Raw genomic sequence first — 72,089 nt, forward strand, 5'->3', positions numbered from 1 at the left:
CGGCCTTTGAAGATCTGGTGAGTTTACGGTCAGAAATGGGTTTACGGTCTATGAAGATTGACCATAAACTCAAGAACAGTGATGCTGTTTTCGATGAAAACACGTTTTAGATGCTCTTAAACAACCTCCAGGAGTGTTTTCTGATGATTTTTAGAGAGAAAAGAGGGTGTTACGGAGTTTACGGCCAGAGGTTCTAGAGAGAGAATGAGAGAGTTTCCGGTCAGAAATGTTCAAATGAGGGTGGGGGTCTCATATTTATAGGGGTTTTGTGGTCGGTGGGTGGGGTCCACCCGACGCTGGCCGTAAACAGGTTTACGGCCGTGAACTCCAGTCAGGCCGTGAACATGATGATTTTCGAGGATATTTTGAGTTTCGCGCGGTTTTTGGTTCCGACTTACATATATAAGTTTAATTATATAATACCAGATGATTTTCTAAATCAAAGGTTCGACGGAAGATTAATAAAATTCAAATTTTATTAACGGAAATTGCATAATGGAAACATAAAAAGTTTCGGGTTGTCACATTGGTGCACATCCTTCTAACCATGGCGAAAGTCATGGGCATTCGCAAGAGTGCACTTATAAGGATTTTTCTAATGCCAAACCCAGAACCTCTAATGGGACTGGGGGAGTTATGACACTAAGGCAGTGGATAGAGAAGACATAAGCAATTTTCGAAATTTGCTCCTGTCCGGAGGGTAGCAAAGTTAAATTTGCTGCCTGTACTTTTTCAGATAGGGCCCTAACGTGGTGGAATGGCCACATTAAGTTACTTACTCTGCTAGTGGCTAACTCTATCAGCTGGGAGAGCCTAAAAGCCATGTTAATGCGGGAATACTATCCGTGAGGGGAAATACAGAAACTGGAGCAAGAACTGTGGGCCCTTACAATGGTTGGTTCCGACATAACAACCTATACCAGTAGGTTCTGTGATCTGGCAATTCTTTGTCCGGATATCGTTCCTATGGAGAGCAAAAAGATTGAGAGATATATTTGGGGTATGTCGCCCCAAATTCAGTCAAGTGTTTTAGCTTCGAAGCCTATTACTTTTGACAGTGCCAAAGAGCTGGCACAATCTCTTATCGACCACGGAAATCGTCAAAATTATGTGGTTTCTGCTCCAGAACAACCCAAGGAGAACAACAACAACAGCAAGAAGAAGGGTTAGAACAAGAGGAAGGGCAAATCTCCTCTGGAACCTGCAAAGAAGTAACAAGTAGTGGCAGTCCATGCTACTACTGTACCTGCTACCATATCCGCTACTGTACCTGCTGCTGTCCCTAATAACCTTGCACCACCTAAGCCCTATGCTGGTACCCTCCCTAAATGAAACAAGTGCAATTTTCACCACAACGGAAATTGCCAAGAAATGCAGTGCCGTAACTGCAACAGGAAAGGGCATACTGCCCGATTCTGTAGAATACCACCCCAACCACTTAACCAAGTACCTGCCGCTAGAGTAGGCCGAGCGTGCTACCAATGCGGTGATTATAGGATTATATTATAAATTTCGGGAAAGACCTTCCATCAAGCAGCTAAAATCTGAACTTATGTAGTTGGTGAGGGTCATACAACCCTAGGGATTGACCCAGACAATGTGATTGGCGGTAATGAGAACCGTGTCAATGAGAGAGCGAACGATCGGGGCGTTGGCTATTCCGATCATCAACAACACCAATGGATTTTGCAAGCAATATGAAGCCTATGCAAACCCAAGGAGCTATGGAAACCCACGATAGGAAAGCTGGAGGAGGCATGAGGGATAGCCATGGACATTCGAAAGACTTACGAATGCTAAACTTGCTGCTAAAAGGGAAAAAAGGTTATGCTTAAACTACGACGCAAGTTCGCAGGGGGCAATTGTTACCCTAGCGGGTCCTATAAATAGCCTAGTGGGAGAATAAGATGAAGAAGAGGACCAGGAAGAACCGTCTGATACATAGAGATGTAAAAGAGTCAAGCCGAATTGAGGTTCACAATAATCAATCCATGCTCGTTTAAAGCTACTAAAGCTCAAGCTTGAGCTCGTAGAACATATATGAAGCTTGGGATCGGCTCTTTAAGGCTCATTAAGACTCGTTTGTCTGTAAAGCTCGTTAAAGGTCGGGATCAACTTGTTATTTTTCATATTTTATTAATATATAAGTATTATATAAAAATATATAAAATAAAAACATATTATACAAAACTCGTTTAAGCTCGCGAGCTCAAACGAGCTTATAAGTGCAGGCTCAAGATCAGGCTTGTTTGTTAAATGAGATTTATTCTAGGCTTGAGCTCAGGTTCATTAAGGCTCGACTCGTTTCGAGTTTCTAACGATCCAATCCCGGGTAGCTTGCTAGTAGCTCGACTCAATTACATCGTTAAATACAAGCTACGATCATGCTCACTTGGATGCGGTGGAAGTCACATTAAACTCGGTTATATTGTTAACGCCCCTATACATTATGAAAATACACGAAAACGTGGGCGGTCTCGATGTGGTGGTACTAATTGACAGTTGGGCAACTCATAACTTCGTGTCACAATGCTTGATGAGATGTTAAAGGCTATTAGTGTTAGGTAACAGTGTTAGGAGTAATGTTTGGTAATGGAATGGTGTCAGGAAGCAAGGGCATTTATAAAAAAATGATTCTCGCATTACATGAACTACTGTTCGTAGATGATTTCCTGCCACTAGAGTTACGCATCACCAATGTCATAATGTCATACCGGGTATTAAATGGCTGTGAAAACGAGGGATATGATTGTTAATTGGAAAGATCTTACCATGACATTGTGGAAAGGGAACAGAGTGTAAAGAGTGTTACACCGATGGGAGACCTGAGCTTGTCTAAGACTCCGGTCTCTTTCAAATCATTCTTCAGGTCGTTATTATAAGAACAATATGAGTTTATTGTACAGCCGAACCAATGTCATACCAGGTATTAAATGGCTGCGAAAACAAGGGATATGATTGTCAATTGGAAAGAACAAAGAGTGTTGCACCGATGGGAGATCTGAGCTTGTCTAAGACTCCGGTCTCTTTCAAATCATTCTTCAGGTCGTTATTATAAGAACACTATGAGTTTATTGTACAGCCAAACCGGTTAGCGCCTCTAGGTCACTGAACCGAGTAAGGTTTTCGAGGTAGCCAAGGCCCTGATCACATAACTAAAGAACGTGTTTAATCTACCAGCCGGACCACCGCCCTATCGTAGTAATGAACACACCATCATATTACAAGAAGGAACGATCCCAATAAGCATACAACCTTATTACTACCCCCAATGCGCAAAAGGACGAATTCAAGAGATTACTACATGCAATCACTACAAGAAATAAGAGTATTACCGGCGACAGATGTCGCCGCTAAAGATCCAACATGTCGCCGCTAAAGGGTCGTCGCTGTTGGCTCGTCGCTGATGCTCTATTGGTCGCCGCTAAAGTTGCGTCGCCGCTAATGCTCTCCGTCGCCACTAAAGGCGTCGCTGCTATTAATATGTATTTCTATTCATACAAATACATATATACATACATAATACACATACAAAATTCACATATACATACAAAAATACATACATATACATACGAAAATACATGTACATACATAATACACATACATATACATAAAAATACATATATACATAGGATTGTACATACAAAAACACATACACATACATAAAATACATTCAAAATACACATATACATACCAATACATATACAAATACACATCCATATCTACAAACACAAAATACACATATAAATACACATCAATGCTAGAAATTTAGTAAGGAGAAGTGAAAAGGAAAAGGAAAAGGAGAAAAATGGAGCAAAGATGGGTGAAATTGCGAAGTTCTTTGTGAAATTCCGATGAGGTCGACGACAATGGAGAGCAAGAAGGGAGAACACAGAAAAATGGAGCAGAGAGGGGTTTTCTTGTCGACGGCATTTAGCGGCGACGCGCACTCTTTAGCGGCGACACATGGGAGGGAAAACAACGCGGGTTTTCTACTTCGTTGGATCATCTCTTAAATAGACGGATGGGATTGAAATGACGCGGATCGCCAAAATAAGCCTTTAGCGGCGACGCGCACTCTTTAGCGGCGACACATGGGAGGGAAAACAACGCGGGGTTTTCTACTTCGTTGGATCATCTCTTAAATAGACGGATGGGATTGAAATGACGCGGATCGCCAAAATAAGCCTTTAGCGGCGACGCACACTCTTTAGCGGCGACACACCCGAGGGAAAACAACGCGGGATTTCTTATGTCATCCTAGTCGTAGGATCATCTCCTAAGTCGACGGATGCGATTGAAATGACGCGGATCGCCAAAATAAGCCTTTAGCGACGACGTCTTTAGCGACGACAAGGACTTTTAGCGGCGACAAAAAACGCATTTGTTTTTTGTCGCCGCTAAAAGTCCTCGTCGCCGCTAAAGGCATCGCTGCTATTGCCGGTTATTCTTGTAGTGAATGCTGGAAGTGGGTATGATTCAACCTAGAACCGGTCCTAATTCCATCCCGGTACTATTGATTAGGAAGAAGGATGGTAGCCGAAGTTTTTGTGTGGATTATCAGGCCCTAAACAAAGCAATCGTACTTAGATAATGTTTGGATACATGTATTCGACGAATTACTAAATGGGTTGCACATGGGCACTATCATTTCGAAAGTCGATTTAAAAACCAGATATCATCAAATTCACATGAAAAAGAGGACGCACCCAAAATTGCTTTCTGTACCTACGAGGGACACTACGAATTCTTGGTAATGCCATTTGGGCTAACCAACACACAACACACAAACCACTTTCTAATCCTTGATGAATAATGTATTTGGACCATATTTACAAAAGTTCATTCTAGTATTTTTTGATAATATACTAGTATATAATCAAACCATGGAAGAACATTGAGAACACCTCGAAATCATTTTACATCGTTAAAAGAAACGTCACTTGTCGGCCAATAAAAAGAAGTGTTCACTCAAATAAGATCATAGTATAAGATCAAGGATCTAGGGCATATATTGTTTCAAGGGAGCCGGTGGATGTTGACCCGACCGAGGTCACAACGATGTTAGAGTGGTCAGCTCCCAAATCGTTGCATGTGTTTTGGGATTTTTTTTGACTGACTGGGTACTACAGAAACTTTGTACAAGGTTGAGTGGCCAGTAAAGTAACTGTAACTAACCGAGCAACTGAAGAAAGATAATTTTCATTGGATTAGGAGGCAACATGCAATTTTCTACAACTCCAAACAACAATGACTTAAGTACCGCTCTTGGTAATACTGTATTTTACCCAAGAAATTCATTGTGGAAACAGATGCATCATGCCTTGAGTTGGGGGCAGTCCTCATGCAAGGAGGAAGACCACTGGCCTAATACAGTTAGGTCCTTGGTACCAACTGTTGGCACAAGCCAGTTTATGAAAGAGAACTAATAGCTATAGTATTTGTGGAAAAGTTGCCTCCAAAATTAGCAAGTGGCAAATAGTTCAGGGGTTATTTCCGTAACTTATCATTTACTATTCATAGTTTGACTATGAATAGTAATCTAATATGAAATTGAAAATGAAATTGGACGGAATGGAGGCGCAGCAGTTTTTTGGACGGCATTTTTGTTTTCACATTAGATTTATATTCTCCTCTTTGGCTATAAATAGCCAGAGAGACTTAACCCACAAAATTAACCCAACAATCAAATATATATATATATATATATATATATATATATATATATATAGTAAAACTTTACATATATATATATATATACTGATACACCACCATATATTTTAGCCCTCTCACTCTATTTGTAATCTCTTTCATAATCCCTGTAAACACTGCAAATTATAGTGAATTGTTTCTCGGCTTCCTCCGCCCGTGGTTTTTTCCCGATTTGGGTTTCCACGTAAATTCCTGTGTCTCTATTCTATTTATTTTATTCGTATTTCGTTGTGATTATTACGCTTTGATAATTTTTGATCCCATTCCGCATTGAGCTAATATTATTTAAGTCTATTCGGATCCTTCGTATTTCACAACAATTGGTATCAGAGCATCCGGGTTGTAATATTAGCTCATTGGGATCATTTTATCAAGTAATTAATCATGTCTTCGGTAAAATACGATATTCCACTACTGGATCGTAACACACGATTTCCGTTGTGGCAAGTAAAGATGAGAGACATTCTCATTCAGATGGATTTACACAAGGCGCTATTGGGTTTCAATAAGATGCCCGATACATGGACCGAAGAAGAAAAGGAGATGAAAGATCTGAAGGCTTTATCCCAGATTCGTTTGCACTTGTCAAACGATGTTTTGCAAGATGTTCTAAAAGAAACGTCAGCGGCTTCTTTATGGCTAAAGTTGGAGCAACTGTTGATGACCAAGAGCTTACCAAACAAGTTGCATTTGAAGCAACGGTTGTTCAATCTCAAGATGATTGAAGGAGGCTCTTTAACTGAACATATATCCACATTTAAAGAGTTAGTAAATAACTTAGAGAATATGGATGTTCAGTATGAAGATGAAGACTTGCTTTATTCTTACTGTCGTCGTTGCCAGAATCCTATAGCCATTTTCGTGATACTATTATCTATAGCCGTGACACTTTAGTTTTAGATGAAGTCTATACAGCTTTGGATTCCAAAGAGAAGATGAAGCATATTACTGGTGGTGGTTCAAGTGATGCTAAAGCCGAAGGTTTGAATGCCAAAGGAAGACCAACAGAGAGAAGTAGAACTTCTCAATCTTCCAACAGAACCAGATCCAAATCAAAAGGCAAACGAAAGTTTTGCAACTATTGTCACAAGAAGGGACATGTGCTTGAAGAATGCTTCAAGTTGAAGAATAAAGAAAAAGAGAAGACGGCAGCAAATGGTAAACAAGCTAGCACTTCGGGTGAAGCCGATGTAGCTGAGGTGGAAGGTATTGGAGAACTTTTGACAGTTTATTCAGATAAACTGGATTCCACTGGTGATTGGATACTCGACTCTGGTTGTACTTTTCATATGTGTCACAACAAAAGTTGGGTTTACACATTTGAAAAGGTTAACCAGGGCTATGTGTTGATGGGTAACAATACTACATGTCCAGTTCTTGGACATGGTTCAGTCAGGATCCGTATGTTTGACGGAGTTATTCGAACCATGGGGGATGTTAAATATGTTCCTGACCTCAGAAGAAACTTGTTATCTCTCAGTTCCTTTGACAAAAGGGGATACGAGTTTGCTGGTAAAGGTGGAGTTCTCAGGGTATTCAAAGACGGCTCCGACAAACTGAGAGCCAAACGAAAAACCTCAGATCTTTACTTTCTTGACGGTCAAACAATTTCGAGTGATGCTGCTGTTGTTTCAAAGTCTCTTTCTGATCCAGATCAGTCCCGTCTTTGGCACCTTCGACTCGGCCATATGAGTTTTCAAGGCATGTCAGAATTGAGTCGAAGAGGCTTACTTGGTCAACAAAAGATTGTTGATTTGGATTTCTGTGAAGACTGTGTATATGGTAAGGCAAAACGAGTGAGGTTTGCAAGTGACATCCATACAACGAAAGGACCACTTGATTATGTTCACTCGGATTTGTGGGGACCGGCTCGAGTTGCTTCAAAAGGTGGAGCTATTTATATGCTCACTATTATTGATGATTTCTCCAGGAAGGTATGGTCTTTCTTCTTAAAACATAAAGGAGACGTTTTCTATACCTTCAGAAATTGGAAAGTTCAGGTTGAAAAGCAATCAGGTCTGGTGGTAAAGTATCTTCGTACGGATAATGGACTTGAGTTTTGCTCAGAAGAGTTTAATGTCTATTGTCAAAAGGAAGGCATTACTCGACATCGCACAGTAGTCCATTCACCTCAACAAAATGGTGTAGCTGAAAGGATGAATCGCACCATTATGGAGAAGGTCCGGTGTATGCTTTCTAATTCCAAATTGCCAAAGTCTTTTTGGGCGGAGGCTGCTTCGACTGCTTGCTATGTTATCAACCGATCACCGTCACGAGCAATCGAGAAGAAAACTCCGTTTGAGTTATGGTCCGGTAAACCTGCCAATTATTCAGATTTAAAACCATTCGGATGTCCAGCATATGCACGAGTTGACAATGGGAAGCTAGAACCAAGAGCAATCAAATGCGTTTTTCTTGGGTACAATCAAGGTGTAAAGGGTTACAAGTTATGGAGCTTTGATTTGAAGAAAATTATCATCTCAAGAGATGTTACTTTTGATGAGTCTGCTATGATTCAACCAGTTGCTGACTCTTCTAAAAGAACAGATGCATCAAATGTATCATCCGAAGCAAATAAAGAGTATGCTCAAATGGAGGTGGAGCTTCCTACTTCACCTACCACTAATCAGAGTACAAATCAGCATCAAGATTCTTCTTCGTCGGATGAGCATGTTGTTGGTGAAGATTCAACACCTTCACAACCACAAGCTACTACTCCAAGCATTGCAAGAGATAGACCGAGAAGACAGATTATTCCTCCGAAGAGGTATGCTGAATCTGATTTGGTTGCCTATGCTTTTATTGTTGCTGATAATATTGAGTACGCAACGGAGCCTGCGAATTATGACGAGGCTATCAAATCTGAAGACTCAAATGATTGGATGCTCGCTATGCAAAATGAGATGGAATCCTTGCAGCGAAACAGTACTTGGAATTTAGTTCCTATTCCGAAAAGGAAGAGACCAGTTAAATGCAAGTGGGTCTATAAGCTCAAGGAACCTGTCAACCCAAATGATAAACCAAGATACAAAGCTCGGTTAGTAGCTAAAGGCTACAGTCAGATTCCTGGTATTGATTACACTGACATTTATTCCCCAGTTGTCAAACATACTTCCATTCGTGTATTGTTGGGGTTGGTTGCTTCTAACGATTTTGAGTTAGAACAACTTGATGTCACTACGGCTTTCCTAAATGGTGAGCTTGAGGAAGAGATTTTTATGCAACAATCTGAAGGTTTTGTAGTTCCTGGAAAGGAGAACTACGTATGCAAGTTGAACAAATCTCTTTATGGCCTCAAGCAGTCTCCTAGACAATGGTACAAGAGGTTCGATTCTTTCATGACCAGTCACAAATTCAGCAGGTTCACCTATGATAGCTGCGTTTATTTCAAGAAAGGTGACAATGGTTCAAAGATCTACTTACTCTTGTACGTGGATGACATGTTGATTGCAGCAAAAGATATGAAGGAGATTCAGAAGTTAAAAGACCAGTTGAAAGCTGAATTTGAAATGAAGGACTTAGGAGCTGCCAAAAAGATTTTAGGTATGGAAATTATTCGTGACAGGAAGTCTAGGATCTTGCATCTTTCTCAGAAAAGTTATATTGAGAAAGTCCTAAGACGCTTCAATATGCACGAAGCAAAGTCTGTCAACACACCTTTTGCAGCTCATTTCAAGCTATCATCCGCTTTGAGTCCTACTAATGAGACTGATATGGCTTACATGACACGTGTTCTATACTCTAGTGCTGTTGGATCTTTAATGTATGCTATGATCTGCACACGCCCTGATTTGGCTTATGCTGTTAGCATGGTTAGTAGATACATGGCGAACCCGGGGAAAGAACACTGGAAAGCAGTACAGTGGATTTTTCGTTATTTACGAGGTACGTCTTCCATGTGTTTACGTTTTGGCAAATCTAACACTGGGGTGTTCGGATATGTTGATTCAGATTATGGAAAAGATTTGGATAAACGAAGATCAATTACAGGGTATGTGTTTACACTAAATGGTTGTGCTGTTAGTTGGAAAGCCCAGTTACAGTCTACAGTTGCCCTGTCTTCTACCGAGGCAGAGTACATGGCGATTACAGAAGCAGTTAAGGAAGATATCTGGTTGAAGGGGTTATTCGGAGAACTCGATGATAGAATAAAGGTGACCACAGTTTTCTGTGACAACCAGAGTGCTATCTTCTTGAGTAAAGATCAAATGTTTCATGACCGAACAAAGCATATTGATATTCGTTATCATTTTGTGAGGGATATCATTGAAAAAGGTGATTGTGTTGTGGACAAGATTCATACAGATTATAATCCCGTTGATATGTTCACTAAAAGTCTTCCTATAGCCAATTTCAAATTATGTTTGGACATGGTGGGTGTTTCTGATCGCAGTTGAGCCTGAAGGCTCGTGGTGGAGGAACTATTATTTATTTTTCCGGAAACAATTTTTCTCTATACAAAATTGCAGTTTTTTATGGAAGTTTTAGAGTTTGATGAGCTAAAGGTTTTGACTAATCGTAAAACATGACTTGCTTAATTTTGATGTCAAGGTGGAGATTATGGAAAAGTTGCCTCCAAAATTAGCAAGTGGCAAATAGTTCAGGGGTTATTTCCGTAACTTATCATTTACTATTCATAGTTTGACTATGAATAGTAATCTAATATGAAATTGAAAATGAAATTGGACGGAATGGAGGCGCAGCAGTTTTTTGGACGGCATTTTTGTTTTCACATTAGATTTATATTCTCCTCTTTGGCTATAAATAGCCAGAGAGACTTAACCCACAAAATTAACCCAACAATCAAATATATATATATATAGTAAAACTTTACATATATATATATATATATATATATATATATATATATATATATATATATATATATACTGATACACCACCATATATTTTAGCCCTCTCACTCTATTTGTAATCTCTTTCATAATCCCTGTAAACACTGCAAATTATAGTGAATTGTTTCTCGGCTTCCTCCGCCCGTGGTTTTTTCCCGATTTGGGTTTCCACGTAAATTCCTGTGTCTCTATTCTATTTATTTTATTCGTATTTCGTTGTGATTATTACGCTTTGATAATTTTTGATCCCATTCCGCATTGAGCTAATATTATTTAAGTCTATTCGGATCCTTCGTATTTCACAACAGTATTCACCATTCAAAAGTGGCATCCAAACTTGGTGGGAAAGTGTTTCATAGTTCAGGCAAACCAACGAAGATTTTAATGTATACTAGAACAACAAATCGTTACCGAGGGACATCAAAAGTGGATGTCCAAAACTGTTGGGATATAATATTAAAATTCAATATAGGCCCAAAAAAAAAAAAACACAACTGATATACATTCATGAAAGGGGACATCATCAACCTTGGGTACCGTTTCAGTACCGTGGGTAGTCTAATGGAATGAGGTTTTGTAAGAGCTGTCCTGGGCTCCAGAATTGTGGATAATAAGGCGGCAAGTTCGAGAAGGTACTTCCGCACCACCGAGTTTCTGTGATGAAGGTGACCGACTCCTGTATCAAAGTTGTTTAGTACTGCCTCGATCATTATCTTGGTTTCCTTGTCTATTTCATGAGTTAATGCGAGTGCAATTGAAGGACATTCAGGAGTACAAAAAGCTTACCAACAAATGGCAAAGGAAGTATATTGGGAGGGTATGTGTAAAGGCATAGCAAGAATGATGGCGGAGCGTGACGTGTGTCATCACCATAAATATTTGACAATGGCATCGGGAGGATTGTTGCAACCCTTAGAATTACCAAACAAAAGTGTGGGTGGATGTGACAATAGATTTTAAGACCGGGTTGCCAAGGTCGGAGGGATACAATGTCATTTTTGTCGTAGTGGACCGCTTGAGTAAGTATGTGCACTTTGTTCCATTGGACAAGTCTATAAGCATCACCAATAATATGAGAATTAATTAACGGGAGATTGATATTTTTATCGTCTAAGTAGGGTTGATATTTTATTGAAATTGTTAGTACTTATCTTTTATTTAAATGTTAGATTTGGATTAGGTTTGTTGGGAAACTGATATTTATAGGTTCCTGCATTATTTTGATGAATAATTAGAATTTTATTTTGAATCTAATACTTCTAGAGACCTTCCTGTTTCTTGAATTATATAAATTCTACCTAGGAATTCTACCTGGTTCTCATTATAACCCTCCTATGATGTGTATGAGTGTATCATCCTCAACAGAGTATCTTGTTTGTTGGTGTTGTCACCCTCATTGGTATTGTTCTTAGTGCTGACCATTTTCTCAATGTGCTTTGCTACAAGACTATCCTTTTTTCTTCTTCAAAAATGGCATCCATTGTAACTTTGATTTTTTTAGTCTTGGGATTGAGTAACTTATAGGCCTTAGATTCAATGCATAAAACAATCCTAAGAGTACATAATCCACACTCCTGTCATAAAGCTTCATTCTCTATTGTTGTGCACTTGTGGTACATGAAATATCACATACGGTTGAAACTTAGAAAATGTCTTCCAAAATCAAAATCTATTTTTTTTCTTTTTCGGAAAAAAAGGTTAAAAAGATTTTTTGTCTTTTGTCTTCGGAAAAACAAACAATATTTTTCTCAGATGTCTTTTTTCCGCCCGCAGACATAAAAGGTCAAAACGACTTTTTTGTTAGAAAACAAACACCACCTTATCCTTTGGTGAATGGTGATCGAACGGTCTTGTTTGTAGTTCAATAAACAACATAAACATGTTGCTTGCACCCATTATGGTCATAATAATCAGGCCTTTGTGGGGATGAAAAATCTTACATATTCCTTTTGTCAAGATGTTATGACCACTTTCTTGTAGTCGTGACATACTATTTGTTCCTCAACTATGGAACATAGTACATATCACAAACAATACGATTGATTCCATTCAATTTTGATCTTAGAATTATCGTAACCAGTCGTGTTCATTAGTTCATTATCATTTTGTTTCCAAGTTTCACTATGGTCGTGTTACTATGATACAGAGTACTTGAGAACCATGATTGATCTCCACTCATGTGGTTCACTCAAGTGGTTCAAACATCTTAGGGGGTGTTCGAGATTTCATTTAAAAAGAACTTATTGACTTATTTGCTTTTTGAAAAGTCAATAAATAAAAAAGAAAAAAAAGTGGTTGGTAATGTAATAAGGACTTTTAAAATAACCTCTCATAAGCCCTTCAAAAAGGAGATTTTAATAAATTAGGATTCTAACATTTAAAAACTTCTTATAACTTTTTGGTTGTAAAAGTCAAATTCTCCTTAAAACATGTATAAGCTAAGACAAATACTTTTTAATTTATTGACTTATTGATTTTCTCACCACAAAAAACTAATCCAAACACTTTTTAAAAAACTCATTTTCTCACCACCATAAGTCAATAAGTCTTTTTGCCTAAAAGTCCTTTTAAGGTTCAAAATGAAATCCTAAACACCTTCTCAAAATCAAGGAACCATCATATATTTTCTTAACTTCTTATGTGTAGTCCACTAGAAGCAGTTCACTTTCTCTTCCTTCCTCTTCAAGATGGCAGTATAATTAGTTTCCCTGTTCCACAACCTCTACCCTCATGATAATAAATACATATTAGTGGACTTGTTAACGGAAGCACAAGAGAAATACTTGAGAAAGAAGGTATGTTATTAACACTGATTTCAGTTGGTGTAGCAAAGCAATTATCGAAGATCATGATGTATTGATGGCATTAGTGATCTTATCGGTATTGACGTACTAATCATATATGGCAGGTTTGTAAAAGTCATTTCAGTAAATGAATCTCACTCTATGGTAAAATATCATGGTAATAATTTCTTCGTATCATGTTTCGCATTCATGAGTGTTGATAACTAAAATCCATAAAAAATACACCATAGAAATAAATTTCTTGCTATCGTGTGGGTACCCCCGCCCTTTCTTTCCTTTCGCGTTGCCGACTCTAGGGTTTCGATGGCAGAGCTTCACGGTGATGTCCTTCCGCATATACTGAAAAGATTGAATGCGAAGGATCTAATCCGATGCAAAAGTGTGTGTAGATCTTGGAAAAATTTGATCTCTGACTCTGGTTTCATTAAATTCCATATGAACTATAGTTACCAAATTGATTACAAAAATAATGATATAGATAGGAGGATTGTTATGTCAAGGGTCCCTGATCGCAACGGGTCGCGTGTTTGTGATGTTGATGACAAATTCTTTGATGATCGTGATTGTCATCTTCTTGGTTCTTCCAATGGACTTGTATGCATCTCTTCTTTTGCTTCTCAACTTGTAGTAGCCAATCCCTCAACTAGAGAGGTGCAAACACTACAAGAGCCTCCAATCCGTGATACCAAGTGTTTATGTTGGGGTTTTGGGTATGATTCATCTACGGATGATTACAAGGTTGTGTTAGGGTTCCGTAAACGTGTTGGTTGGACAAGTTTTCTAGTGTTAAGTTTGAAATCAAATGTTTGGAAAGTAATTGGAGATGTAAAGTATTCGTTTCTTAGTAGGATTGGTATCTTATGCAATGGGGCACTTCATTGGATTATGAAAGATTCTTCATCTCCAAATAAGAAGAGAGTCATTACTTCGTTTCGGCTATCTGCAGAAAAATTTATCAAAATTTCCCAACCTGATGATGAGCGATATGAATCTGGTGTTGCTAGCTGCCCAAATATGAATTTAGGTATTATCGAAGATTGTTTATGCGTATTTCCTTGTGATGGGTTTAATGATAACTTATGGATGCTGAAGAACTACAATGGAAAGCTGTCTTGGGGAATGTTTGAAAAGGAGTGTGAGATGAACTTAGGTTTACAATGCTTGAAAGAGCAGAAACATTACATTCCTAACAAGAGAGCTTTGTGTCGTGATATGCTGTTCTACAAGACTAGGGAGTATATTTGTGCCCCTATCTATATGGAGAGTCTTGTATCTCCCTATGTTAATGGGAGGCCAAAGAGAAAGACACAAGAGAGTAATAGCAAGAAGAGTTGTAAGGTGTGTTCTAAATATGAGTTATTTTGTTTATCATATAATACAAACTGTGGAATTATATCTGGATTCTGAATTCTTATTAATGTTTACGATGATTCCTCTACATCCCTAAAAAAGTGTGTTGATCTTGGCCTCGATCATAGCTCAAGCTTCATGTTTACTCATGGGATGCTTTCATTTTCTGTTGTAACATATGAGGTCTGCAAATGGACATTATCTATAGTTTAAAGTTTTGATCATGGAGCTTAGTTAATTTTATTCTTTCCTTATTCTCTTTACAATCAGGTAGTGTTTGGTATCATGGATTATGGGTAAGGAATGGAATGGTTCATTCCATAGGAATGAGAAAAGTCTGTTTGTCTTGCCCGGTGGAATGGAATGGGCAATTCTTGAAGGAATTTGATTTCTTCCATTTTGTTAATTTTCACTGTGTTTCCGTTTGGATGTTTTTCTTTCATTTTCATTATGGAGTGGAATGAAAATTTACTGTAGCCCATTTTTGTTTATGTAGTAATTAATGACAGTTTTCTGTTATTTTTACTAAATTATAGTTCTAAGAATAATTATTATTTAAGATAATGTATACAATAGAGTTAAAATTATGTATTATATTTACATATAACATAACAAATACCTATGAAAATTCAGGGCATTTTTCGGCATGACAACTATATTTAGATGACAATGATTGTGTAAAGATCTGCATGATTGACTTGAAATTGAAAGGATTACAAAAGGTTTTACTAGCATTCAAGAGGCTAGGAACTCTCCCTGAATTCACTTATATTCTGTTATGACCAAAGATACTAACTACTAACACTAACCACTCAACTAAGCCTTCCTAACTGATCTAACAGTAAAAAGACCTTATTGCCCTCACTGCTCTACTTAAGCCACAACTGACAGGACTAAACGTAAGCCTAATAAGAAGTGTAACAGACTCATAAGAGAGACTAGTATATATAATGTTGACTGTTCACTGACTTCCCATTTTGATTTCTCAGTTGATTAAGCGAGACCCTATGCTTCCAGGAGCAAGTGGCAAAGTTTAAGGCTGTTGAAGCAGTTTGGATGATATGGCATTGCTTGTTCTCTCTGCAATATTATAAAGATAACTTCAGATAGTTTTAGTATCTTATGTTAATAAATTGTGTTTGATGGATTTCAATGGCTTGTGCTTGATGGATTTCAGAAACGTATGTTTGATGTTTTTAAAGTGTGATGAACTCTTACTTTCTAGTAATATCGTGTCTGATGATGTTAAAAAATCCTTTGAATACCATCACTTTAGTTTTAACCATTTTGTGGAAAGCTTTTAACAAAAAAATGTTGTGATAGACTTTCTCATAAAAGTGTATGCCTTCATTTAGATATTTGTGTTTCTTTAAATCGCATTAGTATTATTGATGCATGTTACTATTTTGATTCTTAATTTTTTATGCAGGATCTACTCATGTTCATATGGTTACTACATCCTGCTTCTTGATTGTCATGTCATTTCATTTTCTATATCTTCATTTGCTTAAATTTCTTATGTTTGATATATTCGTTTTGTGCAAGTATACCATCAATAAACCAGCTATGATATGCTCTTGGGGATATGTACTTCTTCGTCTTGTTATACTGTTGTGCTTGATATGATTGAATTTGCTAGGATGGTCACCATGCAACACTTGGTTCTCAATCAAAGTGCCACGTCACTCATTCCAACCTAGTTGACAAACAATGAAGATAACTTTTTGTTGAATAAAGCCCATTAATAAACACTATGTTGCATTTTTTAAAGGGTTATTGACATAAAGGCACATCAAACTTTCAGGTTTGGTTTTAAATGGCCATTTAACTTTTTTTTAGACCTGTTAGACCATTAAACTCAAAAACTATCCGTTAAAAATACCATTTTGCTAAAAATTATCAGGTTTTCCGGTTACATTGTTGATGTGTAGATAATGGACATATCCACATGGACTTTGACATTAAGAAAGTCAAAGATATTGCCTATGATCCCGCCATTTCCATTACCAAGCCTTGCGCATGCCTTCAATGCTACTGTAAATGTGGAAGGTAAGAGTCCCGATCTTTGCAGCTTCACGTACTGAGCAAAGGCTTCTTGAAACCCACCATGGTTGTAGAAATATTGAATAGCAGATCTTGTCGAATTCACATCTGGTTGTTTTGAATGGTGAAGAATTAATCGAAGATAATGAGCATTACCTTGATAGTAATCGAATGGATAGCTTATAAGATGGCGGATTATCATCAACTCTTAGAACATGTTCCTTCCGCATCACCGCCACCATCAACTCTTACACAACAACCACCATCCTTTTTCCAGCACCATCCATCTTCCACCACCGCCACCATCCTTCTTCCACCCATTCTTATCTTCCACCACAGATTACAAGACTAAATTTTGAAAAGGAATTGAAGGTCCAAAGCACCATCTATTTCCCAGCAGGTCTAAATCTGCACCAGATCGTATGAAGAATGTGAATATCCAAATATGTTACCAAATCTTAGGAATTGTTGGGGTTATCTTGGTGTTCGAATTCTGCGTGTGTAGTTTTCAAAGTCTGCCTTCGTAGTCTCGATCTCATCTCTTTTTACGAACTATTGAATTGTGAAAAATACCCGTAGATGCGGATGAGCAAGGCAGCGGAGCAGTGAATGTCCTAGAATCGATGCAGTGTAAATTGTGAAAACGAAAAACACGTTGCTGCAGAGAAGAAGAAGCGACAAAACTGTAGCAGCGGATGTACTGTAGGGAAGACGACGACAATAGAATGTCGGAAAAGTGCTTGGTATCGGTAAAAAAATCCCGTAATAGGAGCCGATGGAAAAAAAATCAAGTTGATAGGCTCGAATAGCACGACCTATCTACTACATCTTCGATCATCCAACATCCATTGAGTCATTGTTAACCGACACTCACCAACTCGGACGCTATTAGCAAACCACAACAACCTCGTCTCTATCATCATCTCATTTGCAACCTGCTACTAGAGAAAGAAAGGGAAGAAGATGGGGCAATTTTTTAGACCTGTGATCGATAAGAGAGAAAAGGGAAATTCACACCTGTTCATGGATTGAGGAAAGAGTGTGGTTGTTTTTGTTCTTGTTTCTATTGTTTCTATTGGGAAGTACACAAAAGCAAAGAGAGTGAGATGCAAGAGGTGTATTCGACTGGGTCAAAGAAAAAGGGGTGGGTTATTTTACACATCAGCATTCAACAGTGTCAACAGTAATATGTAACCGGGAAACCTATTAACTTTGATAAAAATGATGTTTTAGACAGAAAAATTTTGGGTTTAATGGTCTAAAAAGTTCAAAAAAAAAAAGTTAAATGGTCATTTAAAACCAAACGTGAAAGTTTGATGTGCCTTTATGTCAATAACCCTTTTTTAAATGTTGAGTTTGTGTTATCTTTTTTTCTACTTAATGTAGGTGGATCCCAAATATAAATACATGATATTAGAAGATTATCAAGATACGATTTTCATACAAAGTCTTGGAATCTATAGAAACATTTTTTTCTCGTGTATAACATTCTAGAACTACGGCCCAAAGTTCATCTGTGACATATTGAACATAATGGGTCATAGCACCAAGCTATTATAGGACAAAACCTTTATTTTTGGATTTCGGACACAACTATTACTTTAACTTAGAGATATATATTACAATTGATGTTAAAGTATAAACTCGTTATGTGTAATTTTGGTTAAACTCATTCATTTCTTGATAATTACTATTTCTTGAGATTCTGTATGAGTAGGGCAGGGATTCACTTTGGCTCGACTTTGAATGATAGTCAATAAAACTTGGATATCAAATTAGATTGCGTTATACACGATTTGTAAGTACTATTATGACCTGTAATGCAATTATCTGTGGCAAAATCTACTTGGGAATTATTCTCTCAAATAACAACTTCAAGTTTGGCTGCAAAACAGGAAGTCGAGCACTAAACAAGAGTATGGCTAGTTTGTTTTAGAATGCAAGAGTTAGACCCTAGACTTACTGATCAAATCATGTATGTATGCCCAAAATTTCATTAAAGTGGATCAGCAGTTTTGGATATTGGCAGCTTGCCTTAAAGCCATCAGTAGCAGCCTTCACTACCTACACTTTTGGCATCAATGTTTCATGACCTAGGCTTCAAAATCTACACGTCTTTCAGGGCTTAAATACCTACGCCTTCAGGACCTAGACTTTAAAGGCATCTTAAGGATTTGCGTTTGGAGGTCTTCACGACCCCAACACCCTACCATTCGTTGTGTCCACGATCATACTAGTTTATATGAGTGTACACATTGCATGTTCCCTAACTCTTACTTGAGCATAACCTAATTAAATACCTTTTAGATATATGGGTAAACACCTATTAATTACCTTAAGTGCTTGATGACATTACATCTCCAACTTCAACCAAAAAACAGACCAATCTTAATGCGTTTTGGTGTTGTGGAACCGGTTTAGTCTCAAACTGAACCCTGAACTGAATACAAATTACACATTTTCAGGTTGAAAAAACTATATACATATAAAATTCTATTATTTCAAGTTTGAAAAATAAAAATAAAAATAAAAATAACTATTATGGTGTGGAACTCAATGCTACCTAGCCGTTTAAAATATATAAAACTGAACTGACTTTTAAAAGCTCTTAGAATATGAGATCCGGTGTTTTTTTTTAAAATTAGGAGTAGAGCTATTTGTAATATTGTTGCTTTGCAAAAATGCATATCAAGCGTTTGTAGTCCAACGGTTAGGATAATTGCCTTCCAAGCAATAGACCCGGGTTCGACTCCCGGCAAACGCATTCTTTTAATCTAGCAAAGATCTAGTAAAGAATCTGTATGGTCGTAATCTTATAATCCCATCAAACTGGAGCTCCTTGTTTTCTTTAACTTTTTAAACCAGAACCACCCAAGTCCTTGTGATATCCTTTTTTATTATCGTGCAGAACCCATCGAATAAGAAGGAGAATTTGTGATGCAAAATTGAATAGAGACCGCTTATGCCCCTGCATCAAGCAGTCTCCTAGACAATGGTACAAGAGGTTCGATTCTTTCATGACCAGTCACAAATTCAGCAGGTGCACCTATGATAGCTGCGTTTATTTCAAGAAAGGTGACAATGGTTCAAAGATCTACTTACTCTTGTACGTGGATGACATGTTGATTGCAGCAAAAGATATGAAGGAGATTCAGAAGTTAAAAGACCAGTTGAAAGCTGAATTTGAAATGAAGGACTTAGGAGCTGCCAAAAAGATTTTAGGTATGGAAATTATTCGTGACAGGAAGTCTAGGATCTTGCATCTTTCTCAGAAAAGTTATATTGAGAAAGTCCTAAGACGCTTCAATATGCACGAAGCAAAGTCTGTCAACACACCTTTTGCAGCTCATTTCAAGCTATCATCCGCTTTGAGTCCTACTAATGAGACTGATATGGCTTACATGACACGTGTTCCATACTCTAGTGCTGTTGGATCTTTAATGTATGCTATGATCTGCACACGCCCTGATTTGGCTTATGTTGTTAGCATGGTTAGTAGATACATGGCGAACCCGGGGAAAGAACACTGGAAAGCAGTACAGTGGATTTTTCGTTATTTACGAGGTACGTCTTCCATGTGTTTACGTTTTGGCAAATCTAACACTGGGGTGTTCGGATATGTTGATTCAGATTATGGAAAAGATTTGGATAAACGAAGATCAATTACAGGGTATGTGTTTACACTAAATGGTTGTGCTGTTAGTTGGAAAGCCCAGTTACAGTCTATAGTTGCCCTGTCTTCTACCGAGGCAGAGTACATGGCGATTACAGAAGCAGTTAAGGAAGATATCTGGTTGAAGGGGTTATTCGGAGAACTCGATGATAGAATAAAGGTGACCACAGTTTTCTGTGACAACCAGAGTGCTATCTTCTTGAGTAAAGATCAAATGTTTCATGACCGAACAAAGCATATTGATATTCGTTATCATTTTGTGAGGGATATCATTGAAAAAGGTGATTGTGTTGTGGACAAGATTCATACAGATTATAATCCCGCTGATATGTTCACTAAAAGTCTTCCTATAGCCAATTTCAAATTATGTTTGGACATGGTGGGTGTTTCTGATCGCAGTTGAGCCTGAAGGCTCGTGGTGGAGGAACTATTATTTATTTTTCCGGAAACAATTTTTCTCTATACAAAATTGCAGTTTTTTATGGAAGTTTTAGAGTTTGATGAGCTAAAGGTTTTGACTAATCGTAAAACATGACTTGCTTAATTTTGATGTCAAGGTGGAGATTATGGAAAAGTTGCCTCCAAAATTAGCAAGTGGCAAATAGTTCAGGGGTTATTTCCGTAACTTATCATTTACTATTCATAGTTTGACTATGAATAGTAATCTAATATGAAATTGAAAATGAAATTGGACGGAATGGAGGCGCAGCAGTTTTTTGGACGGCATTTTTGTTTTCACATTAGATTTATATTCTCCTCTTTGGCTATAAATAGCGAGAGAGACTTAACCCACAAAATTAACCCAACAATCAAATATATATATATATATATATATATATATATATATATATATATATATATATAGTAAAACTTTACATATATATATATATACTGATACACCACCATATATTTTAGCCCTCTCACTCTATTTGTAATCTCTTTCATAATCCCTGTAAACACTGCAAATTATAGTGAATTGTTTCTCGGCTTCCTCCGCCCGTGGTTTTTTCCCGATTTGGGTTTCCACGTAAATTCCTGTGTCTCTATTCTATTTATTTTATTCGTATTTCGTTGTGATTATTACGCTTTGATAATTTTTGATCCCATTCCGCATTGAGCTAATATTATTTAAGTCTATTCGGATCCTTCGTATTTCACAACAGTATTCACCATTCAAAAGTGGCATCCAAACTTGGTGGGAAAGTGTTTCATAGTTCAGGCAAACCAACGAAGATTTTAATGTATACTAGAACAACAAATCGTTACCGAGGGACATCAAAAGTGGATGTCCAAAACTGTTGGGATATAATATTAAAATTCAATATAGGCCCAAAAAAAAAAAAACACAACTGATATACATTCATGAAAGGGGACATCATCAACCTTGGGTACCGTTTCAGTACCGTGGGTAGTCTAATGGAATGAGGTTTTGTAAGAGGCTCCAGAATTGTGGATAATAAGGCGGCAAGTTCGAGAAGGTACTTCCGCACCACCGAGTTTCTGTGATGAAGGTGACCGACTCCTGTATCAAAGTTGTTTAGTACTGCCTCGATCATTATCTTGGTTTCCTTGTCTATTTCATGAGTTAATGCGAGTGCAATTGAAGGACATTCAGGAGTACAAAAAGCTTACCAACAAATGGCAAAGGAAGTATATTGGGAGGGTATGTGTAAAGGCATAGCAAGAATGATGGCGGAGCGTGACGTGTGTCATCACCATAAATATTTGACAATGGCATCGGGAGGATTGTTGCAACCCTTAGAATTACCAAACAAAAGTGTGGGTGGATGTGACAATAGATTTTAAGACCGGGTTGCCAAGGTCGGAGGGATACAATGTCATTTTTGTCGTAGTGGACCGCTTGAGTAAGTATTGGACAAGTCTATAAGCATCACCAATAATATGAGAATTAATTAACGGGAGATTGATATTTTTATCGTCTAAGTAGGGTTGATATTTTATTGAAATTGTTAGTACTTATCTTTTATTTAAATGTTAGATTTGGATTAGGTTTGTTGGGAAACTGATATTTATAGGTTCCTGCATTATTTTGATGAATAATTAGAATTTTATTTTGAATCTAATACTTCTAGAGACCTTCCTGTTTCTTGAATTATATAAATTCTACCTAGGAATTCTACCTGGTTCTCATTATAACCCTCCTATGATGTGTATGAGTGTATCATCCTCAACAGAGTATCTTGTTTGTTGGTGTTGTCACCCTCATTGGTATTGTTCTTAGTGCTGACCATTTTCTCAATGTGCTTTGCTACAAGACTATCCTTTTTTCTTCTTCAAAAATGGCATCCATTGTAACTTTGATTTTTTTAGTCTTGGGATTGAGTAACTTATAGGCCTTAGATTCAATGCATAAAACAATCCTAAGAGTACATAATCCACACTCCTGTCATAAAGCTTCATTCTCTATTGTTGTGCACTTGTGGTACATGAAATATCACATACGGTTGAAACTTAGAAAATGTCTTCCAAAATCAAAATCTATTTTTTTTCTTTTTCGGAAAAAAAGGTTAAAAAGATTTTTTGTCTTTTGTCTTCGGAAAAACAAACAATATTTTTCTCAGATGTCTTTTTTCCGCCCGCAGACATAAAAGGTCAAAACGACTTTTTTGTTAGAAAACAAACACCACCTTATCCTTTGGTGAATGGTGATCGAACGGTCTTGTTTGTAGTTCAATAAACAACATAAACATGTTGCTTGCACCCATTATGGTCATAATAATCAGGCCTTTGTGGGGATGAAAAATCTTACATATTCCTTTTGTCAAGATGTTATGACCACTTTCTTGTAGTCGTGACATACTATTTGTTCCTCAACTATGGAACATAGTACATATCACAAACAATACGATTGATTCCATTCAATTTTGATCTTAGAATTATCGTAACCAGTCGTGTTCATTAGTTCATTATCATTTTGTTTCCAAGTTTCACTATGGTCGTGTTACTATGATACAGAGTACTTGAGAACCATGATTGATCTCCACTCATGTGGTTCACTCAAGTGGTTCAAACATCTTAGGGGGTGTTCGAGATTTCATTTAAAAAGAACTTATTGACTTATTTGCTTTTTGAAAAGTCAATAAATAAAAAAGAAAAAAAAGTGGTTGGTAATGTAATAAGGACTTTTAAAATAACCTCTCATAAGCCCTTCAAAAAGGAGATTTTAATAAATTAGGATTCTAACATTTAAAAACTTCTTATAACTTTTTGGTTGTAAAAGTCAAATTCTCCTTAAAACATGTATAAGCTAAGACAAATACTTTTTAATTTATTGACTTATTGATTTTCTCACCACAAAAAACTAATCCAAACACTTTTTAAAAAACTCATTTTCTCACCACCATAAATCAATAAGTCTTTTTGCCTAAAAGTCCTTTTAAGGTTCAAAATGAAATCCTAAACACCTTCTCAAAATCAAGGAACCATCATATATTTTCTTAACTTCTTATGTGTAGTCCACTAGAAGCAGTTCACTTTCTCTTCCTTCCTCTTCAAGATGGCAGTATAATTAGTTTCCCTGTTCCACAACCTCTACCCTCATGATAATAAATACATATTAGTGGACTTGTTAACGGAAGCACAAGAGAAATACTTGAGAAAGAAGGTATGTTATTAACACTGATTTCAGTTGGTGTAGCAAAGCAATTATCGAAGATCATGATGTATTGATGGCATTAGTGATCTTATCGGTATTGACGTACTAATCATATATGGCAGGTTTGTAAAAGTCATTTCAGTAAATGAATCTCACTCTATGGTAAAATATCATGGTAATAATTTCTTCGTATCATGTTTCGCATTCATGAGTGTTGATAACTAAAATCCATAAAAAATACACCATAGAAATAAATTTCTTGCTATCGTGTGGGTACCCCCGCCCTTTCTTTCCTTTCGCGTTGCCGACTCTAGGGTTTCGATGGCAGAGCTTCACGGTGATGTCCTTCCGCATATACTGAAAAGATTGAATGCGAAGGATCTAATCCGATGCAAAAGTGTGTGTAGGTCTTGGAAAAATTTGATCTCTGACTCTGGTTTCATTAAATTCCATATGAACTATAGTTACCAAATTGATTACAAAAATAATGATATAGATAGGAGGATTGTTATGTCAAGGGTCCCTGATCGCAACGGGTCGCGTGTTTGTGATGTTGATGACAAATTCTTTGATGATCGTGATTGTCATCTTCTTGGTTCTTCCAATGGACTTGTATGCATCTCTTCTTTTGCTTCTCAACTTGTAGTAGCCAATCCCTCAACTAGAGAGGTGCAAACACTACAAGAGCCTCCAATCCGTGATACCAAGTGTTTATGTTGGGGTTTTGGGTATGATTCATCTACGGATGATTACAAGGTTGTGTTAGGGTTCCGTAAACGTGTTGGTTGGACAAGTTTTCTAGTGTTAAGTTTGAAATCAAATGTTTGGAAAGTAATTGGAGATGTAAAGTATTCGTTTCTTAGTAGGATTGGTATCTTATGCAATGGGGCACTTCATTGGATTATGAAAGATTCTTCATCTCCAAATAAGAAGAGAGTCATTACTTCGTTTCGGCTATCTGCAGAAAAATTTATCAAAATTTCCCAACCTGATGATGAGCGATATGAATCTGGTGTTGCTAGCTGCCCAAATATGAATTTAGGTATTATCGAAGATTGTTTATGCGTATTTCCTTGTGATGGGTTTAATGATAACTTATGGATGCTGAAGAACTACAATGGAAAGCTGTCTTGGGGAATGTTTGAAAAGGAGTGTGAGATGAACTTAGGTTTACAATGCTTGAAAGAGCAGAAACATTACATTCCTAACAAGAGAACTTTGTGTCGTGATATGCTGTTCTACAAGACTAGGGAGTATATTTGTGCCCCTATCTATATGGAGAGTCTTGTATCTCCCTATGTTAATGGGAGGCCAAAGAGAAAGACACAAGAGAGTAATAGCAAGAAGAGTTGTAAGGTGTGTTCTAAATATGAGTTATTTTGTTTATCATATAATACAAACTGTGGAATTATATCTGGATTCTGAATTCTTATTAATGTTTACGATGATTCCTCTACATCCCTAAAAAAGTGTGTTGATCTTGGCCTCGATCATAGCTCAAGCTTCATGTTTACTCATGGGATGCTTTCATTTTCTGTTGTAACATATGAGGTCTGCAAATGGACATTATCTATAGTTTAAAGTTTTGATCATGGAGCTTAGTTAATTTTATTCTTTCCTTATTCTCTTTACAATCAGGTAGTGTTTGGTATCATGGATTATGGGTAAGGAATGGAATGGTTCATTCCATAGGAATGAGAAAAGTCTGTTTGTCTTGCCCGGTGGAATGGAATGGGCAATTCTTGAAGGAATTTGATTTCTTCCATTTTGTTAATTTTCACTGTGTTTCCGTTTGGATGTTTTTCTTTCATTTTCATTATGGAGTGGAATGAAAATTTACAATGTAGCCCATTTTTGTTTATGTAGTAATTAATGACAGTTTTCTGTTATTTTTACTAAATTATAGTTCTAAGAATAATTATTATTTAAGATAATGTATACAATAGAGTTAAAATTATGTATTATATTTACATATAACATAACAAATACCTATGAAAATTCAGGGCATTTTTCGGCATGACAACTATATTTAGATGACAATGATTGTGTAAAGATCTGCATGATTGACTTGAAATTGAAAGGATTACAAAAGGTTTTACTAGCATTCAAGAGGCTAGGAACTCTCCCTGAATTCACTTATATTCTGTTATGACCAAAGATACTAACTACTAACACTAACCACTCAACTAAGCCTTCCTAACTGATCTAACAGTAAAAAGACCTTATTGCCCTCACTGCTCTACTTAAGCCACAACTGACAGGACTAAACGTAAGCCTAATAAGAAGTGTAACAGACTCATAAGAGAGACTAGTATATATAATGTTGACTGTTCACTGACTTCCCATTTTGATTTCTCAGTTGATTAAGCGAGACCCTATGCTTCCAGGAGCAAGTGGCAAAGTTTGAGGCTGTTGAAGCAGTTTGGATGATATGGCATTGCTTGTTCTCTCTGCAATATTATAAAGATAACTTCAGATAGTTTTAGTATCTTATGTTAATAAATTGTGTTTGATGGATTTCAATGGCTTGTGCTTGATGGATTTCAGAAACGTATGTTTGATGTTTTTAAAGTGTGATGAACTCTTACTTTCTAGTAATATCGTGTCTGATGATGTTAAAAAATCCTTTGAATACCATCACTTTAGTTTTAACCATTTTGTGGAAAGCTTTTAACAAAAAAATGTTGTGATAGACTTTCTCATAAAAGTGTATGCCTTCATTTAGATATTTGTGTTTCTTTAAATCGCATTAGTATTATTGATGCATGTTACTATTTTGATTCTTAATTTTTTATGCAGGATCTACTCATGTTCATATGGTTACTACATCCTGCTTCTTGATTGTCATGTCATTTCATTTTCTATATCTTCATTTGCTTAAATTTCTTATGTTTGATATATTCGTTTTGTGCAAGTATACCATCAATAAACCAGCTATGATACGCTCTTGGGGATATGTACTTCTTCGTCTTGTTATACTGTTGTGCTTGATATGATTGAATTTGCTAGGATGGTCACCATGCAACACTTGGTTCTCAATCAAAGTGCCACGTCACTCATTCCAACCTAGTTGACAAACAATGAAGATAACTTTTTGTTGAATAAAGCCCATTAATAAACACTATGTTGCATTTTTTAAAGGGTTATTGACATAAAGGCACATCAAACTTTCAGGTTTGGTTTTAAATGGCCATTTAACTTTTTTTTAGACCTGTTAGACCATTAAACTCAAAAACTATCCGTTAAAAATACCATTTTGCTAAAAATTATCAGGTTTTCCGGTTACATTGTTGATGTGTAGATAATGGACATATCCACATGGACTTTGACATTAAGAAAGTCAAAGATATTGCCTATGATCCCGCCATTTCCATTACCAAGCCTTGCGCATGCCTTCAATGCTACTGTAAATGTGGAAGGTAAGAGTCCCGATCTTTGCAGCTTCACGTACTGAGCAAAGGCTTCTTGAAACCCACCATGGTTGTAGAAATATTGAATAGCAGATCTTGTCGAATTCACATCTGGTTGTTTTGAATGGTGAAGAATTAATCGAAGATAATGAGCATTACCTTGATAGTAATCGAATGGATAGCTTATAAGATGGCGGATTATCATCAACTCTTAGAACATGTTCCTTCCGCATCACCGCCACCATCAACTCTTACACAACAACCACCATCCTTTTTCCAGCACCATCCATCTTCCACCACCGCCACCATCCTTCTTCCACCCATTCTTATCTTCCACCACAGATTACAAGACTAAATTTTGAAAAGGAATTGAAGGTCCAAAGCACCATCTATTTCCCAGCAGGTCTAAATCTGCACCAGATCGTATGAAGAATGTGAATATCCAAATATGTTACCAAATCTTAGGAATTGTTGGGGTTATCTTGGTGTTCGAATTCTGCGTGTGTAGTTTTCAAAGTCTGCCTTCGTAGTCTCGATCTCATCTCTTTTTACGAACTATTGAATTGTGAAAAATACCCGTAGATGCGGATGAGCAAGGCAGCGGAGCAGTGAATGTCCTAGAATCGATGCAGTGTAAATTGTGAAAACGAAAAACACGTTGCTGCAGAGAAGAAGAAGCGACAAAACTGTAGCAGCGGATGTACTGTAGGGAAGACGACGACAATAGAATGTCGGAAAAGTGCTTGGTATCGGTAAAAAAATCCCGTAATAGGAGCCGATGGAAAAAAAATCAAGTTGATAGGCTCGAATAGCACGACCTATCTACTACATCTTCGATCATCCAACATCCATTGAGTCATTGTTAACCGACACTCACCAACTCGGACGCTATTAGCAAACCACAACAACCTCGTCTCTATCATCATCTCATTTGCAACCTGCTACTAGAGAAAGAAAGGGAAGAAGATGGGGCAATTTTTTAGACCTGTGATCGATAAGAGAGAAAAGGGAAATTCACACCTGTTCATGGATTGAGGAAAGAGTGTGGTTGTTTTTGTTCTTGTTTCTATTGTTTCTATTGGGAAGTACACAAAAGCAAAGAGAGTGAGATGCAAGAGGTGTATTCGACTGGGTCAAAGAAAAAGGGGTGGGTTATTTTACACATCAGCATTCAACAGTGTCAACAGTAATATGTAACCGGGAAACCTATTAACTTTGATAAAAATGATGTTTTAGACAGAAAAATTTTGGGTTTAATGGTCTAAAAAGTTCAAAAAAAAAAAGTTAAATGGTCATTTAAAACCAAACGTGAAAGTTTGATGTGCCTTTATGTCAATAACCCTTTTTTAAATGTTGAGTTTGTGTTATCTTTTTTTCTACTTAATGTAGGTGGATCCCAAATATAAATACATGATATTAGAAGATTATCAAGATACGATTTTCATACAAAGTCTTGGAATCTATAGAAACATTTTTTTCTCGTGTATAACATTCTAGAACTACGGCCCAAAGTTCATCTGTGACATATTGAACATAATGGGTCATAGCACCAAGCTATTATAGGACAAAACCTTTATTTTTGGATTTCGGACACAACTATTACTTTAACTTAGAGATATATATTACAATTGATGTTAAAGTATAAACTCGTTATGTGTAATTTTGGTTAAACTCATTCATTTCTTGATAATTACTATTTCTTGAGATTCTGTATGAGTAGGGCAGGGATTCACTTTGGCTCGACTTTGAATGATAGTCAATAAAACTTGGATATCAAATTAGATTGCGTTATACACGATTTGTAAGTACTATTATGACCTGTAATGCAATTATCTGTGGCAAAATCTACTTGGGAATTATTCTCTCAAATAACAACTTCAAGTTTGGCTGCAAAACAGGAAGTCGAGCACTAAACAAGAGTATGGCTAGTTTGTTTTAGAATGCAAGAGTTAGACCCTAGACTTACTGATCAAATCATGTATGTATGCCCAAAATTTCATTAAAGTGGATCAGCAGTTTTGGATATTGGCAGCTTGCCTTAAAGCCATCAGTAGCAGCCTTCACTACCTACACTTTTGGCATCAATGTTTCATGACCTAGGCTTCAAAATCTACACGTCTTTCAGGGCTTAAATACCTACGCCTTCAGGACCTAGACTTTAAAGGCATCTTAAGGATTTGCGTTTGGAGGTCTTCACGACCCCAACACCCTACCATTCGTTGTGTCCACGATCATACTAGTTTATATGAGTGTACACATTGCATGTTCCCTAACTCTTACTTGAGCATAACCTAATTAAATACCTTTTAGATATATGGGTAAACACCTATTAATTACCTTAAGTGCTTGATGACATTACATCTCCAACTTCAACCAAAAAACAGACCAATCTTAATGCGTTTTGGTGTTGTGGAACCGGTTTAGTCTCAAACTGAACCCTGAACTGAATACAAATTACACATTTTCAGGTTGAAAAAACTATATACATATAAAATTCTATTATTTCAAGTTTGAAAAATAAAAATAAAAATAAAAATAACTATTATGGTGTGGAACTCAATGCTACCTAGCCGTTTAAAATATATAAAACTGAACTGACTTTTAAAAGCTCTTAGAATATGAGATCCGGTGTTTTTTTTTAAAATTAGGAGTAGAGCTATTTGTAATATTGTTGCTTTGCAAAAATGCATATCAAGCGTTTGTAGTCCAACGGTTAGGATAATTGCCTTCCAAGCAATAGACCCGGGTTCGACTCCCGGCAAACGCATTCTTTTAATCTAGCAAAGATCTAGTAAAGAATCTGTATGGTCGTAATCTTATAATCCCATCAAACTGGAGCTCCTTGTTTTCTTTAACTTTTTAAACCAGAACCACCCAAGTCCTTGTGATATCCTTTTTTATTATCGTGCAGAACCCATCGAATAAGAAGGAGAATTTGTGATGCAAAATTGAATAGAGACCGCTTATGCCCCTGCATCAAGCAGTCTCCTAGACAATGGTACAAGAGGTTCGATTCTTTCATGACCAGTCACAAATTCAGCAGGTGCACCTATGATAGCTGCGTTTATTTCAAGAAAGGTGACAATGGTTCAAAGATCTACTTACTCTTGTACGTGGATGACATGTTGATTGCAGCAAAAGATATGAAGGAGATTCAGAAGTTAAAAGACCAGTTGAAAGCTGAATTTGAAATGAAGGACTTAGGAGCTGCCAAAAAGATTTTAGGTATGGAAATTATTCGTGACAGGAAGTCTAGGATCTTGCATCTTTCTCAGAAAAGTTATATTGAGAAAGTCCTAAGACGCTTCAATATGCACGAAGCAAAGTCTGTCAACACACCTTTTGCAGCTCATTTCAAGCTATCATCCGCTTTGAGTCCTACTAATGAGACTGATATGGCTTACATGACACGTGTTCCATACTCTAGTGCTGTTGGATCTTTAATGTATGCTATGATCTGCACACGCCCTGATTTGGCTTATGCTGTTAGCATGGTTAGTAGATACATGGCGAACCCGGGGAAAGAACACTGGAAAGCAGTACAGTGGATTTTTCGTTATTTACGAGGTACGTCTTCCATGTGTTTACGTTTTGGCAAATCTAACACTGGGGTGTTCGGATATGTTGATTCAGATTATGGAAAAGATTTGGATAAACGAAGATCAATTACAGGGTATGTGTTTACACTAAATGGTTGTGCTGTTAGTTGGAAAGCCCAGTTACAGTCTACAGTTGCCCTGTCTTCTACCGAGGCAGAGTACATGGCGATTACAGAAGCAGTTAAGGAAGATATCTGGTTGAAGGGGTTATTCGGAGAACTCGATGATAGAATAAAGGTGACCACAGTTTTCTGTGACAACCAGAGTGCTATCTTCTTGAGTAAAGATCAAATGTTTCATGACCGAACAAAGCATATTGATATTCGTTATCATTTTGTGAGGGATATCATTGAAAAAGGTGATTGTGTTGTGGACAAGATTCATACAGATTATAATCCCGCTGATATGTTCACTAAAAGTCTTCCTATAGCCAATTTCAAATTATGTTTGGACATGGTGGATGTTTCTGATCGCAGTTGAGCCTGAAGGCTCGTGGTGGAGGAACTATTATTTATTTTTCCGGAAACAATTTTTCTCTATACAAAATTGCAGTTTTTTATGGAAGTTTTAGAGTTTGATGAGCTAAAGGTTTTGACTAATCGTAAAACATGACTTGCTTAATTTTGATGTCAAGGTGGAGATTATGGAAAAGTTGCCTCCAAAATTAGCAAGTGGCAAATAGTTCAGGGGTTATTTCCGTAACTTATCATTTACTATTCATAGTTTGACTATGAATAGTAATCTAATATGAAATTGAAAATGAAATTGGACGGAATGGAGGCGCAGCAGTTTTTTGGACGGCATTTTTGTTTTCACATTAGATTTATATTCTCCTCTTTGGCTATAAATAGCGAGAGAGACTTAACCCACAAAATTAACCCAACAATCAAATATATATATATATATATATATATATATATATATATATATATATATATATATATATAGTAAAACTTTACATATATATATATATATATATATATATACTGATACACCACCATATATTTTAGCCCTCTCACTCTATTTGTAATCTCTTTCATAATCCCTGTAAACACTGCAAATTATAGTGAATTGTTTCTCGGCTTCCTCCGCCCGTGGTTTTTTCCCGATTTGGGTTTCCACGTAAATTCCTGTGTCTCTATTCTATTTATTTTATTCGTATTTCGTTGTGATTATTACGCTTTGATAATTTTTGATCCTATTCCGCATTGAGCTAATATTATTTAAGTCTATTCGGATCCTTCGTATTTCACAACAGTATTCACCATTCAAAAGTGGCAACCAAACTTGGTGGGAAAGTGTTTCATAGTTCAGGCAAACCAACGAAGATTTTAATGTATACTAGAACAACAAATCGTTACCGAGGGACATCAAAAGTGGATGTCCAAAACTGTTAGGATATAATATTAAAATTCAATATAGGCCCAAAAAAAAAAAACACAACTGATATACATTCATGAAAGGGGACATCATCAACCTTGGGTACCGTTTCAGTACCGTGGGTAGTCTAATGGAATGAGGTTTTGTAAGAGCTGTCCTGGGCTCCAGAATTGTGGATAATAAGGCGGCAAGTTCGAGAAGGTACTTCCGCACCACCGAGTTTCTGTGATGAAGGTGACTGACTCCTGTATCAAAGTTGTTTAGTACTGCCTCGATCATTATCTTGGTTTCCTTGTCTATTTCATGAGTTAATGCGAGTGCAATTGAAGGACATTCAGGAGTACAAAAAGCTTACCAACAAATGGCAAAGGAAGTATATTGGGAGGGTATGTGTAAAGGCATAGCAAGAATGATGGCGGAGCGTGACGTGTGTCATCACCATAAATATTTGACAATGGCATCGGGAGGATTGTTGCAACCCTTAGAATTACCAAACAAAAGTGTGGGTGGATGTGACAATAGATTTTAAGACCGGGTTGCCAAGGTCGGAGGGATACAATGTCATTTTTGTCGTAGTGGACCGCTTGAGTAAGTATTGGACAAGTCTATAAGCATCACCAATAATATGAGAATTAATTAACGGGAGATTGATATTTTTATCGTCTAAGTAGGGTTGATATTTTATTGAAATTGTTAGTACTTATCTTTTATTTAAATGTTAGATTTAGATTAGGTTTGTTGGGAAACTGATATTTATAGGTTCCTGCATTATTTTGATGAATAATTAGAATTTTATTTTGAATCTAATACTTCTAGAGACCTTCCTGTTTCTTGAATTATATAAATTCTACCTAGGAATTCTACCTGGTTCTCATTATAACCCTCCTATGATGTGTATGAGTGTATCATCCTCAACAGAGTATCTTGTTTGTTGGTGTTGTCACCCTCATTGGTATTGTTCTTAGTGCTGACCATTTTCTCAATGTGCTTTGCTACAAGACTATCCTTTTTTCTTCTTCAAAAATGGCATCCATTGTAACTTTGATTTTTTTAGTCTTGGGATTGAGTAACTTATAGGCCTTAGATTCAATGCATAAAACAATCCTAAGAGTACATAATCCACACTCCTGTCATAAAGCTTCATTCTCTATTGTTGTGCACTTGTGGTACATGAAATATCACATACGGTTGAAACTTAGAAAATGTCTTCCAAAATCAAAATCTATTTTTTTTCTTTTTCGGAAAAAAAGGTTAAAAAGATTTTTTGTCTTTTGTCTTCGGAAAAACAAACAATATTTTTCTCAGATGTCTTTTTTCCGCCCGCAGACATAAAAGGTCAAAACGACTTTTTTGTTAGAAAACAAACACCACCTTATCCTTTGGTGAATGGTGATCGAACGGTCTTGTTTGTAGTTCAATAAACAACATAAACATGTTGCTTGCACCCATTATGGTCATAATAATCAGGCCTTTGTGGGGATGAAAAATCTTACATATTCCTTTTGTCAAGATGTTATGACCACTTTCTTGTAGTCGTGACATACTATTTGTTCCTCAACTATGGAACATAGTACATATCACAAACAATACGATTGATTCCATTCAATTTTGATCTTAGAATTATCGTAACCAGTCGTGTTCATTAGTTCATTATCATTTTGTTTCCAAGTTTCACTATGGTCGTGTTACTATGATACAGAGTACTTGAGAACCATGATTGATCTCCACTCATGTGGTTCACTCAAGTGGTTCAAACATCTTAGGGGGTGTTCGAGATTTCATTTAAAAAGAACTTATTGACTTATTTGCTTTTTGAAAAGTCAATAAATAAAAAAGAAAAAAAAGTGGTTGGTAATGTAATAAGGACTTTTAAAATAACCTCTCATAAGCCCTTCAAAAAGGAGATTTTAATAAATTAGGATTCTAACATTTAAAAACTTCTTATAACTTTTTGGTTGTAAAAGTCAAATTCTCCTTAAAACATGTATAAGCTAAGACAAATACTTTTTAATTTATTGACTTATTGATTTTCTCACCACAAAAAACTAATCCAAACACTTTTTAAAAAACTCATTTTCTCACCACCATAAGTCAATAAGTCTTTTTGCCTAAAAGTCCTTTTAAGGTTCAAAATGAAATCCTAAACACCTTCTCAAAATCAAGGAACCATCATATATTTTCTTAACTTCTTATGTGTAGTCCACTAGAAGCAGTTCACTTTCTCTTCCTTCCTCTTCAAGATGGCAGTATAATTAGTTTCCCTGTTCCACAACCTCTACCCTCATGATAATAAATACATATTAGTGGACTTGTTAACGGAAGCACAAGAGAAATACTTGAGAAAGAAGGTATGTTATTAACACTGATTTCAGTTGGTGTAGCAAAGCAATTATCGAAGATCATGATGTATTGATGGCATTAGTGATCTTATCGGTATTGACGTACTAATCATATATGGCAGGTTTGTAAAAGTCATTTCAGTAAATGAATCTCACTCTATGGTAAAATATCATGGTAATAATTTCTTCGTATCATGTTTCGCATTCATGAGTGTTGATAACTAAAATCCATAAAAAATACACCATAGAAATAAATTTCTTGCTATCGTGTGGGTACCCCCGCCCTTTCTTTTCTTTCGCGTTGCCGACTCTAGGGTTTCGATGGCAGAGCTTCACGGTGATGTCCTTCCGCATATACTGAAAAGATTGAATGCGAAGGATCTAATCCGATGCAAAAGTGTGTGTAGATCTTGGAAAAATTTGATCTCTGACTCTGGTTTCATTAAATTCCATATGAACTATAGTTACCAAATTGATTACAAAAATAATGATATAGATAGGAGGATTGTTATGTCAAGGGTCCCTGATCGCAACGGGTCGCGTGTTTGTGATGTTGATGACAAATTCTTTGATGATCGTGATTGTCATCTTCTTGGTTCTTCCAATGGACTTGTATGCATCTCTTCTTTTGCTTCTCAACTTGTAGTAGCCAATCCCTCAACTAGAGAGGTGCAAACACTACAAGAGCCTCCAATCCGTGATACCAAGTGTTTATGTTGGGGTTTTGGGTATGATTCATCTACGGATGATTACAAGGTTGTGTTAGGGTTCCGTAAACGTGTTGGTTGGACAAGTTTTCTAGTGTTAAGTTTGAAATCAAATGTTTGGAAAGTAATTGGAGATGTAAAGTATTCGTTTCTTAGTAGGATTGGTATCTTATGCAATGGGGCACTTCATTGGATTATGAAAGATTCTTCATCTCCAAATAAGAAGAGAGTCATTACTTCGTTTCGGCTATCTGCAGAAAAATTTATCAAAATTTCCCAACCTGATGATGAGCGATATGAATCTGGTGTTGCTAGCTGCCCAAATATGAATTTAGGTATTATCGAAGATTGTTTATGCGTATTTCCTTGTGATGGGTTTAATGATAACTTATGGATGCTGAAGAACTACAATGGAAAGCTGTCTTGGGGAATGTTTGAAAAGGAGTGTGAGATGAACTTAGGTTTACAATGCTTGAAAGAGCAGAAACATTACATTCCTAACAAGAGAACTTTGTGTCGTGATATGCTGTTCTACAAGACTAGGGAGTATATTTGTGCCCCTATCTATATGGAGAGTCTTGTATCTCCCTATGTTAATGGGAGGCCAAAGAGAAAGACACAAGAGAGTAATAGCAAGAAGAGTTGTAAGGTGTGTTCTAAATATGAGTTATTTTGTTTATCATATAATACAAACTGTGGAATTATATCTGGATTCTGAATTCTTATTAATGTTTACGATGATTCCTCTACATCCCTAAAAAAGTGTGTTGATCTTGGCCTCGATCATAGCTCAAGCTTCATGTTTACTCATGGGATGCTTTCATTTTCTGTTGTAACATATGAGGTCTGCAAATGGACATTATCTATAGTTTAAAGTTTTGATCATGGAGCTTAGTTAATTTTATTCTTTCCTTATTCTCTTTACAATCAGGTAGTGTTTGGTATCATGGATTATGGGTAAGGAATGGAATGGTTCATTCCATAGGAATGAGAAAAGTCTGTTTGTCTTGCCCGGTGGAATGGAATGGGCAATTCTTGAAGGAATTTGATTTCTTCCATTTTGTTAATTTTCACTGTGTTTCCGTTTGGATGTTTTTCTTTCATTTTCATTATGGAGTGGAATGAAAATTTACAATGTAGCCCATTTTTGTTTATGTAGTAATTAATGACAGTTTTCTGTTATTTTTACTAAATTATAGTTCTAAGAATAATTATTATTTAAGATAATGTATACAATAGAGTTAAAATTATGTATTATATTTACATATAACATAACAAATACCTATGAAAATTCAGGGCATTTTTCGGCATGACAACTATATTTAGATGACAATGATTGTGTAAAGATCTGCATGATTGACTTGAAATTGAAAGGATTACAAAAGGTTTTACTAGCATTCAAGAGGCTAGGAACTCTCCCTGAATTCACTTATATTCTGTTATGACCAAAGATACTAACTACTAACACTAACCACTCAACTAAGCCTTCCTAACTGATCTAACAGTAAAAAGACCTTATTGCCCTTACTGCTCTACTTAAGCCACAACTGACAGGACTAAACGTAAGCCTAATAAGAAGTGTAACAGACTCATAAGAGAGACTAGTATATATAATGTTGACTGTTCACTGACTTCCCATTTTGATTTCTCAGTTGATTAAGCGAGACCCTATGCTTCCAGGAGCAAGTGGCAAAGTTTGAGGCTGTTGAAGCAGTTTGGATGATATGGCATTGCTTGTTCTCTCTGCAATATTATAAAGATAACTTCAGATAGTTTTAGTATCTTATGTTAATAAATTGTGTTTGATGGATTTCAATGGCTTGTGCTTGATGGATTTCAGAAACGTATGTTTGATGTTTTTAAAGTGTGATGAACTCTTACTTTCTAGTAATATCGTGTCTGATGATGTTAAAAAATCCTTTGAATACCATCACTTTAGTTTTAACCATTTTGTGGAAAGCTTTTAACAAAAAAATGTCGTGATAGACTTTCTCATAAAAGTGTATGCCTTCATTTAGATATTTGTGTTTCTTTAAATCGCATTAGTATTATTGATGCATGTTACTATTTTGATTCTTAATTTTTTATGCAGGATCTACTCATGTTCATATGGTTACTACATCCTGCTTCTTGATTGTCATGTCATTTCATTTTCTATATCTTCATTTGCTTAAATTTCTTATGTTTGATATATTCGTTTTGTGCAAGTATACCATCAATAAACCAGCTATGATACGCTCTTGGGGATACGTACTTCTTCGTCTTGTTATACTGTTGTGCTTGATATGATTGAATTTGCTAGGATGGTCACCATGCAACACTTGGTTCTCAATCAAAGTGCCACGTCACTCATTCCAACCTAGTTGACAAACAATGAAGATAACTTTTTGTTGAATAAAGTCCATTAATAAACACTATGTTGCATTTTTTAAAGGGTTATTGACATAAAGGCACATCAAACTTTCAGGTTTGGTTTTAAATGGCCATTTAACTTTTTTTTAGACCTGTTAGACCATTAAACTCAAAAACTATCCGTTAAAAATACCATTTTGCTAAAAATTATCAGGTTTTCCGGTTACATTGTTGATGTGTAGATAATGGACATATCCACATGGACTTTGACATTAAGAAAGTCAAAGATATTGCCTATGATCCCGCCATTTCCATTACCAAGCCTTGCGCATGCCTTCAATGCTACTGTAAATGTGGAAGGTAAGAGTCCCGATCTTTGCAGCTTCACGTACTGAGCAAAGGCTTCTTGAAACCCACCATGGTTGTAGAAATATTGAATAGCAGATCTTGTCGAATTCACATCTGGTTGTTTTGAATGGTGAAGAATTAATCGAAGATAATGAGCATTACCTTGATAGTAATCGAATGGATAGCTTATAAGATGGCGGATTATCATCAACTCTTAGAACATGTTCCTTCCGCATCACCGCCACCATCAACTCTTACACAACAACCACCATCCTTTTTCCAGCACCATCCATCTTCCACCACCGCCACCATCCTTCTTCCACCCATTCTTATCTTCCACCACAGATTACAAGACTAAATTTTGAAAAGGAATTGAAGGTCCAAAGCACCATCTATTTCCCAGCAGGTCTAAATCTGCACCAGATCGTATGAAGAATGTGAATATCCAAATATGTTACCAAATCTTAGGAATTGTTGGGGTTATCTTGGTGTTCGAATTCTGCGTGTGTAGTTTTCAAAGTCTGCCTTCGTAGTCTCGATCTCATCTCTTTTTACGAACTATTGAATTGTGAAAAATACCCGTAGATGCGGATGAGCAAGGCAGCGGAGCAGTGAATGTCCTAGAATCGATGCAGTGTAAATTGTGAAAACGAAAAACACGTTGCTGCAGAGAAGAAGAAGCGACAAAACTGTAGCAGCGGATGTACTGTAGGGAAGACGACGACAATAGAATGTCGGAAAAGTGCTTGGTATCGGTAAAAAAATCCCGTAATAGGAGCCGATGGAAAAAAAATCAAGTTGATAGGCTCGAATAGCACGACCTATCTACTACATCTTCGATCATCCAACATCCATTGAGTCATTGTTAACCGACACTCACCAACTCGGACGCTATTAGCAAACCACAACAACTTCGTCTCTATCATCATCTCATTTGCAACCTGCTACTAGAGAAAGAAAGGGAAGAAGATGGGGCAATTTTTTAGACCTGTGATCGATAAGAGAGAAAAGGGAAATTCACACCTGTTCATGGATTGAGGAAAGAGTGTGGTTGTTTTTGTTCTTGTTTCTATTGTTTCTATTGGGAAGTACACAAAAGCAAAGAGAGTGAGATGCAAGAGGTGTATTCGACTGGGTCAAAGAAAAAGGGGTGGGTTATTTTACACATCAGCATTCAACAGTGTCAACAGTAATATGTAACCGGGAAACCTATTAACTTTGATAAAAATGATGTTTTAGACAGAAAAATTTTGGGTTTAATGGTCTAAAAAGTTCAAAAAAAAAAAGTTAAATGGTCATTTAAAACCAAACGTGAAAGTTTGATGTGCCTTTATGTCAATAACCCTTTTTTAAATGTTGAGTTTGTGTTATCTTTTTCTCTACTTAATGTAGGTGGATCCCAAATATAAATACATGATATTAGAAGATTATCAAGATACGATTTTCATACAAAGTCTTGGAATCTATAGAAACATTTTTTTCTCGTGTATAACATTCTAGAACTACGGCCCAAAGTTCATCTGTGACATATTGAACATAATGGGTCATAGCACCAAGCTATTATAGGACAAAACCTTTATTTTTGGATTTCGGACACAACTATTACTTTAACTTAGAGATATATATTACAATTGATGTTAAAGTATAAACTCGTTATGTGTAATTTTGGTTAAACTCATTCATTTCTTGATAATTACTATTTCTTGAGATTCTGTATGAGTAGGGCAGGGATTCACTTTGGCTCGACTTTGAATGATAGTCAATAAAACTTGGATATCAAATTAGATTGCGTTATACACGATTTGTAAGTACTATTATGACCTGTAATGCAATTATCTGTGGCAAAATCTACTTGGGAATTATTCTCTCAAATAACAACTTCAAGTTTGGCTGCAAAACAGGAAGTCGAGCACTAAACAAGAGTATGGCTAGTTTGTTTTAGAATGGAAGAGTTAGACCCTAGACTTACTGATCAAATCATGTATGTATGCCCAAAATTTCATTAAAGTGGATCAGCAGTTTTGGATATTGGCAGCTTGCCTTAAAGCCATCAGTAGCAGCCTTCACTACCTACACTTTTGGCATCAATGTTTCATGACCTAGGCTTCAAAATCTACACGTCTTTCAGGGCTTAAATACCTACGCCTTCAGGACCTAGACTTTAAAGGCATCTTAAGGATTTGCGTTTGGAGGTCTTCACGACCCCAACACCCTACCATTCGTTGTGTCCACGATCATACTAGTTTATATGAGTGTACACATTGCATGTTCCCTAACTCTTACTTGAGCATAACCTAATTAAATACCTTTTAGATATATGGGTAAACACCTATTAATTACCTTAAGTGCTTGATGACATTACATCTCCAACTTCAACCAAAAAACAGACCAATCTTAATGCGTTTTGGTGTTGTGGAACCGGTTTAGTCTCAAACTGAACCCTGAACTGAATACAAATTACACATTTTCAGGTTGAAAAAACTATATACATATAAAATTCTATTATTTCAAGTTTAAAAAATAAAAAAAAAAATAAAAATAACTATTATGGTGTGGAACTCAATGCTACCTAGCCGTTTAAAATATATAAAACTGAACTGACTTTTAAAAGCTCTTAGAATATGAGATCCGGTGTTTTTTTTTAAATTAGGAGTAGAGCTATTTGTAATATTGTTGCTTTGCAAAAATGCATATCAAGCGTTTGTAGTCCAACGGTTAGGATAATTGCCTTCCAAGCAATAGACCCGGGTTCGACTCCCGGCAAACGCATTCTTTTAATCTAGCAAAGATCTAGTAAAGAATCTGTATGGTCGTAATCTTATAATCCCATCAAACTGGAGCTCCTTGTTTTCTTTAACTTTTTAAACCAGAACCACCCAAGTCCTTGTGATATCCTTTTTTATTATCGTGCAGAACCCATCGAATAAGAAGGAGAATTTGTGATGCAAAATTGAATAGAGACCGCTTATGCCCCTGCATCAAGCAGTCTCCTAGACAATGGTACAAGAGGTTCGATTCTTTCATGACCAGTCACAAATTCAGCAGGTGCACCTATGATAGCTGCGTTTATTTCAAGAAAGGTGACAATGGTTCAAAGATCTACTTACTCTTGTACGTGGATGACATGTTGATTGCAGCAAAAGATATGAAGGAGATTCAGAAGTTAAAAGACCAGTTGAAAGCTGAATTTGAAATGAAGGACTTAGGAGCTGCCAAAAAGATTTTAGGTATGGAAATTATTCGTGACAGGAAGTCTAGGATCTTGCATCTTTCTCAGAAAAGTTATATTGAGAAAGTCCTAAGACGCTTCAATATGCACGAAGCAAAGTCTGTCAACACACCTTTTGCAGCTCATTTCAAGCTATCATCCGCTTTGAGTCCTATTAATGAGACTGATATGGCTTACATGACACGTGTTCCATACTCTAGTGCTGTTGGATCTTTAATGTATGCTATGATCTGCACACGCCCTGATTTGGCTTATGCTGTTAGCATGGTTAGTAGATACATGGCGAACCCGGGGAAAGAACACTGGAAAGCAGTACAGTGGATTTTTCGTTATTTACGAGGTACGTCTTCCATGTGTTTACGTTTTGGCAAATCTAACACTGGGGTGTTCGGATATGTTGATTCAGATTATGGAAAAGATTTGGATAAACGAAGATCAATTACAGGGTATGTGTTTACACTAAATGGTTGTGCTGTTAGTTGGAAAGCCCAGTTACAGTCTACAGTTGCCCTGTCTTCTACCGAGGCATAGTACATGGCGATTACAGAAGCAGTTAAGGAAGATATCTGGTTGAAGGGGTTATTCGGAGAACTCGATGATAGAATAAAGGTGACCACAGTTTTCTGTGACAACCAGAGTGCTATCTTCTTGAGTAAAGATCAAATGTTTCATGACCGAACAAAGCATATTGATATTCGTTATCATTTTGTGAGGGATATCATTGAAAAAGGTGATTGTGTTGTGGACAAGATTCATACAGATTATAATCCCGCTGATATGTTCACTAAAAGTCTTCCTATAGCCAATTTCAAATTATGTTTGGACATGGTGGGTGTTTCTGATCGCAGTTGAGCCTGAAGGCTCGTGGTGGAGGAACTATTATTTATTTTTCCGGAAACAATTTTTCTCTATACAAAATTGCAGTTTTTTATGGAAGTTTTAGAGTTTGATGAGCTAAAGGTTTTGACTAATCGTAAAACATGACTTGCTTAATTTTGATGTCAAGGTGGAGATTATGGAAAAGTTGCCTCCAAAATTAGCAAGTGGCAAATAGTTCAGGGGTTATTTCCGTAACTTATCATTTACTATTCATAGTTTGACTATGAATAGTAATCTAATATGAAATTGAAAATGAAATTGGACGGAATGGAGGCGCAGCAGTTTTTTGGACGGCATTTTTGTTTTCACATTAGATTTATATTCTCCTCTTTGGCTATAAATAGCGAGAGAGACTTAACCCACAAAATTAACCCAACAATCAAATATATATATATATATATATATATATATATATATATATATATATATATATATATATATATATATATATATATATATATATATAGTAAAACTTTACATATATATATATATATATACTGATACACCACCATATATTTTAGCCCTCTCACTCTATTTGTAATCTCTTTCATAATCCCTGTAAACACTGCAAATTATAGTGAATTGTTTCTCGGCTTCCTCCGCCCGTGGTTTTTTCCCGATTTGGGTTTCCACGTAAATTCCTGTGTCTCTATTCTATTTATTTTATTCGTATTTCGTTGTGATTATTACGCTTTGATAATTTTTGATCCCATTCCGCATTGAGCTAATATTATTTAAGTCTATTCGGATCCTTCGTATTTCACAACAGTATTCACCATTCAAAAGTGGCATCCAAACTTGGTGGGAAAGTGTTTCATAGTTCAGGCAAACCAACGAAGATTTTAATGTATACTAGAACAACAAATCGTTACCGAGGGACATCAAAAGTGGATGTCCAAAACTGTTGGGATATAATATTAAAATTCAATATAGGCCCAAAAAAAAAAAACACAACTGATATACATTCATGAAAGGGGACATCATCAACCTTGGGTACCGTTTCAGTACCGTGGGTAGTCTAATGGAATGAGGTTTTGTAAGAGGCTCCAGAATTGTGGATAATAAGGCGGCAAGTTCGAGAAGGTACTTCCGCACCACCGAGTTTCTGTGATGAAGGTGACCGACTCCTGTATCAAAGTTGTTTAGTACTGCCTCGATCATTATCTTGGTTTCCTTGTCTATTTCATGAGTTAATGCGAGTGCAATTGAAGGACATTCAGGAGTACAAAAAGCTTACCAACAAATGGCAAAGGAAGTATATTGGGAGGGTATGTGTAAAGGCATAGCAAGAATGATGGCGGAGCGTGACGTGTGTCATCACCATAAATATTTGACAATGGCATCGGGAGGATTGTTGCAACCCTTAGAATTACCAAACAAAAGTGTGGGTGGATGTGACAATAGATTTTAAGACCGGGTTGCCAAGGTCGGAGGGATACAATGTCATTTTTGTCGTAGTGGACCGCTTGAGTAAGTACGTGCACTTTGTTCCATTGGACAAGTCTATAAGCATCACCAATAATATGAGAATTAATTAACGGGAGATTGATATTTTTATCGTCTAAGTAGGGTTGATATTTTATTGAAATTGTTAGTACTTATCTTTTATTTAAATGTTAGATTTGGATTAGGTTTGTTGGGAAACTGATATTTATAGGTTCCTGCATTATTTTGATGAATAATTAGAATTTTATTTTGAATCTAATACTTCTAGAGACCTTCCTGTTTCTTGAATTATATAAATTCTACCTAGGAATTCTACCTGGTTCTCATTATAACCCTCCTATGATGTGTATGAGTGTATCATCCTCAACAGAGTATCTTGTTTGTTGGTGTTGTCACCCTCATTGGTATTGTTCTTAGTGCTGACCATTTTCTCAATGTGCTTTGCTACAAGACTATCCTTTTTTCTTCTTCAAAAATGGCATCCATTGTAACTTTGATTTTTTTAGTCTTGGGATTGAGTAACTTATAGGCCTTAGATTCAATGCATAAAACAATCCTAAGAGTACATAATCCACACTCCTGTCATAAAGCTTCATTCTCTATTGTTGTGCACTTGTGGTACATGAAATATCACATACGGTTGAAACTTAGAAAATGTCTTCCAAAATCAAAATCTATTTTTTTTCTTTTTCGGAAAAAAAGGTTAAAAAGATTTTTTGTCTTTTGTCTTCGGAAAAACAAACAATATTTTTCTCAGATGTCTTTTTTCCGCCCGCAGACATAAAAGGTCAAAACGACTTTTTTGTTAGAAAACAAACACCACCTTATCCTTTGGTGAATGGTGATCGAACGGTCTTGTTTGTAGTTCAATAAACAACATAAACATGTTGCTTGCACCCATTATGGTCATAATAATCAGGCCTTTGTGGGGATGAAAAATCTTACATATTCCTTTTGTCAAGATGTTATGACCACTTTCTTGTAGTCGTGACATACTATTTGTTCCTCAACTATGGAACATAGTACATATCACAAACAATACGATTGATTCCATTCAATTTTGATCTTAGAATTATCGTAACCAGTCGTGTTCATTAGTTCATTATCATTTTGTTTCCAAGTTTCACTATGGTCGTGTTACTATGATACAGAGTACTTGAGAACCATGATTGATCTCCACTCATGTGGTTCACTCAAGTGGTTCAAACATCTTAGGGGGTGTTCGAGATTTCATTTAAAAAGAACTTATTGACTTATTTGCTTTTTGAAAAGTCAATAAATAAAAAAGAAAAAAAAGTGGTTGGTAATGTAATAAGGACTTTTAAAATAACCTCTCATAAGCCCTTCAAAAAGGAGATTTTAATAAATTAGGATTCTAACATTTAAAAACTTCTTATAACTTTTTGGTTGTAAAAGTCAAATTCTCCTTAAAACATGTATAAGCTAAGACAAATACTTTTTAATTTATTGACTTATTGATTTTCTCACCACAAAAAACTAATCCAAACACTTTTTAAAAAACTCATTTTCTCACCACCATAAATCAATAAGTCTTTTTGCCTAAAAGTCCTTTTAAGGTTCAAAATGAAATCCTAAACACCTTCTCAAAATCAAGGAACCATCATATATTTTCTTAACTTCTTATGTGTAGTCCACTAGAAGCAGTTCACTTTCTCTTCCTTCCTCTTCAAGATGGCAGTATAATTAGTTTCCCTGTTCCACAACCTCTACCCTCATGATAATAAATACATATTAGTGGACTTGTTAACGGAAGCACAAGAGAAATACTTGAGAAAGAAGGTATGTTATTAACACTGATTTCAGTTGGTGTAGCAAAGCAATTATCGAAGATCATGATGTATTGATGGCATTAGTGATCTTATCGGTATTGACGTACTAATCATATATGGCAGGTTTGTAAAAGTCATTTCAGTAAATGAATCTCACTCTATGGTAAAATATCATGGTAATAATTTCTTCGTATCATGTTTCGCATTCATGAGTGTTGATAACTAAAATCCATAAAAAATACACCATAGAAATAAATTTCTTGCTATCGTGTGGGTACCCCCGCCCTTTCTTTCCTTTCGCGTTGCCGACTCTAGGGTTTCGATGGCAGAGCTTCACGGTGATGTCCTTCCGCATATACTGAAAAGATTGAATGCGAAGGATCTAATCCGATGCAAAAGTGTGTGTAGGTCTTGGAAAAATTTGATCTCTGACTCTGGTTTCATTAAATTCCATATGAACTATAGTTACCAAATTGATTACAAAAATAATGATATAGATAGGAGGATTGTTATGTCAAGGGTCCCTGATCGCAACGGGTCGCGTGTTTGTGATGTTGATGACAAATTCTTTGATGATCGTGATTGTCATCTTCTTGGTTCTTCCAATGGACTTGTATGCATCTCTTCTTTTGCTTCTCAACTTGTAGTAGCCAATCCCTCAACTAGAGAGGTGCAAACACTACAAGAGCCTCCAATCCGTGATACCAAGTGTTTATGTTGGGGTTTTGGGTATGATTCATCTACGGATGATTACAAGGTTGTGTTAGGGTTCCGTAAACGTGTTGGTTGGACAAGTTTTCTAGTGTTAAGTTTGAAATCAAATGTTTGGAAAGTAATTGGAGATGTAAAGTATTCGTTTCTTAGTAGGATTGGTATCTTATGCAATGGGGCACTTCATTGGATTATGAAAGATTCTTCATCTCCAAATAAGAAGAGAGTCATTACTTCGTTTCGGCTATCTGCAGAAAAATTTATCAAAATTTCCCAACCTGATGATGAGCGATATGAATCTGGTGTTGCTAGCTGCCCAAATATGAATTTAGGTATTATCGAAGATTGTTTATGCGTATTTCCTTGTGATGGGTTTAATGATAACTTATGGATGCTGAAGAACTACAATGGAAAGCTGTCTTGGGGAATGTTTGAAAAGGAGTGTGAGATGAACTTAGGTTTACAATGCTTGAAAGAGCAGAAACATTACATTCCTAACAAGAGAACTTTGTGTCGTGATATGCTGTTCTACAAGACTAGGGAGTATATTTGTGCCCCTATCTATATGGAGAGTCTTGTATCTCCCTATGTTAATGGGAGGCCAAAGAGAAAGACACAAGAGAGTAATAGCAAGAAGAGTTGTAAGGTGTGTTCTAAATATGAGTTATTTTGTTTATCATATAATACAAACTGTGGAATTATATCTGGATTCTGAATTCTTATTAATGTTTACGATGATTCCTCTACATCCCTAAAAAAGTGTGTTGATCTTGGCCTCGATCATAGCTCAAGCTTCATGTTTACTCATGGGATGCTTTCATTTTCTGTTGTAACATATGAGGTCTGCAAATGGACATTATCTATAGTTTAAAGTTTTGATCATGGAGCTTAGTTAATTTTATTCTTTCCTTATTCTCTTTACAATCAGGTAGTGTTTGGTATCATGGATTATGGGTAAGGAATGGAATGGTTCATTCCATAGGAATGAGAAAAGTCTGTTTGTCTTGCCCGGTGGAATGGAATGGGCAATTCTTGAAGGAATTTGATTTCTTCCATTTTGTTAATTTTCACTGTGTTTCCGTTTGGATGTTTTTCTTTCATTTTCATTATGGAGTGGAATGAAAATTTACAATGTAGCCCATTTTTGTTTATGTAGTAATTAATGACAGTTTTCTGTTATTTTTACTAAATTATAGTTCTAAGAATAATTATTATTTAAGATAATGTATACAATAGAGTTAAAATTATGTATTATATTTACATATAACATAACAAATACCTATGAAAATTCAGGGCATTTTTCGGCATGACAACTATATTTAGATGACAATGATTGTGTAAAGATCTGCATGATTGACTTGAAATTGAAAGGATTACAAAAGGTTTTACTAGCATTCAAGAGGCTAGGAACTCTCCCTGAATTCACTTATATTCTGTTATGACCAAAGATACTAACTACTAACACTAACCACTCAACTAAGCCTTCCTAACTGATCTAACAGTAAAAAGACCTTATTGCCCTTACTGCTCTACTTAAGCCACAACTGACAGGACTAAACGTAAGCCTAATAAGAAGTGTAACAGACTCATAAGAGAGACTAGTATATATAATGTTGACTGTTCACTGACTTCCCATTTTGATTTCTCAGTTGATTAAGCGAGACCCTATGCTTCCAGGAGCAAGTGGCAAAGTTTGAGGCTGTTGAAGCAGTTTGGATGATATGGCATTGCTTGTTCTCTCTGCAATATTATAAAGATAACTTCAGATAGTTTTAGTATCTTATGTTAATAAATTGTGTTTGATGGATTTCAATGGCTTGTGCTTGATGGATTTCAGAAACGTATGTTTGATGTTTTTAAAGTGTGATGAACTCTTACTTTCTAGTAATATCGTGTCTGATGATGTTAAAAAATCCTTTGAATACCATCACTTTAGTTTTAACCATTTTGTGGAAAGCTTTTAACAAAAAAATGTCGTGATAGACTTTCTCATAAAAGTGTATGCCTTCATTTAGATATTTGTGTTTCTTTAAATCGCATTAGTATTATTGATGCATGTTACTATTTTGATTCTTAATTTTTTATGCAGGATCTACTCATGTTCATATGGTTACTACATCCTGCTTCTTGATTGTCATGTCATTTCATTTTCTATATCTTCATTTGCTTAAATTTCTTATGTTTGATATATTCGTTTTGTGCAAGTATACCATCAATAAACCAGCTATGATACGCTCTTGGGGATATGTACTTCTTCGTCTTGTTATACTGTTGTGCTTGATATGATTGAATTTGCTAGGATGGTCACCATGCAACACTTGGTTCTCAATCAAAGTGCCACGTCACTCATTCCAACCTAGTTGACAAACAATGAAGATAACTTTTTGTTGAATAAAGTCCATTAATAAACACTATGTTGCATTTTTTAAAGGGTTATTGACATAAAGGCACATCAAACTTTCAGGTTTGGTTTTAAATGGCCATTTAACTTTTTTTTAGACCTGTTAGACCATTAAACTCAAAAACTATCCGTTAAAAATACCATTTTGCTAAAAATTATCAGGTTTTCCGGTTACATTGTTGATGTGTAGATAATGGACATATCCACATGGACTTTGACATTAAGAAAGTCAAAGATATTGCCTATGATCCCGCCATTTCCATTACCAAGCCTTGCGCATGCCTTCAATGCTACTGTAAATGTGGAAGGTAAGAGTCCCGATCTTTGCAGCTTCACGTACTGAGCAAAGGCTTCTTGAAACCCACCATGGTTGTAGAAATATTGAATAGCAGATCTTGTCGAATTCACATCTGGTTGTTTTGAATGGTGAAGAATTAATCGAAGATAATGAGCATTACCTTGATAGTAATCGAATGGATAGCTTATAAGATGGCGGATTATCATCAACTCTTAGAACATGTTCCTTCCGCATCACCGCCACCATCAACTCTTACACAACAACCACCATCCTTTTTCCAGCACCATCCATCTTCCACCACCGCCACCATCCTTCTTCCACCCATTCTTATCTTCCACCACAGATTACAAGACTAAATTTTGAAAAGGAATTGAAGGTCCAAAGCACCATCTATTTCCCAGCAGGTCTAAATCTGCACCAGATCGTATGAAGAATGTGAATATCCAAATATGTTACCAAATCTTAGGAATTGTTGGGGTTATCTTGGTGTTCGAATTCTGCGTGTGTAGTTTTCAAAGTCTGCCTTCGTAGTCTCGATCTCATCTCTTTTTACGAACTATTGAATTGTGAAAAATACCCGTAGATGCGGATGAGCAAGGCAGCGGAGCAGTGAATGTCCTAGAATCGATGCAGTGTAAATTGTGAAAACGAAAAACACGTTGCTGCAGAGAAGAAGAAGCGACAAAACTGTAGCAGCGGATGTACTGTAGGGAAGACGACGACAATAGAATGTCGGAAAAGTGCTTGGTATCGGTAAAAAAATCCCGTAATAGGAGCCGATGGAAAAAAAATCAAGTTGATAGGCTCGAATAGCACGACCTATCTACTACATCTTCGATCATCCAACATCCATTGAGTCATTGTTAACCGACACTCACCAACTCGGACGCTATTAGCAAACCACAACAACTTCGTCTCTATCATCATCTCATTTGCAACCTGCTACTAGAGAAAGAAAGGGAAGAAGATGGGGCAATTTTTTAGACCTGTGATCGATAAGAGAGAAAAGGGAAATTCACACCTGTTCATGGATTGAGGAAAGAGTGTGGTTGTTTTTGTTCTTGTTTCTATTGTTTCTATTGGGAAGTACACAAAAGCAAAGAGAGTGAGATGCAAGAGGTGTATTCGACTGGGTCAAAGAAAAAGGGGTGGGTTATTTTACACATCAGCATTCAACAGTGTCAACAGTAATATGTAACCGGGAAACCTATTAACTTTGATAAAAATGATGTTTTAGACAGAAAAATTTTGGGTTTAATGGTCTAAAAAGTTCAAAAAAAAAAAGTTAAATGGTCATTTAAAACCAAACGTGAAAGTTTGATGTGCCTTTATGTCAATAACCCTTTTTTAAATGTTGAGTTTGTGTTATCTTTTTCTCTACTTAATGTAGGTGGATCCCAAATATAAATACATGATATTAGAAGATTATCAAGATACGATTTTCATACAAAGTCTTGGAATCTATAGAAACATTTTTTTCTCGTGTATAACATTCTAGAACTACGGCCCAAAGTTCATCTGTGACATATTGAACATAATGGGTCATAGCACCAAGCTATTATAGGACAAAACCTTTATTTTTGGATTTCGGACACAACTATTACTTTAACTTAGAGATATATATTACAATTGATGTTAAAGTATAAACTCGTTATGTGTAATTTTGGTTAAACTCATTCATTTCTTGATAATTACTATTTCTTGAGATTCTGTATGAGTAGGGCAGGGATTCACTTTGGCTCGACTTTGAATGATAGTCAATAAAACTTGGATATCAAATTAGATTGCGTTATACACGATTTGTAAGTACTATTATGACCTGTAATGCAATTATCTGTGGCAAAATCTACTTGGGAATTATTCTCTCAAATAACAACTTCAAGTTTGGCTGCAAAACAGGAAGTCGAGCACTAAACAAGAGTATGGCTAGTTTGTTTTAGAATGGAAGAGTTAGACCCTAGACTTACTGATCAAATCATGTATGTATGCCCAAAATTTCATTAAAGTGGATCAGCAGTTTTGGATATTGGCAGCTTGCCTTAAAGCCATCAGTAGCAGCCTTCACTACCTACACTTTTGGCATCAATGTTTCATGACCTAGGCTTCAAAATCTACACGTCTTTCAGGGCTTAAATACCTACGCCTTCAGGACCTAGACTTTAAAGGCATCTTAAGGATTTGCGTTTGGAGGTCTTCACGACCCCAACACCCTACCATTCGTTGTGTCCACGATCATACTAGTTTATATGAGTGTACACATTGCATGTTCCCTAACTCTTACTTGAGCATAACCTAATTAAATACCTTTTAGATATATGGGTAAACACCTATTAATTACCTTAAGTGCTTGATGACATTACATCTCCAACTTCAACCAAAAAACAGACCAATCTTAATGCGTTTTGGTGTTGTGGAACCGGTTTAGTCTCAAACTGAACCCTGAACTGAATACAAATTACACATTTTCAGGTTGAAAAAACTATATACATATAAAATTCTATTATTTCAAGTTTAAAAAATAAAAAAAAAAATAAAAATAACTATTATGGTGTGGAACTCAATGCTACCTAGCCGTTTAAAATATATAAAACTGAACTGACTTTTAAAAGCTCTTAGAATATGAGATCCGGTGTTTTTTTTTAAAATTAGGAGTAGAGCTATTTGTAATATTGTTGCTTTGCAAAAATGCATATCAAGCGTTTGTAGTCCAACGGTTAGGATAATTGCCTTCCAAGCAATAGACCCGGGTTCGACTCCCGGCAAACGCATTCTTTTAATCTAGCAAAGATCTAGTAAAGAATCTGTATGGTCGTAATCTTATAATCCCATCAAACTGGAGCTCCTTGTTTTCTTTAACTTTTTAAACCAGAACCACCCAAGTCCTTGTGATATCCTTTTTTATTATCGTGCAGAACCCATCGAATAAGAAGGAGAATTTGTGATGCAAAATTGAATAGAGACCGCTTATGCCCCTGCATCAGAGAGTATAATTACATGGCTGTCAGATTCATAAAAGGTGATGTTCACTACAATAGGGTTTTGCATTTCCTCACGAAAGCCATGGAGGAGTGTTAAGAATATGCTTTAGTCATGTCAAATAACTTTCTTTTTATTAGTTACTAAGGAAGCTAACTACTCATACTTGAATATTTAGGAAGTTGAATACTCCTGATTCTCTATAAATGTATTTCATGATTGGTATTCCGTCCTTAGTATACCATATGCCAAGGGTGTATTATGTTTCTCATGTATTTGTTTCATTTTTAAATGGATGGCAATGTTTAATTGTTTGATAAGTTTCTGATGGTATCTTCACTATTTTAGTACGTTGTTTATTGGTTCTTTATGTCCATCATACCCGTTTTAGACACACCATTGTACACTGATTAGATAAAATTAACGCTAAAATGGATTTGCAACTTGTTCTCTTATTAGTAGCTATAGTTCTCTTATTAGTAGCTTGAAAAGGACATGTATAGTTGGGGTTTCAAAGTAACTGATTCCACCACATTTCTTGGAATCAAGAGGAATACAAAAGAGCAGGGCGGGTCCATAGATATTTCATGCCCTGGGTGAAGACACTTAGAAATGCCCTTATATTTGTACCGAACTCAAAAAAGTTTAAATTTATTAAACAAAATTGAATCATATTCTTTTAGTGCTCAAAGAATAGACAAATTGTTTTCTCCAACAAGACCAGTCTACAAAAGAGGGCAGTCATGTAAATTTACAAATGGCATGAACAAAAATCTTGGTCAAACTTACATTGGCTAAATCTTAAGGTGCCATTTCTTGAAATCCATACCAGTTCTTCCATAACCCCAAGTATAACATGCAAGTTTTTATGCATTAACAAGAGATTTGCTTCATCATCAAATCCATATTAGAAAATTGCTAATGTAGCTCCAAAATCCTGAATCAAGAGAGAGACAAAAATAACAAATGTTGTGACTTTTGTTTGTTTATTTTCGTATTTACAAAAATACTCCAACAACTACACAAATCATACATCTCTGCACAAGCAATGCAATGAAGATTAAGATGAACACATAAAAGTGAGATTTGAGCTTTGACTTTCATGATTTGGTTGAATCCGTAAGTAAATAACTCATTTTCATGAGTATACACAAGCAATGAAGATTGAGACAATACTTCTGTAACAAAGTGTTTTAAAAAGTGACAAATCCTAATTCATATATAAATATAAATGTAAAAAAAAAACCCCAACTTATAATTCATTATTATAAACTTGTGTTTAAAGCCATTCATATCCTATATAAACATGAGATTTAAACAACAATGATAAAATAAACAAGGACCAACAACCAAAATATTGGACAGATTATAGAAATGCTTATATAAAATTTTCAGAACTTCAGAAAATATCAGACATGCTTATATCAGAATAAAAAACATAGAAACACGGACTTATATCAATAAATCTTATATGAAAATTTTGGAAAAGGGAATTGCATCAGTCCTTGAAGAATAGAAGTATCAGAAAAGCTTTCAGTCATGTGATTTTTAATGTTGTTTAGAAGAAAAAGATCAGAAAAACCTTAGTCCTAGCCTCCTCGATATGAAAGATAGAATTTGAAAAACCTCAACCCTCGCCTCTCTGTATGAAAGAAAGAATTAGAAATGTTTTGAACTTTTATTTCTGATGTAGAATAATATTACGAGTTATTGGGGATGAAAAAAAAAGAAAAAGAAATCAACATGTATTTTTTTTTCTTTAGAAGAAAATAATCAATCCTGGAATCTTTGGTATAAAAGACAGAACTAGAAATACTCAAATACCTCAGTCTTTCAAACTCCTCGGAGTTCTCACAGTCTCTTCATCTTCGCCATGATTTTTTTACCAATCGGGAATTGCCGCCCATTCCATTCATGTTTCAACATCCCTTCGGTCGTTCCCTTACCTTACCCATACGACTTGGACATAACCTGATACCCCTTGCTATATTGCTGCCCTGGGCGACGGCCCAACTCGCCCTGCCCTTGGGCCGGGCCTGGCCGTGAACAACCCAAGGGACGTGAACCCTCCTTCTTTGGCCGTGATCATCATTCAACCTCCCATTTTCAATTCTAACACTTCATTGAAAGTGTTTCCTACTTCCTAGGGTTGTTTCCCTTACATGTTAGTAGTTATATACACTAATTGTATGCCTATATATGTCAATATATGCCAAATAGGATCCATTTGTGCTCGGGACTTCACTTGGCATACCAATCATCCTATATCATATCTTCAATCGAAACACCAACATCAGGTGAGTTCATACCCCTATAATCTACTTTTTAAATGATTTTAAATGTTTTTTAAGGGGGGGAATATAAGTTGAACACGATCTAATTGTGTTAGTAAATACATGTGATATCAATCACATAAAAGATTTCCTTATTGTAACGACCCAAAAATCATGACTAAAAATTTCATTTTTAATACGTTACTTAACCCACATTTGTCAATCCATAACATAAATCATAACATAAAATCCGAGTGTTAATTCAAAACATATTCTTATTATCAGAGTAAAACATCCCAGGCTGACTGACTATGGTGTGTGCCATTCGATCATCCCGAGCTCTTCCCTCCGCTACCGGAAGTACCTGAAACCAAAACTGAAAACTGTAAGCACGAAGCTTAGTGAGTTCCCCAACCTACCACATACCATGCACATAATCGCATACTGCAAATACTGGGCCTCGCCCACTACCTCAGGCCCCGCCCGCTACAGCAGGCCCCGCCTACTCTAGGCCCCGCGTGGCTTCGAGCCCCGCTTGGTATACAGATCTGTTTCTCTTAGGCCCCGCCTGTCTCTGGACCCCGTCCGCTAACATATACTAACATACAATCATATCATAACACTTAAACTGAACATATACTACTGGATTCTTGTTCTAAGGCCTCTCCTATCTTGGGCCCCGCCCCTGTCCTACTACTGATGAGTCATGGAACCCCGTCCACGCTCCTACTGATAGTGAGATACGGGCCCAGCCCACACTCACTCCCTTCCTACCTTGGGCCTCGCCCCTGCTCTGCTGTTAATGAGATATGGAACACCGTCCACACTCTGGTATTGGTGAGATACGGGACCTCGCCCACACTCACCTCCCTACTAGGCACATACATGTATCACACAGACAACAAGTATAAACTATTACGTTAACCGTTCCTTGGGCACCCGCCCGCTAACATTGGACCTTGGTCCTGAATATCATACTAGCATACAATGCCTAGGGCTAACCCCTGGGTCTTCCTACTCATAACTACATGGGCCGGCATTGTGGCCGTAGACCCATCCACACAAAGGGAAAACTCACCTCGTACTGCTGATAACCTTCTGGCTGCTATCCAACAACTCTCCGAGCTGCTGCTCCTCTAGCTCCCCGAGCTATCAATACCAATAATAGTAACACTTAGCCTAACTTCCCTCAAGACGTCAACTAAGTCAACTCTGGTCAAAGTCCTTCCCAAGGTCAAAGTCCTGGTCAAAGTCAACCTTCCAGTTGACTCGACTTTTCGAGTTGTTCTACCAACTCGCCGAGTCCATGCTCCTCAAATCCCAAACAACCCCGACTTCACTCGTCGAGTCTAGAGAGAACACGACGAGTTCTCCTTCATCTAACACTTCAGGACTATCTTCAACCGACTCGCCGAGTTCACCCTTGAACTCGTCGAGTTCATCATCATCGTATGAATGTCTAGACCATGACTCGCCAAGTTGTATGAACAACTCGTCGAGTTCATCTTCATAACTAAGGAGATTGTCTTGGACTCGTCGAGTTCCTCCTCGAAGTCGTCGAGTACTATGATCTTCATGCCCGCCATGGACCCAGACTGACTGAGTCCCATACCAACTCAACTCATACCCTTTAACAGAAGGGTTTTAGGGCAAGAAGGCAGACTGACTCGCCGAGTCCCATAAGTGACTCGCCGAGCCCCTCTATGTCCCATTCTATTCAGACGATTTCTAAGCCAAACAGCTTCTCCCAAAGGTAGATCTAACCTCATAGAGCATGCTTTCCACGTAAAGTTGCAACCTTTACGTGTGAATAGCTCCCAAGGGCCAAAACTAAGCTACAAGGAAGGGTTTTACTATGGAGGAGGGCTTCAAGTCTTAAAAGCTTGAGACTTTAATGCATTAGGGACCTTGGGGAGTCCAGATCCGAAGTTTCAAACTTCGGATCGTGCCTCATGCAAGCACTAGCCACCAATGTGCTAAAAAAGGCCATGAAACTTAAGATGAAGAGATCTATCAAACGAATGCTCAAGGTAACAGCTTGTTACCTTCTATTAACTGTCAAAATGAAGTAGATGCTGGATCTAAACTCTCTTCCTCGTTCCTTGCCTCCAATTTTCCAAGAATTGCACCACAAAACAACCTTTATCTTCACAATGCTCAAGAAATGGAGTTGGATGGCTAGGGTTTTGGGTTTTGGACGAGAGAGGCTGCAAATGAACCCTAGGGGAGAGAATAAGATGCTTAAATAGGGTACCAAGTCCCGGAATTAGGGCTTCCTAACCCAGACCTGACTCGCCGAGTCCATTCGCCGACTCGTCGAGTCGGTCACTTAATCTTGCACACGGGTCCCACTCCGACTCGTCGAGTTCTTCCTTAGACTCGACGAGTTGACCCCTTTTTGACTTAGGCTTTTCTTTTCCTTTCTTGGCCTTTCTGATACTGGGTGTTACACTTATGCTTTGAATTGTTATTCTTACAATAAAGGATTTCCTAATACTTCCATAATGACTTAAAGTCATGTGATCTCTTTTCAAAATCACATAAACTCTTTTAAGATACCGTTAAACTCTTTAAAATATATAATAACTCTTTTAACTTATAATTGTCAAAATCATGTTCATATATGTATAAGTATATAAATAAGACTTAAAGGGCATAGGACTAATGAGTTGCCTTATTTCCTTTTCCTTGTTTGGATGTGGGCTTAAGGTGGGGTTATTTGTCCTAAAGTCGTTCCTTTCTTAATTATATACATTATACATATGGAAATATAAAAGGTTACTTCAGTCGGTATCATTACCTTTGTATCATGCTGAGCAAAGGGGTACACTCATGAGAAATCATGCTAATCAGATAAAACGTATAAATTATAATAGGTATAATTAATGAAACAAAAGAGAAATCTATTTTCTAGATAAGTATACGAGGTCTAAACTATTTTGTCAAGAAAATGGTATAATTCGATCTTTACTCAAACTAAAATGTGATGGTACGTCTTCAGGACATAGCAATATACTTGCTATGTTACATTCTTGTAACCAGAGTCTCCAGGAGGGAGAGCAGGCATTGTGTGTATAGATCTATACGGGATTGACAATCCCACATCCCGACTGTTAGCTACAGTCCGACAGACCAGCCATGGGGTGACAAATGTCACATATTCAGTTTCGACGCCAGTAGGTCATCGTGTTCATTCTAGTCCATCATGGTTACAACTTTATCACATTTTAACCCTAATTAACCAGTTTGATATTAGGGTAGTTATTCATCAGTAGTTTGTCTTTAAGATATACTACTGTATAAAACGAAACGGTTTTATGGGATTTAAAACTACTTAACGGAACGGTTTTATGGGATTTAAAACTACTTAACAGAACGATTTTATGGGATTTAAAACTACTTAACAGAACAGTTTTATGGGGATTTAAAACCACTTTTCACCAAAAAATAGGAAAATATCCTTCTTATAATTTTATGGATAGTTAAAATTATGATAAACTTTATTATAAGTACAGTAATACTTAAATAGAACGGTTTTATGGGATTAAAACTACTTATCAGTTGAAAAGCAGAAAATATAGGATTTTCTGGAACGTAATCAGTCACTTTCTCAAAACTGGTATAACATAAAGGACCTTTAATGGTTAATTCTATAATTCCTTAGTTTATAGAATAGAGTATATATAAGTAATATTCGATTGGCAGTGGAATGTGTGACTTCCGCCTTACTTCCTGTTCCTTGTTTGGTTGTGGGCTTAGGGCAGATGCATACATTTAATTGTCCGTTCGATATTAGGTTATATATAACTAGTATAAATTAAGTAATTGCAGAGGGAACTATTGTGGTTATCATTTTATCACATCAGAAAATATAGGATTTTCTGGAGGAACCGGCGAACTTTTCCAAGAACTTAGAGTATACTTTATATAACTAAAATACTTATGAACTCACCAGCTTAAATGCTGATCTACTCTTTCAAAATAACTTGTATTCTCAGGAATCCAGTAGACAGGTACACTCCCGGAGCTTTTGAGAAGACAGCCTAGTATCGTGCTGTGTCTTTTATCTTTACCATATCTACTCTGATGTTTGAATATGTAATGTTTAAACACTTATGTAAAACATATACTTATTAATGCAATGGTTGTTTGTACTTTGATTACTATAATGCATGTGTTGTGATACTTGACATGACGTCCTTCGCCCCCGAACGTTTCCGCCATTCTAGTTTGGGGGTGTGATAGATTGGTATCAGAGCAGTGTTTATAGTGAACTCAATATATCAGTCATAAAAGATATACAACCTATAAAAACATTGGGATAAAAACACTTTGACCAAGAATTATACTTTAAAATATAACAATATTTTATAAAAGTATAAGTACATGCAGAATCTACATATACTAGAACGAGTATCACAATAAGAACAAAACAAAAGTATTTGGATGTTGGACATTACAGTTAAACATAGAGAGTTATGTAATCATATCTAGTATCAATATAGCCTGATCAACTATATTCATTTGAGATATGACCAACATGTGTTTGGGAGTGATAGTGGTGTTGCAACAAGTCTAAAACTTACCTAGGTACCATAAGAATTCTAGAATCGAACATAAAGTTTAAAATACTATAGGAGTATTTTATGATGCTATAGTCACGAAACTGAAAACTTATCAACTTCTTATATCTGGAAGTTCAGGAATCAAACATATAATTAAAATACTATAAGAGTATTTTAGATACTATAAATAAACTTTTGGGAAATTTTAAAAGACCTTTTCTGGTAAGTCTATAATTACTAAGTGGATACATTAAAGTTATATATAGTTGAGATTTTATAGACTTAGAATAGGTGATTTTCACTCTACTTTCTTTTCCTTGTTTGGATGTGATTTTAGAGTAGGATCACTTATTCGAAGGTGTATTTGATCTGGATTATATATAATCGGTATACACTGTGTGATTACAGAAAGAACGGAATGGATCATCTTCGTAAAAATGTATTTGTAAAGAAAATGTTTTATGAAACTCATAGATTCTTTAAACATTTCCATTCTCGTATAAACCACTTAGATAGATGTAACCACTCCAACAACCACCGGAGGAATCAACGAAGATCCAGAAGGGATTCGTTAGGAAAATTTCGAGAAAGAAAACAGTTGAGGAGTAGTGATACTATAGATACCACCAAGTGCCTTTATCTTATTAAGGGTAATGATGAGGAGTTCGCATGAACTTCCGGAATCCAAACCCTCCATTATGAAGTAATGAAGGATCAGTGCCAAAACCTGGAGTATGACGGTACGAAAATTCAATATACCTACGAAGGAGAAGGACACGATATAGATACCAGGAGAGAACAATGGAGACCGGAACCCCATGGCGAGCAACGATCTGGAAAACATACACATCGGCCGACTTCTCGGCCGAAGAACTCTCCCGTACCACTAGAAAGTGGGCACTCTTGGTCAATCGATCCACAATGACCCATATAGTATCAAAACCCTTCGCTTTCTTCGGCAACTTGGTAATGAAATCCATCGAAATTTGCTCCCATTTCAACATGGGAACCTCCAGTGGCTGCAGCTTGTCATGCGGCCTCTGATGCTCATCCTTGACCATCTTGTACATCATTCATCTCTCCACATACCGAGCTATCTCCCTCTTCATACACGACCACCAATAGCTCAATCTCAGATCCCGGTACATCTTGGTGGCCCCCAGATGGATAGAAAAGCGAGACTTATGAGCCTCCTCCAATACAATCTGTCTGACCCCACCACACATCAAAACCCAGACCCGACCACATCGGGTCAACAACCCACGACCATCCGAAACAAATCTGGCAATCTCACCCCTAATCCTCTCTTTCTTCCAATTCTCTTCCCGAACACCCTCGGTCTGAGTCTCCCTAATCAATCCCGAAAGCGGGGAATCCATTATTATCCTCATACACGATACCCCATCTGAGGACCCAGCCAACTTGCGGCTCCAGGCATCCGCCACCACATTTGCTTTACCGGGATGGTAAAGGATCTAGCAGTCATAATCCTTAACTACGTCCAACCACTTGCGCTGCCTCATGTTCAAGTTCGGCTGATCCATAATATGCCTCAGACTCTTGTGATTAGCGTAGATAGTACAACGGACCCCATAAAGATAGTGCCTCCAAATCTTGAGGGCAAAAACCACTGCCCCCAACTCCAAATCATGCTTGGAATATCACGTCTCGTGCGGCTTCAGCTGCCGCGAAGCATAAGCTATCACCCATCCTCTCTGCATGAGGACCGCCCCCAAACCAGTGATGGATGCATCACAGAATACCATAAAATCCTCAATTCCCTCTGGGAGGGTCAAAATCGGGGCCTCACATAATCTCTACCAAAGGGTCTCAAATGTCGATTGCTGATCAAGGCCCCATCGGAAATCCACCCCCTTCCTCGTCAGACGAGTGAGGGGTACTGCAATCTTAGAGAAATCCTGAATGAATCTCCGATAGTACCCTGCCAAACCCATGAAACTCCTGATATCCGAGGGAGATTTTGGAACCTCCCACTGCATCACGGCCTCGATCTTGGCCGGATCGACCAATATCCCGTCCTGGTTAACGAGGTGTCCAAGGAACTGAACCTCTCGTAACCAAAACTCACACTTCGAGAACTTAGCATAAAGTTGTTCTCGCCTCAAAACCCCTAGGCGATCTCGAAGATGCTCCTCATGCTGCTCTCTGGTCTTGGAATACACCAAAATATCATCAATGAACACAATAACAAAACGATCGAAAATCGTCCTGCATACTCGATTCATCAAATCCATGAATACTGCAAGCGTATTGGTGAGCCCAAATTGCATCACCACGAACTCGTAATGCCCATAACGAGTCCAGGACGCAGTCTTTCCCACATCCTCTCTCCCACCCTGACCTGGTGATACCTAAACCTCATATCTATCTTGGAGAACCAAGATGCACCATGCAACTGATCAAAGAGGTCATCAATCTGCGGAAGGGGATACCAGTTCTTCACCGTTAACTTGTTCAACTCCCGGTAATCCTTGCACATCCGGTGTGAACCATCCTTCTTCTTGACGAACAAAATCGGCGCTCCCCATGGAGAACTGCTCGGCCTGATGAACTGCTTGCCTAGCAGCTCCTGCAGCTGAGATGACAACTCCTGCATATTAGGCGATGCCAAGTGGCACGACGCCTTGGCAATTGGGGCCGCACCTGGCAGAAGGTCAATCCTGAACTCGACCTGCACCATTCAAAATCAAACTGACATGGCCACCAAGGCCCAAGCACTCACCAGACCCATCCTCAGTCTGAACAACTATAACCATTAAACCGAATAAGACAGGAACACAGTGCAATGAATCATGGTGCCAAACGATACAATCTACCCTCCACCAACTCCTTAGAATCCCCGAAATCCTCCTCGATTCGAGTACGGATCCTGTGCTTTTTTAGTAGTATGAGCCCAATACTAACTTCCACACCTATCCATACTTTCCTCAAGAATTGTTCTGGATCTTCTAAGTAACTACTCCTGTCCACTACTGTTCAATCCAGTCACATATACTCGCTTTCAAATGAATACACACTGCAAAACAGCACACCAATTCCTTTGAAGCACTTCCTAGTCTTTCTTATGATTCCCACCTCACCTTGCCATCAGCTTTTGAAAAACCCCTACTAATATCAGTTAACTACTTCATGAATAAAATTACATGAAACAAAACTTAAACAATCTTTCAAATAAAAGACCCAACCCTACAACGGTTAGACTCAAACGAGAGCTACACAATATGGCCAAATCAATCAATCTAGAATCATTTAACCTTTGCAGCATGTAACTTAAGATATTCATTTAATAGTTAGCTCACATCAATATGGGTCTCACAAAGCACAAAGCAAGCAACATTCTGGCAGTAACACTCTATAGGCCACAAAACTTAAAAAGACATCCTTCAACTAACTTGCTTCTGCGATGCTAGGAACTTCTACCAACACTGTTGGTTGCCTTTTGTATACAAATTATACACAAAACGGGATCACATAGACTGTCAAATGAATGATTCTACCCTAAGCCCACAACCAGACAATGCATAGGAAATAAGGCTGTAACATCCCGAGATTTGCAAGTACTTTCGAATCCTCTCTTTTATTATTATTTTGTCATTTGTAGTCTCTGGGGTTAGAAGAGTGAAGCCATGAGAAGCCTAAGGGCTAAAGTTGCAACTTTGAGACCAAGAAGAGTACGCTAAGCGTACATACGGTACGCTGAGTGTACTAGGTGCGCCATAGTACGTTGGGCGTACACTTGTGTACGCTGGGCGTACTCGCGGCAGATGGAAACCCAAATATTTAGGGTTTGGTGCTATATAAACGTCCTTACGAGCTCAAAACCCTTCATCATCTCAACCTCCATAGCTTTGAGTCGTTTTCCCCAAACCCTAACCCCTTTATTGAGTTTGTGAGCTAAAAGTGTGTGTTTTGAGTTGTTGGAGAAGAAGGTATTGCATGAAGAAGTTGGAGAAGGAAGACAAGCTTGTAGATCTGAGGTTACTTTATGCTCTAGAAGCTCTTGGAGGTAAAAATCTCTAACCTTTATGCTTGTATGATGTAGATCTTGCCATATTAACTTTATGAAACCATTTCTTGTCCCAAAAGTCCCAAGTTGGTGCATGTTATGTTTTGAACGTAATAAGTTGTCCTTTCAGACCCTAGAAAGGGTCCTAAGTACACCCCGCGTACGCAAAAGCGGAGTACGCCCAGCGTACCAGAGGAGTACGCCCCGCGTACGCCCTATGTTGGGCTTTTGACGATTTAGGCTTCGGGGTTGGGCCACTTTTGGGCCAGTTTGACATGGTCCTTGCTAAACTTTCTGAATAGATTTGTTTTGGGCCCGTTTTGGTAACGGATCTTAAAATGAGGCCCAATTAAGGAGTTGGGCCCAATTGGTAAAATTGGGCCAATGATGGGCCTTGGATATGTGGACTTTTGGATAATAGATTTAGTATTGGGCTTTGGCCCAAATTAGAGAAAAGGCAATAATGGAAAATTACCCTATGTGGGATCCTTGGTCAAGATTGATATCCCAATTATTGACTTAGTATTTGTTATTTTGGATAGTTCGGGATTTTCAGTGAGACAACGGCCGGAGACTTTCAGTCCAGTTAACCACTACTTGTGAGGTGAGTTTTCCTCACTATACTCAAGGGTCTAAGGCACCAAGGCCGGCCTTTTGGATTGTTATCCTGCTTTATTACTATTATGATCTGTTAGATCGGTATCCTGGTAGATAGAATGTTTCTATGTGGTTATGATCTGTTAGATCGGTATCCTGGTAGATAGGATGTTGTTATGCTTAGTGATCTGTAGATCGGTTGACTGTCTGTAGACTATTATGTGATTATCTAATATATATACACATGTTTGATTGGTGGTTGAGGCTTTTCTGCTTTGTGCATGAGCCAACAGACCGGGGCATTCCAACCCGATGGTTGTGGGCCGAGGGTATACCATCCCGAGGATGATTAGACCCATAGTACATTGGCATTCCAACCCGATGGTTGAGGGCCTGGGGCATTCCAACCTGATGGTTGATTGGGCCCATAGTATGCTATTATTGTATGTGTGTTATTAGTTGTGCGGGTATTTTGGGGGGAACTCACTAAGGTTCGGGCTTACAGTTGTTGATTTTGTTTCAGGTACTTCAGATGATCATGGGAAGGCGAAGGCTTGATCGTGCACCTCCTCACATTTTATGATTTTGATTTCTGGGATACTCTGACATGAAACTATTTTGAAAACACTTTGTAATAAATAATGATTTTTGGATGTTTGAAAAAGATTTAAATTGGCTTGAATTTTATGGATGTTACAAAGGCCAAATCAGTCCTTCGAGGACCATGTGATCCTAATTGTATACAATTTTTAAAGCATACATTTGTCAATCAATTCCACAAACATGGATTCCAAATCTCACATAGCTATGTATTCCTTGGAGATTTTCCAGTAGTGGCATAGTGTGTTGGGAGGGCCTAGTAGGCGGTAATGAACTATTCGACATGTGTATTCATGTAGATAGTTGCTTGTGCTTACTTGTTTACTTGATTGGTTGTTTGATCATATATGTCGACAAATCGTGGTGGGTTAGGTTGAGGCAGTCCTACTTCATGCTGTAGGCCAAGATACGAGGTGCGGGTCGACTCTAAGCTGTAGGCATGAAGGCTAATGGGTTGAGGCTCTAGGTCAACATACCCGAGGGCAATCCAATCTGTGGTTATGGGTCCGGGGCAATCTAGTCTTTGTGACCGTGGGCCCGATGTGCATGAATTGTATGTGTATTGTGGTTTGTTGTATTTTGGAGGAACTCACTACCAGAGCTTTTGATGTGACCATTTTATGCTCAACTTTCAACATCTACATGTATTTTTATGAACAACCAGATAAACAACCATAGTTGATGATGACGTAAAAATGCTCCTTAGTTTTCAAATATAACCTTACTTCTTATCTTCACAAATTGCACTTTATCATATTCAATGATTAATCAAGGTTCCTCTAAATTTTTTTAATTAATTCCAAAGTTATCAATTGACCTACATTACAATAAATTTATAATTTCGTGTGCACAAAATAATCCGCAACCATAACAGAATTTATAGCCATAGTCGTTCTTCATTTTATTATTATTATTATTATTATTATTATTATTATTATTATTATTATTATAATTGTGTCAGATTGATCTAGTTATTGTCTTATTTTTTCTTTTCTAAAACATGATGTGAAAAAAGCCAACAACTTTTTAATCGGTCCATATATAATTAATAAAAACCTTTTAATAATAATAATAATATAATAATAATAATAATAGTACCAATAATATTAATAATTTAATAATAATAACAATAATATAATAATAATAATAATAATAATAATAATAATAATAATAATAATAATATAAAAAACCCTGGTGAATGAAGAAAATAACAAGTGTGTATAAAGTAAATGAAAACAAAATAATAAAATATATGGGTCACGAAGAAATTTAGGGGGTGTTTGGATAGGGAAAAAATGGCTGCTTATTAGCTTATTGCTTATTCTCACCACAATAAGCTAATTTAAGTGTTTGGATAGGATGCTTAAAAATCAGTTTATTGTGGTAGGAATAAGCAAAATAAGCTGATTTTAATAAGCAAAGGGGGGGGGGGGGGGAATGCTTATTGCTTATTGGTCATTTTACTCATATAAGCTGTTTTATTTTGCCAAACACTTAAATGCTTATTGCTTATTCCCACCACAATAAGCTAATCCAAACACATTTTAAAAAAATGGTTATTCCCACCACAATAAACAAATAAGCAATAAGCTAATAAGCTAAAAACTATTTATCCAAACACCCCCTTAGAAAAAGGAAGGGTATATGAACACCTTTGAAGAAATATAGATATTCTCCTATCTCGGGGAGCAATGTTGATGTTTATGTGCGACTCGTGAGTAATTTCAAACCCTATTTATGGTCGAAATCCGAGGTTCAGCATTAGAAACTACACAAAGTTACCTTGACGTTATGTTCATCCGGATGATATATGCGATGGATACCATTGAACTTCAGGACAAGTGTTTGATGAAAATCCGCACCCACTTACTTTGGATACACAAAGTTACCCTGACGCCATTGATTTCTGAGCCATGCATCTCTGATTTAAAGATGATTATTAACGCCCAGGGGGGCAATTGGAGGCGCTTATTTATTGAATTAACTGCAACATGACAGGAGTTCCCTCAGTTTGTTTATGTCGTCTGAGTATGCACATCCAAACACCCCTTCATTCATCCACGGGTGATACAGGTTAGATCGGTTATATTCCGCCTCTGCAAATTTGTCACCAATTCAGGTAATTCCATTTATGTTTCGGATTGGATTATGTTGCATTTTAAATTCTGTCAAGTGCACTGTAAAAATTATAATAATCAAACCCCTCTTTACCTGGTGTATATGTAGTTATATATGAGACCGAATAGCCCGAAAACCTATAGAGTACGTTGTGTACTTTGTACACTTTCTTCTCTTAAGCCTTTACTTCGAACCCTTGTGGTTGCTCAAGCCTCAACGTACACAATTTCATTCAGCTTTCCATCTAGAAACAGAGATTTGACTTCTAGCCGGTAGATATTCCACCTTTTTTGAGAATCCAATCCTGTAGTAGTTCCTAGTGTGGATGTTTCCACACGAGGTGCATAAACTTCAAAAGAATCAACTTCATACCTCTATGAGTCTCTTTTTGCAACTAGTAAGGCCTTATGCTTCAGCTTGGTCTTATAGATTCACTAGTTTTAGCTCATTTTGGCAGCCCAACTAAGCTACATTAATGGTCTTCTTAATGGGCTTGATCTCATCTGTCACGACAATTCTCAAATGCTTCATTTTAACAACTTCATTGTATGAATTTGGATCAGAATTTTATGCCACGGTCATGTTTTCTCAAACATCTTCCAGTTCCTTACCCGAGTCATAATCACTCATCCATGTAGGAGGTTGTCCGATTCGTTGCTTCTAGTATTAGCTTCAATAACATGATACGTCTTGCAAATTTGGACAAGTCTATAAGCATCCTAGAAACAAGTGAATTAATTAATAGGGAGATTTATCTTTTTATCGTCTAAATAGGGGTTAGATTGGATTAGGTTTCTTGGCAAATTGGTATTCATAGGTTCATGTGTTATTTTGATGAATAATGAGAATTTTCATTTGAGTCTAAGACTTCCAGATACCTTATTGTTTCTCGAATTATAGTAATTCTACCTGGTTCGTTTTAACAAGTATCAGGGCACCAAGAAAGCGAACCATGGGATTGAAGAAAATCGACAACTTGGAAGTAGAGTTCATCAAATTTAGAAGTGAAGCCGAGGAAAAATAGAAAGAACACAACTAGAAGATTGAATAACTCCTCCGGGCCATCAACCACTTAACCACGAAGGTGGGTAACTTGCCCACCAAGGAAGAATGCGAGCGACACACGACGAAAGACCGTCTCTACGATGATATGGGGTTTCCATTATCTGAGAACGAATCGGGTTGGGAAAAAGCAAGAAGGCGAAGGTGCAAAATGGGAATCGCATAAGAATAGGATGAAAGAAGAAGTTGGTTCGAAGGGGATCGAGTACATAAAGCAAAAAAGGTCCTTATTTGAAGGAGAAGATGTATTTATTTAAGTCTACCGCATTGAGCGTTCTTTTAATAGATTCAAGGCATCGAGGAAGTCTAACAACTCAAGGCTGCAACCTTATATATGGATGGAGCAGCCTTGGTATCGTTGGAGTGAGGACACGTCATCGTTTTGATAATGAAGAGGACTGAAATGACATCTCCTTGATCATTCCGGCTATCGTATGAGGGTAGCCGGTATGAGCAATTCATAGCTATCCGCCCACGATTACGTTAGAAATTTTGGGAAAATGGTGGGCCTAACTACAGGGCTGTTGGAGTAGGTCTTGGAAGGAACTTCCATCAAGCAGCTAAAATCGGAACTCTGAGGATCATACAACAACTTAGTCGTTGGTGAGGATCATACAACCTTAGGAACTTACCCACACAATGCGATTGGCGGTAATGAGAACTGTGTCGATGGAAGAGGAGCAGGATAGGGGTGGGCCATTCCAATCAACAACAACACCAATGGGCTGTGGAAGCAATGTAGAAGCAATATGAAGCATTGGAAACCGATATAGAAAGGAACTTCCATCAAGAAGCTAAAATCGAAACTCAGATCTTCGGTGAGGGTCATACAACCCTAGGGATTGACCCGCACAATGCGATTGGCGGTAACGAGAACCGTGTTGATGGGAGAGGGGCATGATCGGGGGTTGGCCATTCCGATCAACATATGGAGATATGGTAACCTCATATAGGAAAGTTAGAGGTAGCATGGGGATAGCTGAGTACGTTCAAAAGATTTTCAAAGGATGAACTCGCAGCTAAAGGGCAAAAGGGTTATGCTTCAAATGTGATGCCAAGTTCGCACCAGGCCATCAAGTAGTGTACTGAGAGACGAAGATGAAGAAGAGGATCAGGAAGAACCGTCTAATACAAACTAGGATCATGCTCACTTAGATACAATGGAAGTCACATTAAACTCGGTTATAGTGTTAACGCCCCCATAGACTATGCACTACACAAAAACATTGGCGGTCTTGAAGTGGTGGAACTAATTGATGGCGGGTAACTTCGTCTCACAAGGCATTGCATAAACTATTGGTAAAAAAAATTGATTCTAGTGTTTCACGATCTACTCGTCGTAGATGATTTCTTCCCTCTAGATTTAGGTCACCGATGTAATATTAGGTATTAAATGGATGCAAACATGGGGGATATGATTGTAAATTCGAAAGATCTTACAATGACATTATGGAAGGGAAACAGAGTGTTACATAGGTAGGAGATCCGAGCTTGTCTAGGAATCCAGTCTCTTTCAAATCATTCTTCAGGTCGTTATTACATTATGAACAAAATGCGTTTATAGTATCACCAAATTGGTTAGCATCAGAGATTACTGAATCGAGTGAGGCTTCCGAGGCCGTCAAGGCCCTTATCGCAAAATTTGAGGACGTGTTTAATCTTCCAGGCAAACTAGTGCCCCATATGGATACATTCTTGTTTCTCGAATTACAGGAATTCTACCAATTTCTTATTATAAATCTCTGATGATGTATATCATCCTCAACCGTTCATCTTCTTCGTTGGTGTTGTCATCCTCGTTGGTATTGTTGTTAGTGACGACCTTCTCTACTATGTGATTTGCTACAACACTATCCTTTATCTTCATAAAAAATGACATTCATTGTCAATTTGATTTTGTTAATATCAGGATTGAGCAAATTAGAGGCCTTAGATTCGATGAAAAATCCAATCCTAAGAGTATAGGATCCACGCTCCTGTCATGAAGCTTCATTCTCTATTGTTATGGTACATGAACATTTGTTAAACAACCAAATACACATAAATATGAAACATAGGGGCGATTACTACTCCACACTTTTTCAGGATTGATATATATCAAAGTTGTATTGGTAGATCTATCCATAAAATAGTTTTTTAGCTGTTTACTTCTTCCCAAAATCTATTTGGCATTCACTGTTAGATAAAACAACTCCTAGCCATTTTAATAATGATCGTTTATTTTTTTCGTTTAGAGATTCCATTTTGCTAGTCCATGTAAGCATTTGTACGCATGTTGTATTTCTATTCCCTTTTCCTTACATGTTTCCTTAAATTCATCAAGTCGATTTCAACCTTATGTTATATCTTAAACACTTCACTAGAAAACCTGTTCCCTTCTTAACTAATTTCTTGAAACATTTGAAGTAGTAATGTGTCTTAATTTTTCTATATCAAAAAGATATGCCCAAACGTTTCTACTAAAATCATCAATAAAACAAAACTTGTAACTCTTATTATTGTTTGACGTGGTCTGTAAAGGTCTACATGTACAAGTTCCATGTACAATTTAAGTTCCACAACCTTCTATGCCAAAGTTACATCTCAATTGTTATCCTTTTGTGAATGGTGATCAACCGGTCTTCTTTGCGATTGGGTTGAGGTTGTGATTCAATAGACAGCATAAACATGCTACTTGCACCCATTAAGGTCTTAATAATCAAACGTTTGTTGGGATGAAAAATTTTACACATTCCTTTTGTCAAGATATCTTGACCACTTTCTTGTAGCCGTGACATAGTAAGATTTGTTCCTCGACTACAAAACATTGTACATATCACAAACAATATGATTGATTCCATTCAATTTTATCTTAGCATTACCTTAAGGAGGCGCATTCGTTATTGTATTGTTTCCAAGTTTAACTATGGCCGTGTGACTTTGAGAACCATGATAAATCTCCATTCACGTGGTTCGAATATCTCAAATCATGTAACCATCCATATCCTTTCTTAACTTCTTCTATGTAGGCCACTAGAAGCAGTTCACTGTTAGGGTGTGAACACCTGATCAAATTCAATGGAGCATCTAGATATTTCATTGGGGCATTTGGAATGTTAATGGAGCACTTAGATAGGGATGTCAAAAAGTCTCGTGGGACACTGATCCCATGTTTGAGGTATTTGTTTAAAAAAGTGGGGGCAAGGACGGGTGTGAGGGTAGAATTAACCCCCGTTTTAACTTCGGGGCAGGGATGGGGTGGGTAGTCCCGTCCTGAAAGTCCCATGAGGTCCCGTTAATATATTATATATATATATATATATATATATATATATATATATATATATATATATATAATAATAATAATAATAATAATAATAATAATAGCATGATTCTGAGCTGCCAAAATTCAGAAAAAAAAAGTTTTTAAGTTTCCATTCTAATGTTTTTGAGATGTCATAGCATTTTTGTTTTTAACATGTTTTTGTTACAGAGAACTATTTTCTTTTCCAAAAAAATAGTTATGTTTAGCCCAAAAAAGAACTTTATTTAGCGTAAAAAAAGCAACATAAAATAAATTGGGGGTGGGGGTGGGGGTGGGGCGTAATTCAGGAATTCGGGGGGTGGGGGCGGGAGCAGGGAAACATGACAATTTTGGGGGCGGGGGCGGGGGATGCAATCCCCGACCCGTTTGCCCCCATTGAGATCCTTACACTTAGATATATGTGTGAGCATCAAGAATCAACATTGAGCACTTAGAGCTACTGGGTACATGGAGCATCTGGGATCAATAGAGCACAAGGAAGCTCGGGTGAGCATCAGTGTCATATGTTGAAGATGCTCATAATTTGAAGATGCTCATGGACGATGGTCATGGATGATGAACTTAGGGTATCCCCTTCATGAACTAATTATGGATGAGTCATAATTAGCCAGACCCATCTGAATTAGGGTTTTCCATGCTTGCCTATAAATAGGCTCATATCCTCATTCATTATTCCTTGCGTGATTGTGTGTACACAGTAATTTCAAGAGAGCAATCATTGTGAAGTTGAGCGCACATCTTTTGGAGCAGTTAGTAAGCAAGAAAGATTATTTTCTTTTGAAAGCTCAACTGAGATTTAACATTTATGTGTGATTATAATTGTTCTTGGAAGTTTAATAAAATCTTCTTTCTCTCGTTCGCCCGTGGACGTAGGTCATCTCAACCGAACCACATTAAATTTTCAAAAGTTTAATAAATATTGTGTTCAGTTTTGAATTAAGTTTTTTCAGAAGTTTTATTCTGCAAGTATCACTGAAGTTTGTTTGACATTTGTCTAAGTTTAATAAATATTGTGTTCAGTTTTGAATTAAGTGTTGATAACTAAAATCCCTAATAAATACACCATAGAAATAAATTTCTCGCTATCGTGTGGGTACACCCCCCTTCTTTCCTTTCGGATTGCCGACTCTAGGGTTTCAATGGCAGAGCTTCACGGTGATGTCCTTTCGAAAATACTGAAAAGATTGAATGTGAGGGATCTAATCTGATGCAAAAGTGTGTGTAAGTCTTGGGAAAAATTTATCTCTGACTCTGGTTTCATTAAATTCCATATGAACTATAGTTACCAAATTGATTACAAAAACAATGATATAGATAGGAGGATTGTTACGTCAAGTGTCTCTTATCGCAACGGGTCGCGTGTTTGTGATGTTGATGACAGATTCTTTGATGCTCATGATTGTCATTTTCTTGGTTCTTCCAATGGACTTGTATGCATCTCTTCTTTTGCTTCTCAACTTGTAGTAGCTAATCCCTCAACTAGAGAGGTTCAAACATGTGACACCAGTCAAACTGTGGTCAAAAATAAATTGATAAATAATCGTAATTGGGATGAACCAAGTGGTAGAGTTTGTAACAAGGTTTCCAAAATCATAAAGAACACTGAAATCCGAGTTATAACGAAGAA

The 72,089-nt window shown here is 37.0% G+C and overlaps 1 protein-coding gene and 4 non-coding genes across 5 annotated transcripts; all 5 read left to right on the forward strand.

Annotated features, from left to right (window-relative positions):
- Positions 1-13,672: 13,672 nt before the first annotated feature.
- LOC145121872 (F-box protein CPR1-like) lies at positions 13,673-14,776 on the forward strand. Its single transcript, XM_079057560.1, has one exon. It carries the CDS (start codon positions 13,673-13,675, stop codon positions 14,774-14,776), a length of 1,104 nt encoding a protein of 367 aa, XP_078913686.1.
- A 4,678-nt stretch (positions 14,777-19,454) lies between these two features.
- Positions 19,455-19,526, forward strand: TRNAG-UCC (transfer RNA glycine (anticodon UCC)). Its single transcript has one exon. It is a non-coding gene; the product is annotated as a tRNA-Gly (tRNA).
- Positions 19,527-30,156: 10,630 nt separating this feature from the next.
- On the forward strand, positions 30,157-30,228 carry TRNAG-UCC (transfer RNA glycine (anticodon UCC)). The gene has a single exon. It is a non-coding gene; the product is annotated as a tRNA-Gly (tRNA).
- Positions 30,229-40,883: 10,655 nt separating this feature from the next.
- Positions 40,884-40,955, forward strand: TRNAG-UCC (transfer RNA glycine (anticodon UCC)). The gene has a single exon. It is a non-coding gene; the product is annotated as a tRNA-Gly (tRNA).
- A 10,681-nt stretch (positions 40,956-51,636) lies between these two features.
- TRNAG-UCC (transfer RNA glycine (anticodon UCC)) lies at positions 51,637-51,708 on the forward strand. Its single transcript has one exon. It is a non-coding gene; the product is annotated as a tRNA-Gly (tRNA).
- Positions 51,709-72,089: the final 20,381 nt, after the last annotated feature.

This window comes from Lactuca virosa, chromosome 6, assembly GCF_052849685.1.
Source record: "Lactuca virosa cultivar CGN04683 chromosome 6, Lactuca_virosa_CGN04683_v6, whole genome shotgun sequence".
NCBI classification, from domain to species: domain Eukaryota; kingdom Viridiplantae; phylum Streptophyta; class Magnoliopsida; order Asterales; family Asteraceae; genus Lactuca; species Lactuca virosa.

Coding starts and splice junctions, on each gene's coding strand:
- LOC145121872 (XM_079057560.1), top strand. CDS start 13,673: ATGGCAGAGCTTCACGGTGATGTCCTTCCGCATATACTGAAAAGATTG.